This window comes from Amaranthus tricolor, chromosome 10 (genome assembly GCF_026212465.1).
Source record: "Amaranthus tricolor cultivar Red isolate AtriRed21 chromosome 10, ASM2621246v1, whole genome shotgun sequence".
Lineage (NCBI taxonomy): Eukaryota > Viridiplantae > Streptophyta > Magnoliopsida > Caryophyllales > Amaranthaceae > Amaranthus > Amaranthus tricolor.
This window is the reverse complement of record NC_080056.1, coordinates 1419028-1489993: the sequence shown is the minus strand read 5'-3', so window position 1 is coordinate 1489993 and position 70966 is coordinate 1419028. Positions and strand designations below refer to the sequence as shown.

Sequence of the window (70966 nt, the reverse complement as noted above, 5' to 3'; positions counted from 1 at the left end):
ACTTGGACTAATCATTAAAGACACTCCCGTGATGTGAGTATTGGGTCCCAAAATGACTGTGAGGCTCTTTGGGTTGGTTGTCCAATAACATGAGAAATGTGCTGATACTTTAATGTGTATACTACATCTCATTCTATTAGTATGCCAACCGAAGTCTAATATTGTGAAATAAGAATTGAGGTTATGTAGGTATATTTGGTTTTCTCACAAGTTTCTTGGTGCCTTCTCCAAGTACACGAAGTACCACTTTCGTATTGTGCTGAGAGGCTACCAAGCGAGTATGTAGATACATCAGACGGCAAGGAGTTATCCATAATTAGTTTTATTTTTTTGGCATCATGCAACAGTAGAAATGTACGGAAGTTTATTGGACATCTGTTATAGCAATACTATTATTTGAGTCCTATTGGTAGGCCTTTAAGTAGGATCGTGTTAAAAAGACGGGTGGTTTTGTGGAGATCGAGTGTCGGGCAATGAGAAGTGATTCGAAAGCAACCATAATGCTCTGTTTTAGAGGACTTAACCTAATTTGATGGTTTTACGTCTTAGTATCGGTTCGTTTTTTACATTTGTTTCAGAGGACTTTGTTACTTTATGATATTTTTTTTCTTGATTTAATGATGAAGTGCTTATCTAGAAAAAACTTACCTACTATGTACTTCTAATTTATTGCTTAAAATAAGTACTAATCCTCATGAATTTTTTCGATACCCTTTTGGGAGTGCAAAGCTTTTCTTTTTCAAAGCGCGTGATATGATACTTATATACTCAACTAACTTGTTTTTCTTCTGCTTCAGGTTAGTATGTTACTCAAACGGGCATTTATATGTACAGAAGAATTTTAGGGATGGTCCAAGTCTTTTGCAGATTGTATTACTTTTTCGTGAAGGTACATAAGTTGTGTGCTTTGGTCGATTCGTAGGAACTAGAAACCCTTTGGGTTTATTAGTGTGTTTGTTACAAAAAGTAATTTTTAGGAAGCTAAAATGGGTGAATCGTGATTGTAGTAGCGCTTTGATTCCTAATTTGGATTTTGTTTAATAATATGCTTGATCGAATTTTGTGTTGGAAATTTGGTACTCTCGAGTGATAGTGATATCATTATAGTAGGAAGTTTTACATGTTTGTTAGAGCATCACATTTTCTGTTGGTTCCGAATAAGGGGTAACAGGCAGACGTCGTTTATGATATTATCAGGATTGATTTTCCGACACAGTTTCTCTTTTTCATTGGGCACGTCAAGTTGTCGACCTTGGACGGATTGAAACCCGGATCGAGTGTATCATGGTTTGCTCTGGCCGGAAAATCTGCAAACTTTCTGTCAGTGGTGAACTGAAACCCAAAGATCTCAAAAGTTTAGTCACTGCTTGAGATCTAGAAGCTGAGGTGTGAGCTGGGCTCGAGACTGATTTGAACTCAAGTTTGAAATTGAAATATTGTTTTTGAGCTTTTCATGAATAATTATTGGTAAAAATTAATCCTAAATATCCTAATTATTGGTAAAAATTAATCCTAAATATCCTAATTATTGGTAAAAATTAATCCTAAATATCGTTTTTGGGCTCGAGACTGATTTAAAAACCAAATTTCTAATTAAAATAAGTTTTTTGCTGATTAAATACTTAAAATAGGAGTATAATTTTATGCCAAGTATATTAATAATAAGAAATTGCACCACTAAATTTTCTGCTGATTAAATGCTTAAAAGTATAATTTTGTGCCAAATATATATAGTCGAGTGTGTTTGAATCAGAGTTTAGTAGGCAAGTTTAGCTCGACTCATTAGATCTGTTGAGTCCACTCAAGTCGAGCTTTGGCTGAGCTTAAAACACTTGCAAGTTGCAAGTCATCTTAGCTCGTTAACACCCTTAATAATGTTAATCATGTTTAACATATTCCATTATAATCAAAAACCAAAGAATTATAAATATTTGGTCGTCTGATATTATTGTGAAAATCATGGATCAACTTGCTCTGCCTAAAACCCTAAGCATGATTTATCTTGTACAAAGCACAATATGTTGCCCTTACATCTTGTAGTTTATATACTCTACAAAAGGCAAGCAAGTCCACTGAAATTACAGTACTGAGAACTGAAAGCTTAGAACGTAAAGCTTAGAACGTTACAAACAATAGGTCGCAGGCTAGTCGTCAAACTCGACAATCTTAACAACTGAAGAGTCCCCGACCTTCTGAAAGACGACCACCTTGTCCTTAGGTCTCAGCAATCCCAGTACCTTGCCGTGATGCAAAGCTAGCTTCAACACCGACTCTTCACTGACGACTCCTAAGTGAGCCTAGAGAATATAGCGACACAAAATCAACGTTTCCAGAACTTTCAAGCCTCGGAAAAAGCAGCAAAAACTTTAACGTTACTTGATTAAACTAAAATTGAATAGACTATTCCTAACTAAAATCGACTTTTCTTTTTTATGTTTTTACATACAATTTGAAAACTAAAATTATAATTTTTATGTTCAGAATGGCAGAAGAACAACGGTGGATCCAAGATACTTGTATACAGTTGGCCGAACGCTCATCTCTACATGTCTATTGTCAAATGAACTAACTCGGTGCCATTATACATGCTAAATAATCCAATATTAATATGATTTTAATTAAATGACCAGGGCCACTAGCAGGCCTGGGCCAAGATCCTCTCTTGACAGAAAGGGTGTATATCAATTTTTTAAATTTAACTAACTTTAGTCAACAATTTCTTTCACTATAAATAGAAACACAAATTTTGTGCAACCTAGAGTTATCAGTATTCACAATTCAGGTAGACCAGAATCCCACACAATTTGCTTAGGGAGAAAAAAGAAATTTCTTACAGATTCTGTGCTTGCTAGGATAGGGAAAACTCCTCGAACACCAAGCAATTGCCGAGCCTAAACACGAAAACAAACACAGGGGAAAAAAAACCAGTGAAAATTTAGTGACGCGCAGAGGAAAAGCCCTGAAATGGTTGCATAGCGGATACTTATTTCAGAAGAAAAATAGGTACCTGCATTGAACCAGTGAGTCTCCATTTCACAGAATTAGAGCTCACACGAGGGGTGACGATCGCAAAGACGGGCATAGATGGCCTATATTTTGCAATCAACCTATTGAACGAGAAACACGAGAATAAATTGAGCTAGAATGTTTCATCGACATCAAATAAAAGTGGGTTTCGAGAGATTATGTATGCACCTTGCTGCTGCCCCAGATGATGTGAACACAGCAATCATAGCAGCTTGTACTTTAACGGCAATCCGAGCCTAGAAAAGGAATAGGTCAGGGAATAATTTTTCCATGATGTAATCGGAGAACGTTAAATTAGGCTGGACTTATTGTGAATGCCAGTATATTCGGGGAATTGTGAGGTGCACGCACTTCATAAACCGAGGAGACATTTATCAACCCAAAAGCATATGGCAATGGGAAGAAGCGCTCCAATTAACTTATAAAGTGTGCACACTATCTTTAATTTGCCGATGTGGGATAAACCATCCCAACAGAGAAAAATATTTAAATTCATATAAATAAATATATATAGACAGTGACGACCATTATTGCATATTGGAATAGGATTTAAAGGGAGAAAACTTTAAAGAAGACGTGTGGTCAAGAATTAAGGAAAGAAGTGGAGAGATAATCCAAAATAAAATATTGCAAAGTAAAAAAGACGGCCCAAAATAGAATTGTTGGCAAACTCATAGGGACAGAGGGAGTAATAATGTAAACAAAAGTTTATTACCGCTGAAGAAGCAACAGACTCAGGATGTGACAATGGTTCTCCAGCGTACTTGACAATACGCTTGTAGTTTAATGCTTGATTGTACACATATTCAGCCTGCACAAAGTACATGTCCGAGGCCATTAGCCATCAATCATTACCAGATTTAGAACATCATAATTCATAATAATCGAGCAAGCAATTGATTACTGCGGACTGAAACAACAAACGATATTAACCGAGTTCCCGCTTTTCTCGAAACCAAGGAAATAGAATCAATGAGTTATATTGACTCGCCTCGGCGCAGATTTTCCTGACAGTTTTAATAGCTTCAACAGGATACAGACCGCCAAATGTCTCTCCACCTAACAATATACCGTCAGCACCTGAAAAAGCACCCAGAGTCGAGAAAAAGTGAATTAGTACCGAAATAATATTTAGGCGATAACCTGAAGCATGAAGGGGACACTAACCATCCAAAACAGCGTTGGCAACATCAGTCGCTTCTGCTCGGGTAGGCCTCAGATTGCTCGCCATACTATCGACTACTCGGGTGATAATGAGAGGTTTCCCTGCCGTATTACACCTATATGCAGCAGATTTTTGAAACAAGAAGACCTACAAAGAAACCAAGCACTGATCAAAATACAGCATGGAACCGACTCGTTTTATAGCTTGTATAAATTCGTACAAGAATGAGCGAGTTATGAAATACCTTGCAAGCCAGTGATAAAAATAAGATAGAACATGTAATGAGAATGTACAACATGTTGTATGCACTTGTTTTAGACATGTACTCAAATATCACATGATTTCTAGGCTTATTAAAGCTAATTTAGAGAACTAAAGTGCCACTTTACTCATAAATGCCTGAGGTGAATGATGAGGAATTCCCAACAACAATACCAAAGCGTTATCGGTTATTCCCAAAATGTTAGGTCAGCTACATGAACCAATAGATAATTTCCAACGTCATCCACATGAATTCTTTTTCTCTATTTATTTCGATTTTACCATCTCAACCTACAAGTCTATATCCCTTTTCACTTTTGCCCTCAATGTCATCTTCGATCTTCCATGCTCTCTTTTAAATAAAAATAAAGATGACTGATTCCCGAAAAAAGGATAAATAAAACACAGTAAAAACAGAACTGTGTCTACTTTGGGCTTGGAAACCAAAAAATTCCATGTTTCTGTGGATACTTGCATGATCAAGCTAATTGTGCTTTGGACACTACCTTGTGCAGATTCGAGTTCTTCAAATAGGAGAAACCTGCCGACTTAAGAATTGTACAGAATGTCCCACATGTTGCATGTAGGAACGGTCATGGACTCATGGGGTCTCAATTAATTTTTGCCACAGACTCAGACTCGGACTCAAACCCATAGGGTCTCAAATTATTATACCATGTAAAGGATTAATGTTTATGAAGGCACCCAGGATATACGGAACTTTCACTAACAGATAAACAATAAACACGGACCTTCTCTGGAGGAAGGTCAATTCCTAGATTTCCTCGAGCCAGGATCACACCATCTGATTCTTTCAAAATCTCATCAAAATGCTTCAAACCCTGAAAATGGTGCACAACAGGAAATGAAAAATAAATCAATCTAACAGAGGATCAAAATCGAAAAATTGAACATTAGACGGTATTGATGGTATACAGTCCATCCACTAACCTCCACTGTTTCAACTTTAGCAAATATTTGCGTTCCATGAAGATTTTGAGCTGCGAGAAATGCTCTGACCTGGCAGAGAAAGGTAAAATATTATGATGATGAGATGTGATAACACAATAACAAGGCACAACGAGAGCATCAATAAAACACGCTTAGCTAAATGAAAAAGAAACTAACCTGACGGATATCATCAGCATGACGTGTATAGTGCAAGGAGATGATATCGATATTATTGTGAGATCCCCAAGTGGAAATAATCTGTTATGAAGAGATAATTCTCATGAAGTGAAAGAAATGCAGATATATACAATCCAAAAGAAGTTGCAACAATACGCGTATTGTATTCCTGCAAATAATTTTTGAATGGAACTGAATGTTTTTCAGTATTGATCCTTCGACTTTATAAGGATTATATAGCATAGAATCGAATTAACCATGTGTAAAGTTGAGCACATGTAACAAACATCGATATATATGAAATAATATCAAGTTGAATAAAAGGATATATGTCAAAGAACTAACTGAACTAAAAGCTTAAGCTGAGGGTTGAGGCCCTAGAATATCTTATATACGCTAACATGCCTACTCACACGAAAGCCCTTTAGACTAGAAGTGTGGATGCAGCACACACCTTGCTCATACCTGATGTGAAATGTTTCACTTGAATTTGAGGGGTGGTTGAGTTTCGAACTCGTGACCTCATGTCACGCTGGCTTTTGTTACCATGTCAAGAAACCAACTCAACCAAAAGCTTAAGCTGATGGTTGAGGCCCCTGAATATCTTATATACTCTAACAGTATAGTCATAAAATGAGAAAAAGTACCTCTTTATCAACTTCAGCCAGAGTAGGCAAATTGACTTGGACCCTTGAAATGTGCAAATTAAAGTTGAAACCTGTCAATTTAGCACTGTTCTTCACCTGACATATGATATCTGCACCATTTGTCTCCGATACCTGCAGAAGAAATTTCGTAAACATCAATGAGGAACACATAAGAAAAAGATGGTCTACGTAATAGCTCAATGCAGTTATCACCTCAAGCCATACAGATGTGGTTTCACTTCCTGTGAAGAGATATTGTCCGATGAAAACAGTGTCACCTTTCTTCACTTCCTGCACTCGGAAAATTGACAAGGAACCACATATTTTAGAAACAAACACAGCAGATTTCTGATAGAAGATATATTTTAAAACACACGAAAAAATTGTGAGCAGAGCTAAGGGCTCATACCTTTGCAAGTCCAGCATAGTTTATCGGCAATACTTGTGCTGATGGTTCTTTAGTGATATCTGGAGTGATTGTCACAAGATCATCAGCTTTCAGCTCAATCGGGTTTCCAGTTTTATTTGAAATCAGGATTTCAGGACCCACGGTATCGAGCATAACCTGCAAGGCTCTTGATTATATTTATTCTCACTTGATTAAGTATATAAATCCAGCATCCGGATTATGAACTTTTACAGAAGATGCACTTACAGCACACAGTTTGTTAACGTTTCTGGAAGCAATCCTCAAATTATTGATAATCGCTTGATGGTAATCAATGTCACAGCAAGAAAAATCAAATCGTGCAACTATCACAACGAAAAGAGGAAGCTATGAAGTAAACACTATAACAAGTATGCTCTACCGATATTTTCAAAGCATACATGAATCTCACATCAAAGTTTACCTGACATTCCGGCTTTTAGACAAGCCTCAATAGTTTCAACGGTTTGGGATTTTGGTCCAAGGGTTGCCATAACTTTGGTCAACGATGGAGAGTCATCCTGTACATGAATTGTAAAGAATTAACAACACCTCCATACAATGGTGCCTTTTCGATCATGTCTAATAGAAATTCAAACATGCTAGAAACTACAAAGGAACACATTGTCGACGTCTCAATCAGTTTTCTAGCTCTTGCTAGGAGCAATTTTCACAATGCATTATATAACATGAACTTTATCGAGTTGAGGGACTCTTTGGCCGCACTCTCCTTTATGGGTATGAATTGACGTCTTCATCCCCTCCCAAGACCCTAGTCATAGTTTCTCTATGAGCGGGAAACACTGGGTATGATGATGATGAATTTTCGTGTTATCAAACAGTCTCATCGAATTTTACTACCTCGAACTGAAGAAAACACTAGAAAGACAGCAAAAGTGACTTTATATACAAGTGTTACCTATTCAACACTGAACAATGACATTCATAGGCTTATCATCAATATCATTATTCTGAAGATACACTAGTAAAAGAAGGAACAGGACCACTCTTCTAAATGTCTAGTCTTGGAAAACATCTCTATCCATAATACAAACACAATGTAACATCAAATTACCCATTCAGCACAATGCTTCTAAAGAAATTCAAGCCACTAAGCCCCGAGGCCCTTGAGAGATTATCTCTAATTGTTAGAGAACTACCCGCGTGCAATCCTGTATCGAAGAATTAGAGTGTATAACCAACAAATAGTCTAATGAGCTACTCTAGCTATTACCAATTGGTTTTAGAATAGAAACCCATCAAGCCTATCTATGGTTAGACTCTTTGTTGGATTTACATGTGTAGCTAGTAGGTTCAACAACAAATTTATCAACCCTTGAATTTACGAAATCCCTTCAAACGTAGAAAGATTTGAAAGGAAAATGCTAATTTTATTCAATTCCCTTTTCATCCCGTACGTTTTCACGGTGAGACGACTTCAAAACAAGAAGCAACAAACTAAAAGCTTCTATTATTGGGCTATTTAACCCAAGCATGAGTCATATCTCATGGTGAGACCGACTCATATAAGTTGTGTCCCTTTTAAACAAACACCCTAGACTTCCCCTATATTCCATCCTCTTGCTTTCCCTTTCCTCTCATCCCCATATTGTCCTTTCCTTATCCTCTTAAATTCTTATCCTAAGAAAGTGTAAATTTTAGTTCTATTATAACCCAATGTGGAAAAAAACAATATACCCCTTTGAAACCTTCCAAAAAATGATGGCAACTATTATACAAGAATAATCTTTAAATACCCAAAAACTCAATCCCCTTTACAATCTCACTGAAATTGTTTTGCTTTCTAAATTCAACTATTATTCTAAATATAGAAAAAAAAACATACATTTGCTCATAAAAAACTGTTCATTTGCTCAAATAAAAGCACCATCATTTTTGGTGCAAAAATCAATAAATTAGTGCAAAATCACACACAATTCAGCAAGGTTCTCCTGAAAAAAAATACCCAACTCCCCAAAACAAAGAAAAATGAAAAGGTAAAAATAGGGTAGTAGAAAAATACTGATTTAGACGGAGTAAGAACAGAAGCAAGACGAACAGGCTCTTCAACAACCATTTGACCACCTTGCATTTTCTTCAGCTATGGAGGGTAAATAATCAATGTTTTCAACTGGGAAAGATGATAAGAATCAGCACATAATCAAATTACAGAATTTTAAATTTTATTGAGCTGATTTATCAAAAGATATAGTGAAGTTTAAGCTTAGAAAGTTTCCTGAATCTGAAACGGTCTATTATATGATCTTGTATCTACTTCTTTATGGTGTACTTCACTATAGTCTATAGAAGTGGTTAATAGATCCAAACAATTCAATAATTTACTCGTTGGGAGATTCGTAGTTAGCTTCCAACTTTTGAGTTAAAATATTAAGTATTTGGTTAAATCAGGTAGGAGTCTTTTTTTCGATTGAATTTCAAAATATACGATTATTACTTTGTTACTTTTACTTATTTGACTGTAAGTCAAAATTAAAGTTTTTATCATTTTTCATCTAAATTCTTTAAAAATAATTAAATAATTATTGACCATTGATTATTAACTCTAAATATATAAAACCATGTATGTATAAAATTTATATTTATTAAAATTTCTATTACTTTATTAGATTAACTAATAAGATGATTGAATATGAGTCGATCATACCTCTATGTTAAAAATTGGTTCAGGTTTATAGCATTTCGATTAAAGATTCATTCAGGTTAAGTCAATTTTAGCCGGATCAAGTTCGATTTTGAGCATGATTCGGGTCGGGTATGACTCGGGTCAGTCACTATTGGGTTCGGGTAATCTCGATTAACGGTTATAAAAATCGGTCGCAGTTCGGGTTCGATTTTATGATTTTCGGCCATAAATCGGTTCGGGTGCAACTTCGGTTCGGAAATGTCGGTTTGATATATAAACCTAAAAAAGAAACATATTTTCGGATCAGCTAACTTTCGGTTTCGGTTCCGGTTCGGATTTTCGGGTCGGGTCATATCTGAACAACTCTAGTGGGGCTGAAAATGGCCTTTACTAAAACTAAAATGGAGCGGCCTATAAAAAGGCTTAATAAGGACCGAAAACAGACCTTTATAAATACCATAATTAATAGATAATTTAATTATTATAAATGATATTGCCAATAAGAATTATTAATGATTCTACAATTTAATTATTATAAATAACAATTTAATTCTTTTATATTGACCAATGGGGATTGTAATAATATCTAGTAATAAAAACAGGCCAGGTCGTTTCGAGCTTGAAAAGTTCGGCCCATGTAAAGCTCATATTAAATTTAACACAAATTCTTGTGAAGAGATCATCTCTAATAGGGTTAGCCCATAAAGAAAAAAATAGAATAAGAGTAGAGCTGTTCAAAAGTGACCCGACTCGAAAATCAGAACCGAAACCGAAAGTAAACCGACCCGAAAATGTGTTCCTTTTTTAGGTTTATCGAATCGATAGTACCTGAACCGAAATTGTACCTGAACCGGTTGACAACCGAAAATGGGAAAGCTAAACCTGAGCTGTAACCGATTTTTATAACCGACACATAACCGTTAACCGAGATTACCGAACCTAATAATGACCTACCTGAGTCATATCCGACCCGAATCATGATTGAAATCGAATTTGATCCGGCTAAAACCGACTAACCCAAATGAATTTTATATCGAACGGCTGTAAACCCGAACCAATTTTTAACATAGAAGTATGATAGACTCATATTGAATCATCTTATTAGTTAATCTAATAAAGTGTTAGATATTTTAATAAATTAAATTTTACAAGTACATGGTTTCATATATTTAGAGTTAATAATCAATGGTCAATGTTTATTTAACTACTTTTGATCGAATTAGATGAAAGTTAATAGAACTTTATAATTTTAATTTCCGGTCAAACAAGTAAAAATAACAAAGTAATAATAATTACTAATTGATTTGCATTTTAACGATTTTGCTTTAAGTGAAGGAAATCTTGTCATCAATTAAAAAATGACTAACAACTTAATCTGATATTGATTCGATCGATAGTAATTAGTAATACGTAGCTGAATTCTTTTTTTTTAAATAAAAACCCGAACCTGATATGTACCCGACAAAACCGAACCATTGAGCTAGTAACCGATGACAACCCGACACCGATTCACACTCTACACGAACTTCAACCGACATCGAATCGATGCTAACACGATAGCTTGAATAGCCGATCTCCAACCGAACCGTGACTAACCGACTCGACCCCAGTGTGACCCGTTGTAACGCACAGTTGAAAAATAACCGATCCGAAATACAACCGAACCCAATGATACACGTCCGAAACTGACCCGATCAACCGAATGAACACCTCTAAATAAGAGTATACATTAAACTTTGATGGATTGGGTCCGAGTAAGAGCAGCTGTAAATTTAAAAGTTCTTTATCCAACCTGGCCCATTGAACACCCCTAGGTGCATCCAACCCAAGCATTACAACAACCTTCATCTTAACCCTAAACTATTGTATATATCTCTTTACTTGCCCCAACACCACCTTAGCCACCAACTAAAAAGAAAAGGGCGATAAATGTCATCCGCACTGTATCGTACAAAGGTAGTTACAGGTTACAAGTTGCAACGGGATTAAAATTTGACATAGTGAATATAGGCAAGTGGAATTTTGTTTGAGTTGTCTAGAATAGGTTACTTACAAGTTGAAAGAATGGTTGGGGGATGATTAATTAATATTGGATATTATTGTAGGAAATTTTTTTATTATTAAAATAATATTTCCAAAATATACAATTAAAAAACTGACTTAAAAAGCGTTTTGAATTAGCCAACTTTCATACTCTTTTCTGAGTAACTTTCATATTGTTTTGTCCAATTAAATTCTATATTTAAAATTTATGTTTTCTTAAACTTAAATATTTAAGGTCACTTCGTTCTTTTCTTTAATCAAGTTCATTTTTTATACTTTGAAAACAAATCATTTTCGGAATATAGTTAGATTTTCAAAAGTTTAATTAACATTAAATTTGTTATGCAACTTAGTTATATTTAAAAATTGTACATATTAGTTAATTCAGCAATCTAAACAAATTTTTTCATAAAAAGTATATGTATTTAAAAAAGTTTTAAAAATTAAAATTGAAAAATCGGATAATCTGGATATCTGATTTTGCCAATATTTCGATTCAGATCCAATATAAAAACCGGATATCCAATCTCAAAAAAGCGGATAAACTATTAAACTTTTAAAATTAAATATTGAATATTTAGAATTGGATTATTCAGATCGAATGTTTTTAAATACCGCTAATTATAGTAACTAAGTCGGAGCAAGTATACACCAAATATTAGGTTTTCCCTAAATTGGAGAATATACCGATTTTTACGAAAATTCGTGTTTTAGCATGGACTGCATGGTGCTTTTATATTCAACAATTCTCCACATTTCAACGTTATTTCATGCTCTTCAGTCTTCAACATAAAAATATGTCCGATACAAACCCCAACATTCTTCCAGAAATTTGGCTGGAAATCCTCAAGAACCTCCTTGTAAAAACCCTAGCTAAATGTCTCTTGGTCTGCAAATCCTGGAAAAATCTGATCAATTCCCCTTCTTTCATGGCTGCCCACTTCAAATCCTACAACCAAAATGACACTAATTCATTTCTCCTCTACAGGCAGCACACTGATAGACCCAAAAAACATGAACAATACACTCTTTTCCTTGATTCTGTTCTTGAAGATTCAAATCTTTATCCCTGCTAAACCTTCAATTGCCCGTTCGAAACAGCTAGCCGTCCTGGAAATTACTTCCGGGCTGTTGGTTCTATCCATGGGTTGATTTGTCTATCTGATGATTTATTTGAGTACACCTACCTTTTAATCCTTTGGAATCCTTTCATTCACAAATATATCCGAGTTCCTGTACCCACATCCACTTACCTTGTTAATAGTAACTCCATTTCTGCTTTAGGATTTGGGTATGATTCTTGGAAGAATACCCATAAAGTGGTAAGAGTTACTTACTTGTGTAACACGCAACAAGGGGTTGATAAAACTCCTCCCATTGTTGAGCTTTACTCTGTTCAAGAACAGAATTGGAGGTCTGTTTGTGCTGATTATGTTATTGATATTTGCATTTCTGATTTTTGGTGGTCACAATGTTTTCTTAATGGAGCAGTTCATTGGGTTGCCTGGCAAAGGGATTCCAAAACCCTAGTTTTCGACCGAAATTGTTTGCTACTATTTGATGTTGAGAAAGAAAGGTTTAAGAAAATTAAATTACCCCATGTTCTTGATAAAGAGCTTAATTTGAATTTGTGTGTGTCAGAGTATTGTGGTAAGTTGTCATTGATGGATTCTGTGCTTAAGGGAGGTATATTGGGGAATGGAATGAGTCATTGTGATATATGGGTTAAGGGGGAATATAATGTAGGTAGTTCTTGGTGTAAACTGGTTAGTATTGACTTGAATTCCAGGTTGGGTTTGAGTTGGGTCCAATGCTTGAGGAAGAATGGACATGTTTTAGGGTTTAATAAGGAAGGGGATTTGTTTTCTTATGATCCTGTTATGAAACAGATTAAGAGGGTTGGTCTTAGTGGTTTGTGGCACTCTTGGTTTACTTGTTCTTATACAGAGAGTTTGATTTTGCTGGACAATAAGAATGGTTTTGGTAGTTATGGTGAGGCTGGACAGAGGATGAAGAAGTAAGTTCATGTATATTTTCATGTTATTTAACAATTGATTGATTGATGATCATTGAATTTGGATTGTTTGCTATAGATTAGTGTTAGACTATAGTAAAATCATCTCCGCTTTTGAGAATCATGAGTTGATCTAATAGAAAGCTTTGTCATAATAGATTCGATTCTTGTTGGGAGGGTTTTTCCATATCAACAAATTAAAGATAGTATGCATACTTTATAAGTTATTGGAGTCCTTCTTTCCATTGCCAAATGGTTTTGGGATGGTATATATTTTTTTGGCTTATGAAGTGTGTGCATCTCTTGTTTCCCCGATAATGTGTTGGCATTTACAATAATTTGAGCCTAATTTACAACCTCACTATATATAGGAAGGATTAATCCAATTGCGGGATTCTTTGTCATTGGTTAAAAGATCATCTCGGCTTTTCTTATATGAAGGTATAGAATATGGATGATGTTTACAATTTAGGATAAATCGGAAACAAACTTTTTTGTTACAAGGGTAAGGATACGTATATGCGATCCTTTAAATCCTTTAAACTTTTTTGTTAGATAGAGGATTGCCAATCTTTTGTTGATGCTTACAATGGAAACCTAATATGTGTGTCTAGTCTTTGCTCTTGCTAGTTTGGTTGTATTTGGCCTTTATAGTTGGAAATGTAAGAGTATCTAACATATCTAAGCTGATGGTTAAGACCCCAGTATATGTTATATACTCTATCAGGAAATGATTTCACCTCTCATTCTCTTGCAATATTATCTTTGTAGATTTAGGCTTAAAGCTCTCTCCAATGGCGTTCTAGATCTCGAAGAATATGAGGCTGACGATGGCAATGAACACGAATCTTCTGGACTTGATACATCTTTGTGAGTTATAATTTCCTTAAAGTTGGATTAATCATCTAATTGATTTGCAATTTGGCCCTTGATTTGTAATTTTTAGCTTATTCTCCACTAGAAAGCCTAATACATTTTTGGTGTTCAGTTTATGTTTTGTTCTACATAATATGACCATTGACTCTGGAAATCTCTGATCACATCCTACTACTAGGGTTTTAAATTTGCGCTTGTTGATAATATCAATACATACCCTTAGGCCTTAAGTTTGAATCTTACTGTCTCACTATCATCTATATGTATTTTAGTCTTTTGCATATTTGTTCTTGTTCTATGTCAAATTTGAAAATTGAGGTTTCTTGGGTTGACTCAATAACCATGACGTGTGACATGGTAGACCTATATTAACTAGACCTTTGTAACTTTGTCCATGTGAATCATCTTATATCTTATATGTAAAAAGCTTTAGAAAATATGAGCTAGAATGTTCCTTTTACAGACCATTTTCAACAAGTCCTATCTCATTTAAACAATCCATTTATATGGTGATTATTATGATACTTATAAGCAATTATGATCAATTTTGTCTCCTTTGCAGCTATCATCAGGGGAAATTCATACTGATGGAGCAGTTGATAAAATTTAATGGTGGTAGAGACCCTGAAAAGTTTATGTCGATGCCTGGTATCTCCATCGAAGAATTACTGTCCATGGCTGCGAGTATGATTTCTAGAGGTTTGTAACCTTATTTGGTAACAACTTGCATACCAAGCCTCCTATACTAGTTTGCTGCCCATGATCAATATCACTTTTAAAGTACTCATGTTCATCATAATCCTTTCTTATGTAAAGACTAGAATCAAGATTACTTTCTAGAAACTAGAACCGTTGGAAAATAACTCTAAAGTGATCCCACATCGAAGAATTAGAGAGAGGTTGACTAATATATATACTTGATGGGCTACTCCTCAGAATCGAACTTCATCAGGTTTATATGCAGCCAAATTTTCTCTTATGCGAGTCTTGTAGTATACAGGCCCAATAACAAATTTATCAAGAACTAGTATTAGTTTTGCTTTGAATTCGACCTTACTTGTGTCAGTTTGTGTGATGCAACACACACTGTCAAAACCTTATTCCCATCAAATGGGGTCGGCTACATAAAAAGGGTAGCATAGTACACAAAGCTTCATTGCAGAGCGAGGAATCCTAGAATGGTCCCCACTAGAAGCCGTCAGTCACACACAGACACCTGAAAAATAATAAATCAAGAAACCAACGTTAAAAATGAAAACTATTATTATTTTGGTGTTTGTATGATTGAATTTAGATCGTCATTAAAACGTAAAGTATATTATCCAAAATAAAAATGCACTCACATCATTTCCATTTATGCAAGCTTCCAGTATGTTAAAATGGTGTTCTATATATGCAGGTTTACATTAGAAGATAATCAAACTCGAGCATCAAATGTCGAAGAGTTGGTGTTTGATTCTCATCCTTGTAGTAAACTTTGAAAATGAAGGAAGTACATAAACTTTAACCCTCTATTAGGATCTTTAAACTTCTGTGGATTTGTTGAACTTCATACTTCCCTTTTGCTGAATTCATAGTTATATTGGGAATGATTAAGCTAGGGCTTGCTAAGTTCATCTATGAGATGGATTGGGAAATTTGGAATACTATTTAATTCTATTGTTTTTCTAATTTCAACCTTTATGTATGAAGTCCGTGTCGATAATCAATGGAGTTAGATGTAACATTTCGAAATTGTACCAACCCGTCTAATGTTTATCGTGAATACCGAGGAAAAAAGGGAAAAAATGGGTTAAAAAGTATATTTCCTCTGGTTTTTAATAGTTGTTACACTTCTGTTTTTTACGTTATCCAATGCACGATTTTAATCTTTAATATCTTTTATTTCATATGTTAAGAAATTCTAAAAAGTTAATATTATGAAAATATACATTAGGACGAATCATACAAGATCCGACTTAACTATGTTTTACATTATACATGGAAAAACATATATTAAATAAGATCGATTGATGAATAATAATTGCTATAGGATCTGTAGCAATTATCAAAATTCAAAGAAAGTATAATTTATGAGAAGTAGTAAAAATGTGTTAGATTTGATTAAAAAAATAATTAACTTAAATGTATTGGTCCTGACTAAAAATAGAAACTTAGCAACACATGAAAAATATAGCAAAAAGAATGGAAATGAGTATTTTGTTTGATTACAGGGACGCCGACAGATGAACGCACGAGCTCTTAACCTATTGCCTGTCAAATAATTGTCACATATTTCACCTAATCTCGCTCGATTTCTTCCCCAATTCTCTTTAAATCAAACACCCACTTCTCAATTTCGACTCACAAATCTTCTATCAATAATCCAAACAAAATCTCAATTTTAGCTGACTCTCAAAATCCATTAAAATCTGTCATATTCTTCATCTTCAACCATCATTCATCATTCGATAAGTGATAATCACCATTTGTGCATCTTCAATTCGACAATAGCATCCATCATCTTACTGCCATGGCGATGCCCTGGAGTATGACCCTTTGGATATCTAAAATGGTATGGTTAGCACTTGCTGGTTGGATTACTTCTTGCTTGATCATTGCTGATGAAATTGCTGGTTCTATTCGCTCCGGTGACATTGGCGCCTTCAATATCGGCTGATTGGCTGAGCTTCCGCTTCTTTTTCTGGGTAATTCCATTTACTTTCGGGTATATCTGAATTTTATTTCTAGGTTTCGTTTAAGGTTGAATTTTGGGTTTTGATTTATTGAATGTGTTTTATTTCTTCAGTCCTTTAGGGTTTTTACTTGATTTAATGTTTACCTCAATTAGGTATTTTTCCTTCACCTGAGTAGAGTACTGCTATAGTGGCTATGAAGGTTTGCAGGGGTAATTAGGCTCACGTCTGTCTAGTTTATGACCCGCATCATTTGAATCAAACCCTTTTAATATTGAATCGTATAGCAAGTAATAGAAGAATGGCAGTTGAGTTGGTTTAGCATACATTCCCATTTCCCACTCTATTAGTTAGTAGTGACACTATACTAGTGTCATGGATTCACTATATGTCTAGGTTAATAACTCATGGACTAGAGAAGTATTTTGTTTTCTCAACATGACATGGGATCTGATATATACTTGAGTGCTGTAGGGTTACACATATAAGGTGGATATTCTCTAAAATGGTAGAATATACTAGTGTGATTATGTTGTTTATTGGGAGCTTCTTTTATTGCTTAAGTTTTGGGTTTGTTATGTTTGTTTCATAGGAATGTTGTTGAATCATGTTCTAGAGATTAGGGTATTAGTTATGAAAGTTAATACACTCTTGTATGCCAAATTAGGATGTGACTTGTGAACTATTAAGACTTTTCTTTTTGAACTTTGGGTAAAACATTTACATTGGGTTTTGATGGAGAGAAATGGAGGAAAAGGAAGGGAGGAATTTGGAAGGATTGAGGATTCATTGTTTGGATAGCAAAACGGAAGGGGAAGGATTTGGAGTGAAAAACATGGACAAACTTTGTTAAGAATACAATCTCTCCTAAAGTGAAAAGATTTAGAGAAAAGATTTAGAGGGAAAATACTCATATCCTTTCTTTTCTTTTCCCTTCCCTTCTAAACAAACAAGGTGCAATCTCTCTCCTTATCCCTCTCCTTCCTTTCCCTTCCTTTCCTTTCCTTTCCTTTTCTTTCCCTTCCTTTCCTTTTTCTCTTAATTTTCTATCCAAACATAGTGTTATAGTCGCATTGTTTGATGCTTTAGCTACTTTTTACAAGAGCATAATGTATGGTCTTGGGGTCAGTAGCCGTTGATTATTCTCAATCTGACTCATGCTTTTGTGGGGTTAGTGATTTGAACCCTTGTCACTTGTAATTTGGGACATTATGCTATCTAGAACTGGTTTTAGAAACCAGTGTACCATGGCAATTTGCATGTTCATATTATAGTTTTTAAGTGATGACTTATATAGTCGGATCATTGGGATCGGAAGCATTGGTTGTCGACCAAGCCCTATTTGTATGTGTAGCTGTAATAGCTTTTTGCAAGGAGTGAAGTTTCATAGCTTGAAAGCACTTTGTGAATTTAAACTCTCTCGATTGTGTTAAGGCAAGTTTGAGAGAAAAACAGGGTTCTCCTTTTTTTACAGAATTTCCTACTTTCTGCATTGCAGGTTGCTAGAAGAACCGTCTATTGTATTCCCCACCATTGGCTGCTTATGTAGTGAAATAGTGAAGTGAGGGGGTTGGAACTCGGAACCTTTACAAGAATTCTGTTTATTTTCATTCTGGAAACTATTATGTTGGACTCCTCTATGGTAATTGTAACTTAAATTTTCAAAATATAGGAGCAACTGTTCAATAAGTACTATGATAGAACCATCTTGTTTTTCTAATTAAGGTGGTCTCATTCTTTGTGTTTTTTTAACTTCTCACATGTAGGAATTTGACCTGTAAATGTACCTTTCTATATCGTTCACTTATCCTAGAAAGTTGTTTTTGGTGTACCTAGCAACGAGTTCATCGACTTTTTTCCCATTACCCAAAGTCACTCTAGTGGCTTCTCGAAGGGGCGTAAACTGGAAGGGAAGTTCATACATTGTTGAAGCAAGGATGCTAATGAGCATTGAAAGTATCAGTTGAGAATCGACTGTTATGTTGCAGTGATTGCCGTATTGCAAGTGCCGAGTGATTGTATATGATGTCAACCCTTAGCTATTTTGAAGATTGAAGATGATATATAATAATGTAACGAGTATTGTATAGACAAATTGGGATGTGAATTCTTCTCTATTCCTTGAGGCAATGTCTTATTGTGCCCATTCTTATGGTATCTCATATGTATGCTACTCTTTCTAGATACTTAATGTTATTTTTGGTTTAAGTCCTTCGTTTTTTCTCATTATCTTTCTTCATTTGATCCACATATGAAATTTATGAGCGAGGATCATACCCACGTCAGCATAAATCCCTTGTTCCTACCCTAGGATAAGTGTGTAAGGCTCGGTTGGGGCTAGAAATGGATCGTATGATCCAAGACAAGCATTGTATGCAAGAGTATGGAAGCCAAGCACGATTGAGAAGAATGTTGAGGTAAGGGCAAGCAATAGGCTTGTGCAAGCACTTGAACGGAAGCGGAAAAGCTGGCTAGGGACATTGGTGGGGGTGAGCCAGGAGGTTGCTTGGTTGAGCAAACTGCAGGGGCCAAGGTAGATGCTCAATAGGCAAATGCTTGGACGAGCACTATAAGTGCTTTATTTCATCCCAAGCAATGATGCATGTGAGCTCTATGTACTGTCTGAGTGACGATCATGCCTAAAGCCAAGTTTGTGCCATCATGCTCCCCATTCCCCAATACCTATGCCAGAGAGAGCCATATTATACTCATTGGGTCTATGGAGGAGGGTTAAGAGATGTCATAATGTATACTCTCTTATCCTAACTAATTTGAGTATTTGTCCCATTACATATAAATTGCTACTTATAATGACGATTTTTGCCGCAAAAAAAAAATCGTTTTATTCTATGTGGATGGTACTAAAACTTATTTTTCCCTTTGGTGCAAAGTCAATTGTCGAATTTTTAACGTGCTTGCCGCTTGGGAGTAATTTATTTTTGGAAAAAGTTTAATTTGATATGGTTGTTGACGAGAGATTATATGGATCTGCTCTAGACTTAATTTAATTTTAAGGTTTTGATTTAAATTTTTAAGACCCAACGGAAATGGATAACAGGTTTTCAAATCCAAAACCAACATAGGTTTGGACTTAATCTAGACCTATTTTAAAACTGTAGCAGCAATCTATTTTAGATATGTTTTAAGCTTATTTTATAATCATTTTGACAATTTTTAGACCTAAACTGGACTTATAGATCTATGCTAGACTTTTTATATCTTAAAAAAAATAAAATAGTAGAGTAAGAATAGTTATATTAAGATTCATTTAAGACCTGTATTCGACAAATTCGGTGTGTTTAAGCTTGAATTCAAAATGTTCTGATTGAACTTGACTTTAAATCTGACGTATAAACATCCTAATTGTCAAGAGCTCAGACTTTTAAGTACTAATGATTATTTGCTTCATTCAAATTACTAATTAAAATACTACTAGTGTTGTTAATTACTTTGCAGTTTGGTCTAAAAGAAACACTTACACAGCAGTGTGTGCAATCTGTACTTTTTAATTACTATTTCTGGTTATAAGACAGTCAAAACTCAAATACAAACCAGACTTAAAAGAAAAAAAAAAGAACATTTGGAGTACTTTTTTATTCAATAACTTCCAATTATTACACAATTCCACATGAAATTTCTTTAAAATGAAGCCAAATTCCAATGCCAATCCTCATTAATACATTACCTAACTCCTTTATTACTCCAAACTCCTAACTTCCATAATCACATTCATTGCTTCCTTTCGTTTTCTATTCATTTTTTTTTTTTGCTTTCTTCCTCTCTTTGATTGTCTCTTCTCACCTTCCTTCCTTCTTTTTCTCAACATTTTCCAGAACATTACTGACAAAAACAAGCAAACAATCTGCCTAAAATCCAAACTTTACATAATTATAGCCATTTTTATAAGATACCCAGAAATGTTTCAACTGTCCCCTTAAAACCCAGAAATTATTTCTAGGGTTAAGTTCAATTTAATTCTATGAGCGTATTCTGCCTCTAGATCTTCCTTTTCTTCTTTCTTTTTCTGCTGAACATTATTTAGAACATTAAAATTCAAAATTTACATAATTATAGCCCTTTTCATAAGATACCCAGAAAATTATCAAATTTTCCCACCAAAATCCACAAATTATTTCTAGGGTTTGGTTTAATTTAATTCAATGGGGTGTTCAGCCTCTAAATTTGATACCCTTTTAGCAAAAGCCATTGAAGATCCTTCCTTTTCTCTTACTTCTCATACTTCTTCATCTTCCTCTTCAACTTCAAATTCTTTTGCTTCAACTAGTTCTTCTTCTTCGATTCCTAAACCTCGTTCTTTTTCAGCACCTTTAGTTCATCATCCTGCTGTTAAAAAAGGCGATTCTCATCATCTTGTTTCTCTCACTTCTTCCACTTATGGGTCTTTGATTTTAGTTGATACTCATCCAGCTTCTGGTAATAATGATGGTTTTTCTGGGCATTCATCACCTGATTCTGTGATCAATACTTGGGAGCTTATGGAAGGACTTGAGGAAGAAGAAGAAAAAGGGTTTAACAATCATGATTCTTCTGGTAATGATTTAAGGCTTAAATCTTTGAATTCATGTGATTTAAAAGATGTCCATAAAATACCCACTTTGAAATTAGGGTTAAATTTTACTGATTCTATCAAGAAATTGAGTGATTCCTATGTGTTTGTTGAAATGCCTCAAAGAAAAGTTGAAGATGAGATTGAGGAGCTTAATTCTAACTTAAATTCAAAACCTTTGTGGCAACTTTTGTCTGAAGAGTCACTTCTTTCTAAGATGGATCCTAATGTTGCTTCTAGTTATCAAAAAGCTTTATCATCTAAAAAATTGGGTTGTAATTCATCTAATTGGATGAATGATTCTGTGGATTTAAGTCCCTGTGTTACTAAAAGTAAGAGTGTGGAATCTAGCTCATTGGTTTCTAAATCAGCTGAGGATTGTAATATTGGTAAAGTAGTTAGTTGTGAGGACAAAATTGTGCTTTATTTTACCAGTTTGAGAGGGATTAGGAAAACTTATGAAGATTGTTGTACTGTTAGATTGATACTTAGAGGGTTTAGAGTAATGGTGGATGAGAAAGACATATCTATGGATTCAAGTTATAGGAAGGAATTACAAAGTGCACTTTGTGGAAAGGCTTTTAGCTTGCCTCAACTCTTTGTTAGAGGGAAGCATATTGGAGGTGCTGATGTGGTAAAGGAAATGCATGAATCTGGAGAATTGGAGAGACTTTTGGATGGATTTCCGATCCAAGATTGCGGGTTTGCATGTGAAATGTGTGGTGATGCAAGGTTTGTTCCTTGCTCGAATTGTAATGGAAGCCGGAAGATCTTTCTAGAAGAAGAAGGACAAACAAGAAGGTGCCCTGACTGCAATGAGAACGGGTTAGTTCGATGCCCCGGTTGTTGCTCTTGAATAGAATGGTGCTTCCATTTTGGTTTGTTTTGCTTATTATTAAGAAGCTTGATCTGTTTCTCTGTAACTATGATTTATTCTTATATGTCAATGCCTAGGTCTTGATCATGTTCTATATCTTCTGTCATTTGATGCATAAAAACTTTGCATTTTGTATCTGACCTTGGGTTTATTATACTGGAATTCACTGCGCGTATCTGGAGTATGCATAATGTAATGTTGCAGAGAAATCTGATGAATTCTTGAATATGCTTCAATCTTTCTATCTTGATGTCTGTTTTATTGCACAACTCATAGTTGCATTTCGTCTTCCCTATGTTCCTGAGTACCATAGTGCAAAGTTTCGTTAACGTTTGTGATTGCAGTCAGTGTAACATAATTCGCTAGCTAATTCGCTTTTTGAGTTTGCGATTCGCACAAATTCGCCCAAAAATAGCCCAAAACCGACCATAATTCGCTTTTTTTGATTCGCGAAGAAATTAGCGAATCATGTGATACTGATCGCGGTAATGGATATGGTGTGGTTATTGTAAGGCCAAATATCATTTGAAAGCATGAGATACCCAAACAGTCAAAAATGCTGTTCTTTTTAAATCTTTACGTGGGTAATACTGGTTCGGTTTTTTTGAAAACCTTTACAACGCATCCAGTGCAGTGCGATGCTATCCTAAGCACACTTATCCTTTAAGATTAATGAGCAGAAATACAGAATTGATTAGTAGTGAGATGATCATTATTGTGTTTGTTAAAGCAACAAGTGTTTGGTGAATGGTAATGGAAGGAGTTGAATAGTTTGCCAGATAAAAAGTTTAGCCTAAAAATGTCTCATTCTTTTGTTAGAGTGGTCCTATTTCCTGCTTCAAGATTAGTGCCTGATGGGTCACTATACACCTGCCTGTTCATCATGACTTCTTGGCTTTGGTAGTGTATAGTGTATACTACTAGAAACTAGTTTGACATTATTCGCTAATTGCCTCGTAAATTTTGGTTCGTAAAAAGCGAATTATTGTCGGTTCTAGGCTATTTTTGGACCATTTTGAACAAAATGCGAATTCAAAAGGCGAACTAACTAGTGAATCATGTTTCTCTGCTAGCAACACACCATAGCCCCATGCATTACTTTTGGTGGTACACAACATGCTTGTCAAGCTGACTTAGTAACCCAGGTCATAAATTTCATTTAATTCTCTTCAACTACTGAAAATCTGAGTGGTTCATTGTAATTCCCTTCGATCTCGGTTTCTAGTGTGGGTATTTGATACGAAAAACGCCAGGCATTACTTTAGGTCTGAAGTCTTTTCGCAACCCATCTAAACTGCACATAGCAAGTGGTGCCTGCTGAGATTTAAGGGCAGGCAATTTTTCTTCTGAAAACACAGGTTACTACTTGAGTCTATATCTTCTATAATTGTGCTTATTTGTATTGTTTCTACTTTGGTTTTGTTAACCAAATTGCGGATTACTCCTCTATCCCACTGAAATCGCTACTTTTAAAGTCGAATATTGCAATTTCAGTGTGGCGGAGGAGTACAATAAATTTGTGATTAGAAGTTTGAAAAGATGAGAAATTCTGGATATTTGAAGTAGTAAGCTGGTAAGTGGTAATAATGTTGTCTTGCATAGCTGCATTATGGTGGGGTATTTTTGCTGAGAAAAAAAGAGACTTGGTGTCCTTAACTTGATATGACTGGAAGTCGTCATGGTTTTGATATGAAAAACCTTGTGAATTTGAATTAAGTGGTCCTTATTGTACCTAAAGAACTGATGATTTCTTTTGATTGAGCATTGACTGTGTTTCATCTGCCCCTTTGTAAGAGCTTTTACTGTTACGTCGTGCCATCGTTTGAATGGTGGTGGTGGTGTTGGTGGCCATGATGATGGTTGTATTTGTTTATCGTATGATCGTTTCAGTGCTGGTGGCTGTGATGATGGTTGTATTTGTTTGTCGTACCATCGCTCTTAGAGATACTTGTTTGATTTTTTCAATACAAGGTAGGCTGATTAAGGGATTGTGCTCGTGTTGGCAGTGGCGGAGGGAAGGGGTGTCATGGTAATCAAGTGACATCCCTTAAAATTTGAAAACAAATAGTAGAAGTATTAAAGTGTATGAGCCGAGTTGGTTGAGTAGTTTTAACCATTAGGTTTGGGTTTAAACCCCGATAACTACCTATCCTTTCAAGTGATATCACTTTTTTTTTTTCTGGATCCGCCCCTGCGTGTTAGTGTCACTTGTGCGCCCCTGCGTGTTAGTGTCACTTGTGCAAGGGGTTTAATGTGAGGTTAATCTTTGTGCACAAAATAAGTTGGTTGTATGAATTAAGAGTATTGTTGTGTTAACTAATTTGCTACACCTCCTATATATGGACATAAATTCGTACTCTATACTATACTTACATTATTTTTCCTCTTGTCCACGAGGTTATTATCCATTTCTTTGCTTTCATTTATGTAGAACTAAAACAATATGGATAAGATTTATATTGTGTTCTAGAAGCATCAATGCATATTTTCACAATATTAACTAAAAGTAGAATTAGCAAAACAAATAACACAAATGACTCAACGCGAGAACCATTTAACCCAGAATGCGATGATCGTATTGAATATAATCTAACCACTATGAGTTAAATAAAACATATTTAAAACTGAATTGATCTAAATCATTTGCACTAAAATTAACTTAAAAAATTTACTTTTATATTTATTTGAACTTTTCAATTTATCACTAATTTGAAATTTATATTCAATTAATTACATTCTAATATATATATATATATATATATATATATATATATATATATATATATATATATATATATATATATATATATATATATATATGAGAGATATCCATAAAAAGGGTGTTGAAAATGAGAAAGGTGAAAATGACTCTACACTCTTGATTTCAATAATAAAAAATTCTATGGTCACGATTGAGCCAAAAACACATAATTGTAAAAGTAACTATGTCACACAGAAAAGTAACTATGACATAAATTTTTAGAATGTTCTTAATATATAACATAGTGTCCTTTTTTGTATATATAGTTACAAAACAAAATCAAACAAAAATCCTTCTTATCCTTCTTATTTTGAGATCCTTGTTATTTGATTCTACATATATATATATATATATATATATATATATATATATATATATATATATATATATATATATATATATTGAATACTAATAAAATTATAACAAACTCAATCTATACCAATTTAATCAATCTTTAATTATAAACTCAAATTCTCAATCCAACCTGATCTAACCCATATTAGTCGCTCCAGTCGAATCATCTCAATCCGACTTGACCTATTCAAGTATTCAACTAAATAAATGTAAAACTTTATCAACGCCTCTCCAGAGAAACCGTTTTTATAAGAAACAACTCTCTAGACCCAGGCCCAACAATTAATAAAAGGAGAAAAACCTAAAAACTGACGCGCGCGTTTGATCTTGTTTGGAGTTGGTGTTATAACCTGTTAAAGTTGGTATTATAACCTATTAAAGTTGGTGCTATAACCTATTCAAATTGGTATTATAACCTATTAAAATTGATATTTGGAATTGGTGTTATAACCTATTAAAGTTGGTACTATAACTTATTTGGAGATACCAACTTTAATAGGTTATAATCCCAACTTTAATAGGTTATAATCCCAACTCTAATAAGTTATAATATCAACTTCAATAGGTTATAACACCAACTTCAAATAGGATTACATAGGGTGCGTTTTTCTGGTAGTTGTTGTTTTTTATTAATAATGGGACAGCTGTAACACCCTGACCCTTTGGGCTGGCGATGTTACAAATGGTATCAAAGCAACCTTGCGACCGTGGTTGATTGTATGTTCAGTGCACCTAGGGGGAGAAAAAGATCCTGAAATTACGATCCAACGAGGACGTTGTATTCCTAAGAGGGGTGAGTGTAATTATTCGTATTTAGCTTGAAAAAGGACTGATAAAGTACTCATATCAACAAGGTGCACTTTTTTTCATGGGAGTCCATTTGCTAAGAACTAACAGTTGAGCGGTTGTCCGAGGGGCCAAGGTGCTACACCAGCCCATTTGAGACGCTTCGTTTATAAAGCATGCCCTCTTTTGAGAAACCGTCTATAGTATAGACGCCTCTTAAGAGCCCAGCCCACATCTCCCCTTTAAATTCTTTTTTTTTAAAAAAAAAAACTGCTGCTTTCTTAAAAAAAACTTCTGCTTTCTTCCCACGCGCGTGTATTATATTCGGGAATATGAAAAGTCTAAACATTAACTGCCTCTCACGTTAACTTATCCCTTGAAAATGAAGAAATCAGTTTTTCATACTACAATGGAAGATTTAGTGTTTGAATTCGATTGTGGGTTTTTTTTAAATAAAGCTTCATCAATGGTAGAAAACAGTGATGTAGAAGAAGACAACAATATATACTATTTGAGAAAGGTAATAAAAACTATTGTGGTTCTTCTGATTTTTTTTAAAAAAATTAAGGTTCATCAACAGTGATGTAGAAAAAGACAACTATGGCTAATTTTTGGAGAATTGTAATAAAAGTATTTGTAGTTATTTATTCATATATTTTGGGATATAACCAAAATATAATTGGTATTACAACTGTGAACATTTGACATAGTTTGATGTAGTTGGGAGCAAACATTGTGCGGTAACAATATATTTGGGGTTATAACATAATATATTTGTTGTTATAACTTAATATATTTAGGGTTATAACATAGTATATTCGAGGTTATAATAACTTATATTTAGGATTATAACATAATATAATTGTTATTATAAACTATAAATATTTGACATTGGTTGATGTAGTTGAAAGTATAATATTGTATAGTCTGGGTTATATCATTTTTAGTTGATTTTATAACATAATATAGTTGGGAGTATAACATTGTTTAATGGGTGTTATAACATAGTTTAATTGGGATTACAACATAGTTTACAGGTTATAACATAGTTTAATTGTGATTATAACATTATTTAGTTGGGGATATAACATTATTTAGTTGGGATTATAACATTACTTTATAAATCTAAAATATTATAAACTACGCACAATTATAAGCACAAATATAATCTATTATAAACTCATATATACACTATTATAAATCCAGATACACACTATTATGCTTTCAATATAATCCCAAATATGAATACATAACAATACGATAAATACCACTATTATAGATCTAAATATACAATATTATAAATCCAAATACATAATATTATAATTCCAGCTACTATAAGCCCTTTGTTTGGGCAATTAATCACCTTTGATTCTTGAGTGTTGTCATTTTGATCCTTAGAAGGAATCTTTATGAATTCTTCGTGAATATAGAAGCCAGGACAGCACCATCACTTATCTTTCCCAAATTTTAAACCATAAAATCAAGAACAAGTAAAATTAAAAAACAAACAAAATTTAAAATTTTAAAATATTAAACTACAAACTTTAATTAGGTTAAATATAACACAATTATTGTCTTCTTCAACATCACTATTTCCACTATTAATGAAGCTTAATTTTTTTAACAAAAATAAGAGGATTGTAAATCCAACTAAATATAACACAATTAACCAAAAAAATATATAAAAATGAAAGCTTTGAAAACAAAAATGGTGAAGATGAAACATAAATACATACCTTTGATGGTCTTGCAAATGTTGAAGAAGATAAACAAAGACTAAACGACAATAGAATTGAGAGAGAAAGATGAAGATTAAAAACTACAAATGGAGTTTGAGAGAGGACCTAGATTGCACCAAAACGGACACGGACACGGACACAGATAAGACACGAGCACGGAAAAACGCCAACTTAAAAATGGCGGACATGGGGACACGAAAATGGTAATATAATAAATATATCAAATTAAAGATAATTTTACAATCTTTCATTTGATATATGTAAATAAACACTTTAAAAACATAAAAACTCAAAATTTTTCAACTTTTTAAAATTCAAATTACAAACACTAAGATTAAGAATTTAAGATTAACAAATAACACATTAACAATTTAACATTAACAAATAACAATTAACAAATATTCAAAGAGGATATACAAAAAAGTGGGAATGGAGGTGGGGCAACACCATGTAGAAATAAATAATAATTAAAAAAAAAAACGTGTCCTTAACTCCTTGCCGTGTCCCTTTCGTGTCCTTGCTGTGTCTGCGTGTCCGGAAAAATATTAAAATATTAGACACTTCATTTGGCGTGTTAGGAAGTACTAAAAAAAAAAATCAAAAAGACACTTTTGTTACCCTTCCTCTAGATACATTCATGAATAACCCACCAGAATCAAAAATAAATCACCCTCTTGTATTCTCTCTTTTCCCCAAAACCCCAATTCCATAAAAAAATTAAACCTCTACACAACAATGGAGGTTGATGGAGAAATTAATGGGGAAGCAGCAGGAAGATGTCTTGCTAGCTTTATTGACGACGGTACAGTAGAAAGCCATCGTTACTATCTGGCTCGAAAAACAACTCTTCAGATGCTGAAAGATAGAGGATATTTAGTACCCAATTCTGAACTTGAATTAACTCTTCAGGATTTCCGCAACATTTATGGCCCTAAACCCGACCCTGATCGCCTCCGTATCTCCACTGCCCTCGTTTTAGATGAGGCCAAAAAGGTACTCTCTATTCTGGGTTTGCTTACTTTGTGCTAATTTGTGATATTGGGTCAATTTTTTTTATTATTTTGTTCCTTTTTTGTAAACATAGAGCTATACATGTTTAACATTTTCTGGGTTTTGCATATTTTTTGCTGATTTTTGATAATTTTTAGAATTGGGTCAAATTATTTGATAATTTTGTTCCTTTTAGTAAATATATAACCATGTAGGTTTAATATTTTCTGGGTTTTTCTTATTTTGTTCTAATTTGCTAGTTTGGTCCATTGTTTTGTGTTATTGCATTTCATTGCTCTGGTATTTTGTGGGTTTGTACATTGGTGTATTTGGGCTATTTCTGTTCGTGTATTTGGGCTATTTCTGTTCTCCTTTTGTGAATATATAGCTCTAAAGGTTTAGCATTTTCTGTTTTTGCTTATTTTGTGCTTGTTTGCTGGTTTTTCTAATTGTTTAGTGCTATACTGTTATTGCATTTTATTGGTTTGATATTTCGTGGTTTTGTAAATGGTTTGCATGTGCCTTATACTTGGAGGAGATCACTGAGATGCATTCTTTATTCTTTTCTTTTATCAAAAAATATTGTGAACTTTTCTTTGTTGGGAAAAACAATATTGTGAATTTGTTAAGGGCTAAAAAGTTATGAATTTTCTTGCTGGGTTTTATCTGAAGTTTTTGGGAGTTTTAGAGATCGTTATAGTTTCATACAAGAACTCCGTTGTCCCACTTATGCCGCTACATTTCCGTTTTCAATGTGAAGGAGGGAATACTTGCTAATTGGTATCTTAGTATGGATGTTTTGTGTGAATATATGGATGATACTACATTGGGCTGTTATTGGTAATTGATCAAATTGACGGAATCGTTTTGATTGCTGGAATTTCTGAGTCATATTTTGTGTTTTAATCTTCACTATTCGCCTAAATGTTACTTCTTTTGTGATTTTAACTCTTGATTGGCATTAACAAATGCTTGTAAACTATTTTGAGAAATTCAATTTTACGCCTAAAATGAAGTGTCTAAGTGCCATGCCAATGTCCGAGCATCAAGGATCGGACACGGGTACGTGAAGCAAAATGAAGAGTTCGAGTAACATAGGTTGCATAGATTGTCGTTGTGATTTTTATTCCATTAGATTTAATGAAATAGGCGAAGTCTATAACCCGGGAAGTCTTTCATGTATCCTTTTCTTCGGTTAGCACTTGTCTGCTCCTACTGAATAACAATGCACAACCCATTTGATGATATGTCCTTTACTTTAATTTCAGGTCCTGGTGATTTTCGTTGGGCCTCAGTTGGTCAAAGTGAACACTATACGTGGTATTGCAGCTCAGATTGTTAACCGGGAAAGTTTGAGTGGCTTGATTCTGATATTACAAAGTAGAATAACAAACCAGGCTCAGAAAGCTTTGGATGACTTGCGATTCAAAGTTGAGATATTTCAAGTAAGTCTGTGTAGCAACATTGTCCTTCATGCTGGTTTTAGCCCCTTGAGTTTATTGTGTATTCTTGGAGCTCAATGTCCCGTTCGTTGCATGTATTTTCATCCGTGGAAGCAATGTATGGATTGACCGTATAGGTTTTGTCTAAATATTTTGTTTATATAACTTTCTTGTTCTGTTTCAGATAACTGATTTGCTCGTGAATATCACAAGGCATGTTTTGAAACCAAAGCATCAAGTTCTAACCCCCAAAGAGAAGGAGAAGCTCTTAAAGAAATACAATTTGGAAGATAAGCAAGTGAGCAACTTTTTTTTTTTTTTGGGGAATTTGCTCTATTAATGATGATATTTTTTGTTACAAAATTTGGATTTTCATAAAGCATGCCACTATTTGAATTTCTAAAGTTTGAACTGTGAACTTCGAACACTATGATCTTGGCTTTATTTAAGTATTGAACACTATGATCTTGACCCTATTTAAGTAGGGATGGAAAAATAGACGGGTGAGTGCGGATGCCCCCTCCTCTTCCCCCTTCCCCATAACCATACGGCCATACCCTCCTAGAATTTTCATACTCATCACTTACCAATACTCATGGTGGGTGAAATTTTCATACACGCATCTGTCCACCTCAATATGTATTCCAACTTATCCCCATTAGGATCCCATTCCCATCCACTATGGTCAACTGGGTACACCCAATTTGTATGATTTATGACACGTCTGGGGAGAAATTTAAATGTAGATCCTCAATGATCCCCTATCTATATCCTTATGAATTATGAATTGAGTGGTTGCCTATCTATTGCTTTTTTTTTTTGCCATTTTTGTGTAAAAAAGATGTTGAGAAATGCATATCGACTGTATCAGACCTGTTTTATTGACCTGCTATTTTCTTTTTCAAACCATATTATGCATGGAGAAGCATCAATGTCTTAACTACATTGGTTGGTGGATCGCATGCCTGAGACATTCAAACAAATAAGTCAAAACGTCAAGTTATATATCCATCTTTTCTGAAATATTCATGTGAAATATGCTTATCACCGAGGCTGAGATGACAACTTGTTATCTTCATGTTTTATGTTAATGATCCACGAAGCGACAATTTTGTTGAATCATTTAAAAGTTGAGCTCTAGAGTATTGTAGGATGTCCTTAGTCATCGGAAACTTACATTCTACGTGTAAAAGTAAAACTTGACATTGATATTGGCTTGTTCCAAGTATGCCTAAAGGTTAATTGTTTTAGCCAAAAATGAGATGATTGGGGATTAGCCCAAGAGAGCTAGAAGAGTATGGAAAGGAAATATGGTAATAGGGCTCATCACAATACTTTTATTAATAAAGATGTGCCTTTTCTGAATGTTATGCTAAATCTTACGGAGTATGATCGCAAAAACTTGTATCAATGTTTCTTTTGGATTATCGAGTACATGCTTTTATCATTAATGAGTTCTTTTCCCTATTTCCTCAGCTTCCTCGAATGTCGGTGAAGGATGCAATAGCACGGTATTATGGACTCGAGAGGGGGCAAGTACTGAAAGTGGTGTACAGCGGTGAGATCACACAGTCTCATGTGACTTATCGTTGTGTATGGTAATGGCGATGGAAGATATTTCCGGTTTCTTATCCTTTCCTGTGTTTAGGCCTTAGTAGTTGTGGTCTCGAACATGTAGCATACCATTGTGTATGGTAATGGTGATTGAAGATAAGTCTGGTTTTCATCCTTTCCTCATGTTTAGGTCTTGGTTTTTTCAATATCGAATTTCGTCAAACAAAAATATTGTTCGACGATGTTGACTGTTAAATATTTTGAACTCGAATTATTCAAGAACCTTGACTTGTGATCTGCCACTTTCTATTATGTCTTCTAGAACTTTGGCCTTTTTGCTGATGTACTGATTTTTGTCAAGTTATACTACCTCCGTTCCTTTATACTTGCCAGTGATAGCGATATTTTTTCACATAACATGTCACAATCAGGTGTAAGTATTTCAAGACGGTGGGTCCTTACGGTGGAAGCTATTGTGTTTCCATTTATGTAGTGTTTGGGAACAAGTATTTTATTTCAAATTATGGATTTTAATTATAAAATTGTAAATGAAGAATTTTAAAATGACAAGGTTTAAGTAGTTATTCTCAAATTTTCAACTTTAATTGTTTTAAAAACAATTGTGAAATTTGATCCAAATTCAAATTTAAAAATTTTTGATTTGTCAAACAATAAATTTGAGAATTTCAAATTTCCAATTAAAATCATCGTTTCTAAACATGGCATTAAGAGATTGTTGTACTATATAAATAGATTCAAATAAAGAAAAGTAAGTTTTTTCTTCTAATCTTTACCCATTTTGCAATTTTTGGTAAATTTTGTTATGAGAATGAAGAAAATAATAATTATTTATTCCTGCATTGCAAGATAATGAGAGAACTATGATAGATCATTAATTCAACTATGATAACGGTTGTTTATGATCATTTATTCCTCCATCGAAAAAATTGCCAACTTTATAATATTTTTTCTGTCTCTTTAAATTTACTGTATTACACCCAAAAAGTCTCATGCTGTATTTGCGCAACTAGGCTTGCCAGGTCTATCACCATCATCCTAAGTGGTATTTTTACGTCCAGCGCCATCATTTAACTATCAGTTATTTATCCAATTACATCCATGTACAACATGTAGCAAATTAAAAGGAAGAAAAAATGTGTAAGATTAATTATTTATCCAATTACATCCAAGCACAAAGTATATAACATAAGTATAAGAGGAGTCAAGAATCAAGATGATAGTTGCTGTTTGAAATTAGACTCCAAAAAAAATATCAGCTCATCTCACTTCTTCCGACTCATAGCTGCAGCGATTCCTCCAACGAGAAGTCCCACAGCAGTGGCTGTTATGCCTATCCCGATGACACCATCTGCATTCAATAGAACGAGAAAACAATAAAAAAACTTTATATGAGGAGAAAATTTCTAACAGATTGGTTAGTGATGCTAAATGGTACTAATGAGAATAATTTGCAGTCTTAATTTTCAAGAAATATACTATGCTATTTCCATGTTGATGAAACTTTGATCATAAAAAGGTTTTTTCGTTCACAATTTTCATTACTACTTTCCAAATGATAATGCATTTGAATAATTTGTGAAAAAATGAGAAACAAGAGAGGATTATACATGTCCAGTGATTTTCGTATCAAACTTGCACTAACTTTCATTACCATTCCCACCAATTAATACTGATGACTAAATGGACTATCAATAGTATTTGGGAAGTGGAGGATCAAAGTTGTTACCTCTGGCAATTCTGTCTTCAACATGTTTCTTCAGACTTAATGCCTGCCTCCAGTCAGGTGCAATCTGAGAAAGGAAAGAATGAAACACACATCAGTCACTCAATCAAGGGTGATCAAGAAAAAACGACGCAGAAGGGGAAAGAAACGAAAACATAAATACATTTTTGTATCAATTCTACAACATTAAATCAGAAATGAACCTCCAGACATTGTTCCACAAGTTGCCTACTTCTTGAAAAGTCACCACTTCTGTAGTACCCCACAGCGAGCAGATAGATTTTTTCTCTCTTAGCAAGAGGACTAGTGCTAGTTTTGGCCAGTGATGCTGCAAAAAACAATAAATGCGAACTTCAATCTTCTTTTTATACCATTTTTTGAAAAACAAGGGGTAACAGAAGTTGGACGAGGGGGACTCAAGATGAAGGTATGTAATATAAACCCTAGGTTTCAATCACCAATCACTGAAATGACCAGCCTATCAAGAAAATTAATTTAATTCAATTCTTTAGATCAATTTGCTTATTTACACAATAAATACAAAAAATTGGATAGACAAGACACTAAAATGGACAAAGGCGAGTTGGTTTATGTAATCTAGTGGTAGAGAATCATAAAATGTAGCATGACGTTATAACGCATAAGCAATTCTATTTTGTAGAATTGTGATTCACAATGTTAGTCCATTGAGTTGCTTGACTTAATGAAAGAGCACTGGTATAGAATGTATACAAGTGAATGAGTGATAATTATTGTTATATGCTAGAACTTTTTTGTTGATCTAAATTCTAAATAGATAATGGGTATAGATCTTAAGTATTCTGTTTCTCCAAAAGTTGGTCCATTAGAAGCAGGCGAATAACCTCTTAGGTTTATTGATCATTCTAATACTGATGATATCATTCTGTGGGCTATAGATGAGCTAGTAAGTGCTAAACATGTGAATATGGAAAACAGGCCCTAGAATATATAAACAATGCTAGGCATACAAGCAAATGAAAATACTAAGAGAAAATTTCCTCGGTGAACAATATTCTCCACCACGGTTCAAAAGCTTAGCATAAGCGCTTACAAAAACCATAATTTTATTTTTCACCTCAACACTCCTTTTCATCTCTCCCATCCATTTGATCCTCCCTCAATGAATGTACTGAAGCTCCGCAATCACCCATAACTTTAGTCCTCTTTTGCATGAAACATCAACATTAATCATTTCACCTTCACTGACCATTCCAAGGATAAAAGCAGCAAACAATGGTCAAAGGCCTTTACAAACTACGCAGGCAATCAAGCCTCACCTTAAGGTGAAATGAGCCTAAACCTTTCTTAGTCTACTCTCCTTTTAGTCTGACTTAGTGCTTTATCATCAGATTTTTCATTTGAATTGTACCTGAATCGTTACTCTTTCAGATTAATCTGATATACAAGTTATTTTTAGGTGATCATCCTCGAAGGTTGAAGTCAAATTATACCTTACTAAGTGTTTCCGGATATATTACTTGAGATTAAATGTTGGTAATGCAAGTAATTTTATATCTTCTCTGGTTCTTGCTCCAAACAGCAAAAAAGGTAAGTTCCTTCAGGATTTTTTCATTTCATCATTTTAATCTTTGACTATATGGGATCACATGTTCTTATGCCAAATCTTTGCAGTATCAGATAGTGGATATGGTTAAAAAAAGCACTATCAAATTACTAATATAGTGATTGCTACTACAGTTTACCAGACAACTAAAATGAAGCAGCTCACAAATAGACTTAAAAGGGGTGGTGCATAAGAACTTTAAAAATAAATCAATGCATAGAATTAAAAAGTATCAAATACAAATGACATAAAAAGAATCCATGTCAATAAGAAGACCAAAATACCTTCAACCATAGCTATCCCACGCTGCACATCCTCAGGACGCCTAGAATGAACAAGGGCCCATGACAACCTCATTATACATTCACTTTTCTGTTCTTCACTAGCACTTGCAGCCTCTGCAACCTCCCGTTCAAGTCCCTGAAAGTAGCCAAACAGCCAATGTAAACTATACTACTTCCCTAGGTTGTAGGAGGGAGAGGGGATATGTTCTCAAGATAAATTTCAACGCCTATTAAACATTTAAGATAGCAAGACATTGTATTTCCGAATAACTAACCCAATTTTATAAACAATGCTAAACAATCATTAAATACTCTTAATAAGTTATTATGTTCACAAAAATTATCAAAAATGCTTGTTCAAACCAAATAGCTCAATAAAATTGCACACTCAAGACCAAATGGCTAGTACTTCTATTACATAAGCATATATGTTCAGGCAAATATCATATACAATATTCCCAAAAGCCAGCAGATGGCACGATGATTGGAGGCATACACACTTAATCCCAGGAAGAACTTACTAAAAAAATTGACAATATAGGTTTGTTAGACACTACCAAAAGAAAACTGCAATATTAATCACTCACAAATTTCAACGGTAAATACACTACTACAGCTTAAGAATTGCCACAAAACAATTGAAATGCCATGTATTTTTTCCAGAAAAAATTCACGAGCAAAAGCATAAAGGTAAACAGAAACCTCACATCATATCATAGAATTTCCGACCACTTTATTTGCATATTATATGATAAAAATTTGCATCTTTATCAATCAATTTACAATTTTACATCATCAAGTAAGTTTTGGATTCGACTAGGCCAAATACGCAATGATAAGAAACAATGCGCTGATATTAAAGGAATCGAATAGAGAAAACAGAATAACATAAACCCTAGAATTAGTATTACATTAAGGAAAAAAAGGGAAAGGCTTACAGAAATAGTGTCAGGATCACACCATGGAATTTGATCACCATTGCCGAAGAAATTACCAATGGATTCAAAGAATTGTCCGATCTTAGCATCCATAATTTTATCCGAATACTACAAAACCTAATTAGAAGATATACTTGTATAATTGAGTGAATAAGAATGACAAGTTGAGATCGAACGTCAGGAATTGAGGATTAATATTGAGAAATTGACAAAAAAGACAAGGCTTTGTTTTCGCTGTAACCAAGGGTATTCAACTATTCATCGCCTATTATTGCCTATTGTTTTTTTAACGGTATTTTGTCGTTTAAAATGTTCATTCAAGAATTTTTAAATTATGTATTAGACTTATAAATGGTTACACGTATGTGGTTATCTTACAGAAAATTTGCTGTTAAAAATATGTCTTTTGATACTAATTTAGGGACCAAATGAGATTCCAATAAAGGGGATTTTGCACAAAGTTTTTTTGAGTATGTGGATGAATAAGAGAAGGAAAATGGTTAGTTGTGGAGTACCGATAATGGAACCTAAAACCTTATTTAAGGAAATTATTTTATGTTGAATTTTTATAATTTTAAGTCGATCTATTAACATGTTTTAAACCTACTTAGATCTTACACTATGAAAGTAATGGAGTATAAGTTTAAGTTTAATTAGACCTAACCCAAACTCAATCTATGGGCTATGTCGTAAGATGGAAGTGGGATGTACTAGCATGTGATCTGCCCAAGCACGACACTGTTTATGTCATGAATAGACACAACACAATCAGGCTCAAAGAAAGCCTAATATGTCACAATTTTCATGGTAAGACCTTATTTTTAGTGGACAAGCACTATACGTCATACAATACGACGCTATTCATGATGATATTTAACATAACATAATTTAGTATAAAACATAATAGACACGATACGTAAACGCTCCAACACGATACCATTTCCATGGCCACTCTACCCCAATTCACAAGTCACAACCATTCCAAATCGTAGAGGAATCAATTTCCATCTTATTGAGCAATACGCAATTAAGAAATTGACTTGTCAACGCTAAGTCGGTTACTAATTAACCATTACTATAAACACCCAACGTCATATTTTCCTCAAAAAACTACTCCGTCAATTTGGGAATTAGGGCTTTTCAACAAATTTGCAATTCAATTCTTGAATTGTATGTGGTAAATAAAATCGAGAGAAAAAACAAGGAAAGTAGAAAACCATGATTGAAGTGGTATTGAACGACAGGTTGGGGAAGAAAGTACGAGTGAAGTGCAACGAAGATGACACCATTGGCGACCTCAAGAAGCTTGTAGCAGCTCAAACTGGTACTCGCTCCGAAAAGATCAGAATTCAGAAGTGGTATACAATCTACAAAGATCATATCACTTTGAAGGATTACGAAATTCATGATGGCATGGGTCTTGAACTCTACTATAATTGACATCTATCTTTCTGGTCATCCTCGTTTCTTCTTTTTTTGTTTGGATGTGAAATTTCATGTTAATTTCTGTGTTTTTCCTTTTCATTGATAGTTTTTTTTGTTGCTGGAACACATGTTGGATTTCTTTGTTGTTGATTAATGAACAATTCCTCTGTCAATTAATGAAGGATGTTGATTATTTTTTGTAATTACAGTTTTCTGTTGTTTGTGAATTGTAATTGGTGTCATCCTTTGTTTTGAACTTTTAACAATGTGTGAATTTTAAATTGATGTTTATTGGAAATGATTTATCTGCTTTTAGACAATGAAACCGGAAAAAAATAGGTGTTGAAACTTGAAAATATGAAATGTCTCTTAATAGATACACAATGAGGCACAAGCAGCAACAGTAACTTCTACATTCATAACCGATCACAGCAGGTATTTGGCACCCCTTTCCATACAAACTAGAAAGGTCTTATTACAAATATTGACAGACAGGCTAGAGTTCAACTCTATCATGAGTTTGATTTACACTTTACAAGTTACTTCCCCTGCATTTAGTCGGGATTAAGTCCAAACTCTAAACAAATTAAGCGAAAGTTTTGTAGTATTTATGAGAACAATAGAGTCCCCTTTTGTCCTGCATTCTTACCATCATAATGTTCAATCTACTATTCATCGTGCTGACTTATGCATTGTGATAATTTATTGATAATACCCCATTCCTCTTGTGGAAATCCTCTTACCAGTCACGATGAATGCTTGGAAAAAGGTCCAGGACAAGATTAGCACCACAATTTTATTTCAAATTCCCAACTTTCCCCATTCGCAGATAGATGGGAAAGTTTACAATCTTCTCATTTTTTCCATCATTCAACCAAGCTTGCTTGAACTTTTCGATCAGCTCATCCGTTAACTTCTCTTCCCCTCTCTCCTTGGCAGCATTGTACGCTGACCATGACCTTATGTATGCCAAAAAATCCTCCAATCTCATCATTTTCTCGGCCTTGAATTCAAACGGGCCAGTATGGCTCAACCCATCAACAGGCTCAAAAGGGAAATCAATACTCCTGTATTTATCATCCACAGCACTTGTCGTCTCATGCCACCCTGGACCTGCAAAACCCTTGTAAAAGGGCCAGAAGACAGCATCCACCTCCTCGTTCACTTCAGGGGTAGTATAGCACCAGGCTGCAATAACCCCATTGGGTTTCTTTAAGGCCCATTTGACTACCTCGTAGAACTTGGTGAGGTCGAACCAGTGCATTGCTTGGGCAACAGTTATCAAGTCGATGCTGGATTCAGGTGCTATCTTTTCCTCCACATCACTGAAAGAGAGTACTCGAGGAGTCTCGTAGTACTTGACATTAGGGAGTTTTGGTGCGCAGTCCAATTGTGTTGCATGAACGTCAGTGCCCACCACATTCTTGAAGCACTCAGCTAGCTGATAATCGGAAATTATACTATAGTTAATAAGAGTGTAAGAACTAGTGAAAAATCCTTCACTTTCAGCTTATCAGCTAACGAAAACCAGGTAAATTTGTAGAAATTCACTCGAGAAAACTTCGACCTTCGAACAACTTAGATCCCTTGCTTACATTAGTTGCATTATTGTTGGGCTTTAGGGAAAATTGGAATAACAAAAACAAATACTAGGACATTGTACTCATTGGAAATTAACTTGGACAGTACTGGCTCCCTCCATCTAAATACAATTACCCAAAGTAATTAGTAGATCTGTAAGATCATACACCATATTTTTACACTTCATAGCAGAAAATAAACCTAAATTTACTTGAACTGCATTATGGCTAAGGTGAGGACAGTATTTAAGACAAGACTTAGCTTCTCTATGGATGGAGCCGGACATGTGCAAGGTATATAATTGCGCACTAACACCAGAAAACCCCTAGTTCACATCATTTACAGTAGTTTTACACCGCAAAACTTCAAAAGAAAATAAAATAAGCAGGACCACAAAGCAACTTATCATGCCTCATCTCGAATCTCATCCTTTTGAGACAAAAATTTGAAAGTAAAACAAAAACCCAGCCTTCCAAATTCCAAAAACCCTAAAACCTGGTATATTTCCTTCATGTTTAGAATTAGCAAGGAAAACGAAATGATCGAGTGAACAGAAACATGCTTCATAGCCTCAAGAAACTTTCAATTATCCACCCTCAAAAGGATTCACACCAAGTAATTTTTAGTGATTAACGTAGGAAAATTTAGACGGTAAAATAGGGAATGGATTTATTTGGAGAGGAAGATGAGTGAATATGTAGAATGGATATCCTTATTCATTGCCAAAAAATTAATTACATCAATGGGTATTTATAGTATTGAGTTAGGTTACAAGTTTACTAAAATATCTTATATATTTTTATTTTTTAATTAGTTTTCTAGAATCTTCCATTATAGTATTATCTTAGAATATTTTTATTTTTTAATTACTTTTTTAGAATTTTTCATTATATTATCTTAAATATTTTTATTTTTTAATTTTTTAGTTTACATATTTTTATACTTAATTAAAATTCTAGATTTTTCAAGATTATTTTAACACCAAGTAATTTTTAGTGATTAAAAACTAAATATATGCTTTATAAACTCAAAAAATTGATAAATGCGCAAGTTAATTGTATGCGAGTGAAGAAAATCTACACCAATTAGCGATTACAATCTAGCAATTCGTGATTAAATTGCGTAAATGCCAATTGCCATAAGATGTGAAATCGACCAATCGTGTAAGATGCAAATTGGGAATTTGGGATCCGGACAAATGAAATTGAAGAAAGAGAGAGAGAGAGAGGAAGAAAAGGAAAAGACGTACAGAAGGAATGGCTTGACCTGTGCCGGTGCCGACATCCCAAGCAAGAAGATGAGAAGGAGTGTGAGATGCTATGAAATCGAAAAGTTGTGGTGGGTATGATGGTCTTCCACCTGAATACTGCGAGGCATTGTAACTTGGCTTTGGTAATGCACCCGTCCCCGCCATTTCTTCCTTCAACACTCAAGAGTGTATAGCTTTGATTCATACATAGGTAGGCAATGGCGGATCTAGCAAACTAAAATCCACATGATGAAGGAAGTATACTTTTGACGTCATGGCTGATGTAATGCTGAGGTTATAGCTAAAGGACAACTAGGTGCTATTTTCTTTGACTTTGACCTGCAATCTACTAAGAAAATACTCATTGACTTAAACACTTGGTATTAAGAGGTGTTAAAAGAATAAATTCATTGTATTTGATTTTAAATGTATCATTTGCTTTTTGCATATTTAATACACTAATTTAATACTTAATAGCGATAATTATGTATAATTAAAATTATAAAACTGAATATTAATAAATTTTATGCTGAGACAAATTAAATTAAATATCATTTGACTATGTTTTAATTGCATGGGTTAAAAATATAATACAAATTAAAAGTGATTGATGAATAGTAACCTAAAAGCAAATGAAACATTTAGGGGGTTTGATATAGTATTTTTTGCTATATGTAACGGATTTCATTAACAAAACACATTACTTTTTGTTTGTTATAAAAATTAGATAACCATTACCATTACTTGAAGGTAATGGTTACCATTACTTTGTTACCTCTTAAAAAAGCTGTGAAAACAACTATCCTTTTCTTATCTATTCCCTTTCCGTTTTCTTTTCTCTCTTAATACCAAACGCTCCTTTAAAAAGAAACGAATAAAGTAAAATTTAAATTGAGAGAATCATACATTTTATTAATTTTATTGTATAATAGAATAAAGTAATTTGATTGTGAGCATGTCCTTTGTCTTTTTTTCATTGGATGTTATTAATGAAATTTGACTAATTGATATTTATTTTTAGATTTACCATATTTATGATTTATGAATTTGCATTTTTGAAAAAATTTATACATTAATGGTTGAATAAATTACAATTATTCTAATTACACTATTATATATAAATGTATTGTTTAAAAAACTATACTGGGAAATATATGATGTACTGTGTAGAAAATTATATATTGTTTGAAAAATTATTGGAATTACACTGTAATATATATGATATACTGTTTAAAAAAGTATACTGCAAAATGCATGATGTACTATGTATAAAATTAGACAGCATAATAAATTACATTTATTCCAATTATATTGCAATTTCGGAAATTACCAGAAGTACATAATTGCCATATTTTTCAATAATTTTTCTTTAAAACTGAAATGACATAAAATTTATTTAATAGATCAGTAAAATCAATCATTTACATTGTTAGACTATCATAATTACAATTTTGAATTTTAGGAAAAATGTCAAAAATATTGAATTGAATGTCAATTTGGCAACAAATAAATTAATGCAAAAAAGCAACCAATTGTAATCAATCTATATGCAATCAGACTACCTCAGCTACCAAATATAGTGCAATAAACACTTTAACAGAAATTACAGTATAAATTACTCTAAAATTTTCGATAATGCAATTATTCCTTTTTATGTATTGACACTTTAATGACAAAAATTACAATATAAATAGTACAAAATTTAATATTTTCATTAGTCTAAAATTTTATTAAAATATTAACAAATTTAAAAATTCGTGTATCGCTCCGGTTCTATCCTAATAGCATCTTAATTGATAAGAGGGAAATTAAAAATCTGTCATAGCCAAGGAATGAGTAATGTAACTTGCATCAGTAAATGCCATGTTGTCTTACTAAATTTGCTTTTATGTGAGTTTATATTTTTGAATACTATTAATAAATTAATACTTCTTTTTATGTAAGAGTGATAAATGAATAATGTCTCAAAGGTAAATGGGACACCTAAGGTGAATAGAAGGGAGTATTTTATTTATCCGCAGTAAATAATCTCATATTTGAATTTAATAATCTAATATTTGCCCTTAGTTTAATGTCAACATCCCCGTTTATTTTCTAATAATTTAATATTTGCCCTTAATTTGCTATTAGCATATCAATTATTCACATCGAATGGGCAAAAGGTTGAATTATTAATGTCAATTATTCTTATATTTTCTATAATTCATATAGAGATAGTCTCTCGGCGCTAAGCCTTCATTTGCTTTGTGTACTCTATTTAATGCATTAATTCAATTCTATGTATCTATAATTAATTTAATTACTCCTTACGTTTTTTTTGTTTTTTCCGTTTACTTTTTGCACTGTTTAAAGCAAATTTCAAACTTTAATATCTCTAAATACACATAAAAAAATTATAAAAAATGCATAATAAAAAAGTTTACATAAAGACGAATCTAACGAGATCTCACATGAACATATACTATCTTCTAAATATGTGTAAAAACATTAATCAAATTTATCTCTTCTTAAGGCGCAATATTCCAAATGGGAAGAACATTAGAGAACGAAAGGAGTATTATGTACATCATTCAAAATTATAAAAAATTAAAATAAATAAAATTTTATAATAAGACGAATCAAATAAAATTCCATCTAATAACGTATAATTTACGGATTTAAAATAAAATATTAAGAGTGACTAGTAAATCATAAAAATATAAATGAAAAGGAAATCTTATTATCACAATGTATATATTTTGTTTTATTTTTCACCCATCTATATGTTTTAATTTTGCAAGCAACAAAACCACAAGCCCTACCAGTTTTATACAACAAGCAGAACATCAAGAAATTGTAAACAACAAAAATGGCGATGACACTAATTCCCAGTGACACATTCAAGGTTGGATTTATTGGAGCTGGACAAATGGCGGAAAGCATCGCTAAAGGTGTTGTTAACTCTGGCATTTTGTCTCCTTCCCGTATCCGAACCGCTCACCTCAATCCCCAACGCCGCGAAGTTTTTCAATCGTTCGGCGTTTCCGTTTCTGATCAAAATCATCAGGTTTCTTTCGGTCATTGTTTAATTTTAGTTTAACTTTATTATGTTGTCTTCAAATTTTACAATTCTGTATGCAATGTTTTTTGAATGATTTTCAGTTTATATGATCCACAACACTCGATTCGTTTGTGTAGTTATTAGCGTTTACAATGTCAATGAGTTGAGCTTTTTGTGTTAAATTATTGATTTTTGACTTAAAACCCCTAAATGTGTGGTTTGCTATCTACAGGTTGTGGAAGATTGTGACGTGGTTATTTTCTCAGTAAAACCTCAAATTGGTAATTTTCCATACATTTTATGCTTTGTAGTAGTGTATTACTGATGTTCTGGTGCTTTTAGCTGAGAATTAGATTCTTCATATGCTGCATTTATCTATTTGACATGAAAAAAATTAGACTTTCTGAGATTGCGAATACAAATCTTGGATGCTGAAGGATATTTTGTATTGGTAATTGGACGAATATGTGTTATCGTTTTTTCTTGCTTGTCTAGTTTCAGAAAAACTTTTTAAGTGAGAACTCCGAATGGACAATGTATGGAAGAAGAGAAAAATGATTTTAACTATCAAATGAGGAAGACAGAGTACTTATAGTTAGCCATATGAATTGCAATGTCTGCTATTGGACCACCTCTTCATTTATTGTGATATAGTGCAGTCAAGGATGTGGTATTACAGTTGAGACCAAAGTTTTCGGAAAAGCAGTTACTGGTATCGGTTGTTGCTGGGACAAAATTGAAGGACTTAAAGGTATCTTATGGATTTACAAAATACTATGGTGTTTATGTATATTTAAAGAATCTTTTCTTTAGACTTTCGAGTGAAACAAAAAACACTGTATAATTTGTGATGGCCCATGTTTTATAAAGTGTGCCTAGGTGCAGCTGAGCCGCTAAATGGCACTGGCGAGGCGTTTTTAAGTAATGTAAGCTTCAGGCTCAAAAGTGCTATAAGCCTATAAGGCATTTTCATCAACCTGTTTTGCGCATAGGATCTTTATTTTTAAGGATTGTGAGGCGCACATCTCATGTCTAGCCATTTGCACCTGGTCTCTAAGACCCCATCAACCCTGTTGCCTTCTTGCACCTTGAGTAGTTGAGCCTTTTTTAAACCTTGGTAAAGGAAAATATAACACTGAAGAATGAGGATACCCTCAGAAAGTATGACTTAGAATTGCATTAGGGTGTCTTTGCTGTTGTTCGTTTGGATTGTTTCTGTTTTTCTTTAAGTAGTATATCGTGTATTTTTTAATAGACCTTTGATTCTTGTCTTCTGCTTGATGTTTAATCTTCCATAGGAATGGTCCGGGCAGAATCGTTTTATCAGGGTGATGCCTAATACGCCTGCTGCTGTTGGAACAGCTGCTTCAGGTTTGCTTACTTCTTTTGGTATTGTTTTCTGCTATTAGTTTTCCGATCAGTTTCAGGGTGACAATTCTTGTTTCATTATTGGTATGTTGAGGGAACCTGCTTGTTACATTATTTATGTCTTGATAGAGAAACATTTTAGAGATGTAGCGCTTCTTTGTCAAAGCTTTTCATAGTAGACCATCTTTATAGTTATCTTAACTTGAAAAGACTAGTTGTCAAAGTAACCTTTCCATGAGGGTGCACAACTAACTATGAAGTCGTAGTTTGTTTTAAATAAAAACTATCCTAAATGCAAAGTTTGATTTGCAAAACAAGACCCCAAAAGCTAAAATCCAATGCTTGACTGCTTTATCAAGCTCTACTAAGTACTAACTGCAAAGTTTTTGACTGAGAGCCTGTTCTCCTTGCCTATTTTAGTTAAGTGCAATCATAATAAGTTTAATCTGGTTTTATCAAGTCAGGAAAGACATACCCTTGGTCAACATTCTATAAGTTTCCCCAGAAGTTATTGCTTTTTAGTCTTAACTCTATTGCTGCACCATTGCATCTTAATATTCGTTGGTTTTATGTGGATTGTATTTTTAGTGATAAGTGTTGGGGGAGGTACTGCAACTGAAGAAGATATTGAACTTATAGCGAGATTATTTGGATCTATTGGCAAGGTCTGGAAAGCAGAAGAGAAGTTATTTGATGCAATTACTGGTCTTAGGTATGTCAATACTCAGAATTTCTTGAACCTTAAACTTAAATGCGTATAGGATACTGAGTACCCAATCATCAACTGAAGCTTATGTCAGTTTTCATATAACTTTAGCCAGAGATTTATTTTCTGAAATCCCAAAACTGAATTATTTTGTCTTGAGATGTGTAGTGGAAGTGGGCCAGCATATATATTTCTGGCCATTGAAGCCTTGGCCGATGGAGGAGTTGCTGCAGGTCTGCCACGAGAACTGGCCAAGGGTTTAGCTACTCAAACTGTAAGCCCCTCCCTCTTTTTTGCAATACCTTCACCTTGTAATATGGAGTTTGGTGTCCAATGTTTTTTGGATAATGTAGACGCTTTTAAAGCATTTGATCGATTTGAGTAATTATTGCTTCAATGAGTACTAAGACCACCATTTAATACCAATAACCAAACAGCAAACATGCCATAAACATACATGTTTGCTAAAGAAAAAAGAAGGAAAGGAGGAGACGGCCAGGAATAGCAGGATTTCTTCCTCTTTCAGTTTAGCATTATTATTTTTTCTGACAGGAATATTACCAAAGGCTATGCTTTACAGGTTCTTGGAGCAGCAACGATGGTGGCAAACAGTGGGAAGCATCCTGCTAAACTCAAAGATGATGTTGCATCACCTGGAGGCACAACAATTGCCGGCATTCATGAATTGGAAAAAGGTGGATTTCGAGGCACCTTGATTAATGCTGTTGTGGCAGCTGCAAAGCGTGGCAGAGAACTTTCTCAGGGCTAACTTTATCGAGGAACATCTATTATAATTTGTTAGCAGCAGGTAGTCGATGATCGATCCAAACTCGTAAGGCCTTTATTGAAATGTTGTATAGTTAGATGCTACATGATGCAAGTGTATCCATTGTTTTTGGGGGAATGCAAGGAATTTTGTACACCTCCAGGCTCCAGCAGATGTCTAGTTATGCAAAACATTAGCAAATTTTCTTTTCCTTTACATATAAAGATGGTAATTTATGGATATGGATACATGGATAATAATGCTAATTTCTGTTTGCTTGGTCACTGTATTCGTGATACAATATCCCCATTTTAACAATCGAGCAGAGGTAAATCCGGGTATGATTTTCTCCGTGAACTCTTGAATCATGATTCATGTCGAGAGATGGTATATTCTTGTATAAATTACAAGAATTCATTATCATTACCGTCATTTATTAGGAGTACTACTTTAACTTTGTTTCTTTTTTAAAAAATTAGTAATATAAATTATAATTGTTGGTTCCGTTTATATTTATATCCTCAAATCTCAATAAAGGCTTTATCTTTCATTCTTGTGATAAGAGTTTGATTTTGATTGCCTATAAGAAAATTTATTCAGCCTACGCCCTACCTTTTTCCCTATATCAGCTAGTCATTTGAGAGACGTATCTCAAACTCAACCCATTAAAAATTAATGCTTACATACGTATTCATAATGCCTATTTACATTATTCTTAATGCTTACATACCGTATTCTAAATGTCTACTTTCAATATTTTAAATATTTACTTATATTATTTTTAGTGTCTATTTATAATATTTTAAAAAATATATAATATGGTGACCCAATTAGAGAAAGAGACCATCTCTCACAAGAATTTGTGATATGGAATTGACCTTATCCGGGGATGGAAAAAACGCTACATGAGGCCAAAAGCAGCACACTCAACTCATGCGTTCTAGAACGGAAAGAAGAAGTCTTAAGAGTCACTCTCAGTATGTAAGGAATGATCCTATATGAGCATAGATTATAAGGATCGAAGCAACGCACAACAAGAGATATGACGAGAAAGTTATGACGCAGGAATACATGTCGCAAGAAGGCCTTACAGCCAGGAGGGTTCATCTATGATTTATATTTTACATCTACAAGCTGAAAGAGAAGACCTGTATGTATGATCACATATGACATGAACAAGACCTAAAACATTCTATACATCAATCCCTATCTTTAACTAAGTTGTTGATCATATTTATCAATGGTAAAGTACCTTTTGACAAAATTTCTAGCCTAGAATAGTTAGAGGCATGACCAAAAAGAGATAACCCGAAAATAATAAGCTCGGGTAGAAATAGTCGAGACGACAAGAATCCATGCCAATACACCCGTTCTAGGTCAAAAAACGCGTCAAAAAACCTTCGTGTTCCTGGTAAATCAAGTTTAAGCAGAATATCCATACCAAAACAGAAGAACTCCCTTTGTCGCCTCCTCTCTATCGGCCATAACTCTTTCCAAACTCCGGCAGACAATTCAATTCCAACACGACTATTTTTCGAGTCTAGATATCGAACAATCGAATTGGCTATAATCGGAGCTGCTGCCAATGTCCTCGCAACCATATATCCAGTCGAAGGATGCACCATACCAGCAGTCCCACCGATTCCCACAACGCGTTGGGGGATCACAGGAAGGGTTCCTCCCATAGGGATCACACACCGTTCATCCTCCTCAATGTGCGTTACTTTAATACCAAGATGCCTCAACCGAGCTTCCATTCTTTGTTGTATATCTTCCATAGCCAATCCTGGTCGAGCAACAAGAGAAGTTTCCTCTAAGAATATTCTATTCGAGGAGAAAGGCATGGCGTATAGGAAGGTCGGGATCCTACTATTTCTCGATTTTAAGTCCAAGTTACCATCCAAATGAGAATCCCTCCAATCCATAAACAACATTTTATCCACATCAAAAGGGTGTTCTTCAACTTCAGCCAAAATCCCATAAGCAACTTGGTAACCCGGGTTATATGGCTTATTGTATTGCACCAAACTTCGAGCAAAACCCGTTGCATCCAACACGATAGAAGCTTGAACCGCAACGCCATCATTGCATATAAGTAAAGATTTTGTTTCTTCATGGGTGACTTTCATAACTTTTGCTTGATGAAATTTCACCCCATTTGATATACATTTTTGCATCATTTTCGATTTCAATAGTTTTCGATTAACTCGCCCATAAGGCCTATCGAGATTCTTTTTCAAACCCTCGTTAATGAAAACGACAGCACCTGACCAAGTAGTATCAAGGCAATCAAGCAAATCCATGGCTTCGAATTCATCTACCCAAACACCATAGTTATTAGGCCAAATCAATCTAGGGGAAGGATCAATTAAACAAACCGAAAGACCTGCCTTCGAAACTTGCTGTGCAACAGCAAGTCCAGCAGGCCCACCTCCTACAACAGCAAGATCTACCAATTTGCCCTTTAATGTATCATATGAAGGCAATTCAAATTCTAGGGTTTCTTTCTTAGTCTCAGGAACAAGCTCCAAAAGAGTGCTACTACTAGCTTTAACTATTCCAATTTTGCACCATTTTTTATAGGATTTTATTGTATAGTGCTTTTGACCCTTTAAAACACTCAAATTAGACCATTTCTCAGGAAACCCTAGTAGTATAGGGTTACAAATCTCAAATTTGCTATGAATTTTAAGCAAAGTACCCATTTATTTTTCCAAAAAAAGTTTAAAAGGGACAATAATCCCAACTGGGTATCTTCCAAATCCTCAATTACACTCAAAAAATTGGAGAAAAAACTCAGGAAGAAAAGAAAAAAAAAACTAACAGAAGTGAAAGTAGAACCCCATTTCATAAACAAAATGATATACAGAAAAAAGTATAATTAAAAATCAAAACTTGAATTGAAAGATGGTATCTTATGAATATTTACCAGATAATGAAGATTAGTTATCCTTGATTATGGAATTTGGGGTGTCACTTTTCAAGTTTCCACCATGAAAAGGCAAAAGATAAATTTGTGAGGAGTTGGATGACTCTCCTATGTGGCTCTTGCATCAACTCATATGCACAAGTCGATTTTCTTATGTTATTATATTAGTGTTCCCTCAACAAATACCTAAATATTAAGTGAATTAATTTATAAATAAATTCTATTTCAAAAAATTAAGTCAATTCATTAATAGAAATAATGAGTTAAATAAAAAGAAAATAATAAAAATTACCATAAAAAAAAGAACGACATAAAATAAATAAGATAATCTCTTATATAAATATTTGGTACAGATGTAATAAAACGAGATTTTTGGGATTGAAATTAAAGCTAGAGAATTCCCTGTACCCACAGATTAGGTGAAAGAAAAATCTGCAATCACAAGATCAATATATAATTTTTACGAAACTATTTTTTTATTTTTTAAGGAACTTTAATTTTGTAGACGTAGCATTAATTTCAAGGACAGTTACAGAAAATCTTCTGTTATTATTGCGACCCTTTTATTTTTTAAGGAACTTTAATTTTGTAGACGTAGCATTAATTTTAAAGACAGTTACAGAAAATCTTCTGTTATTATTGCGACCCTAACAGAAATTAATTGGGTGCGCTAGGCCTAAAAATAATAGGCGTTTCAAAGTTAAGGTTAAGCACACGTTAAAATGAAGGTTGATAAATGATTTATGTGTTTGACTGTCAACCACATGCCACTTGTGGATCAGTCATTGATGATTTGAGCTTGGTGCTAAAACACGTGTTGGAATTTAAAAGGTATGCGTGTTAGATCAAAACAATTTATGTTAGAATATACTTCCTCCTCTAATTTAATTTTAAAATTTTTAATTATGTATAATAAAAAATATGAAAATTTAATTAATAATTTTTAGGCTGAGGTGAATCAAATAAAATTTTATTTGACTATGTTTTAACTTATAAATTAAACAATAATCACAAATTAAAATTGATGAATGAATAGTACATTATTTTTCAATGTTGCAAGTAATATTGTAACACCTCTAAATTTCCGATCCTCTAAACGGAACCAAAACCGCAAGGTAGTGGGGGAAATTCGGGTGTTACTTTTAAAATAAAATAAAAATAAAGAAAAGGAAAAGAAAAAAGGTAAAGTTTGATTGATTTAATTAAAGGGATTATAGAAAAAATTCAAAACAAAATCGTGCAGAAATTTCGGTAGCATCTACCTTGAAATTGAACGCATCAAAAGAAAATAAACGCGCATTAAAGCATAATCAAGAAAAGGCAACATCGGCCTTGTAACAAAATTTCACGGTGGAATGTTCATCACCTAATCCTCTGTTGACATGCTAATAAGCATGGATCGTGGTTCCAAAGTAAACGCTCGAGTTTGAAGAAAGAAAAAGAATGACAACTATCTAAATCATACAAACCACAAAAACAACGCAGCGGAGATAACTTGTACAAAAAGAAGGACATGTGCCTCAAACTCAAAATATAAACAACCTGAATGAAAATATACTACAGGTAAAGTCAAAACAATAAGATTATTGCACACTTCAATACTCTCACTCATTCCCCTCGTATGTAATGCATGGAAGCTCCATCACCTGTAATGTCTATCTATGATGTCCCCGCTACTCAACGTAAGATCATAGACGAACGCGTCATAGCAGGGCCATCAAAAATGAGCCATCAACAATGAAAACAAATAGTAGACCCTCTAAATGGAACCAAAACCGCAAGAAAACGGAGAAAATTCGGGTGTTACAAATAGAGAACAGAAAAAGTATAACACATCCCGGAGCCTACTTTAACAATTTCCCCTAGCTTTCCATTTTTGGGTAAACACCTTGTAACTTGATACTCCTCATCTGTTTGATAATTGAGTCTTAGTTGTTGGTTATTAGTTGTTAATTGTTGGTCGTTAGTTATTAGATTTTTTTTAACAAATTGGTAATAGTGTCTTTTTTTGTTAATTGTTAAGCCAACTATTATAAAAACGGTTAATAAAGTAGTTGTTGGTTAATAGTAGATTATGAGTCTGTTTAATAAAGTAGTTGTTGGTTAAGTTAACTGTTTTAGTTAGTTATTATAAAGATGTTAGATATATATTACTTGTTGGCTATTAGTTAGTCAATTATTATGTCATTTTCTTAGTTTATTATTATGATTTCCCTTAATAAAATAGCGTAAGAATATGGCATTCTTGAAATTATAATAAAGCAAAAGAAAGTGGAAGAAAAGATAAGAACTAATCCTAATCCTCCTTATTGTGTCATTTTCTTAGTTAGCTATTAGAATATTTCCTAACTTTGTTAAACTCAAATAGATTTAAAAATGTGTATGAAAAGGGCATTTTATTTAAATTTGCTATAGAGATGACTTAGGAGAAAAGAAATTAAAGGTTCAATGAAAATCAAATACATAATCAATCTTAAAATTTAATACTCTCTCTAACTAAGATTACAAGATCCAATTCTAAATGGGAAATTCTTAGAAAAGGATGAAATGCAACAAAATAGAATAAAGGTACACAAGATTTAACACTAATTAGTCTTCATTAATCCAAGGATACACGCCAATCAATTAAATAAAATGGAAAAACAATATTAACATAAAATGACCAATAATTTATCATACACATGATAAATATAATTGAAAATATATTACATATATCATGATATTTTCTGATTAAATATACATAATTGAAGAATAATAATATCCAAATTAATACTCCACACAATACATAAAGATTAATGAAAGATGAAAATGAAGCTTAGATGATCATCGAGAGATGATATTTTAGCAGCAACATTCTTCACAAATCCAACAGCAACATAGCCCAGCCAAACTGCAATATTTTAAAACATATTAATAATTTAATTAGATAAAAAAAAAAAGAAATGCAAAATACATTATAACCAATTTTTAAAATCTTAAATCTACACAATTTATTTATTCAAATTAAGTTGATAATTTTATAGGAATTAAAGATATAATTAATTAAACATACCATCCTTCAAGGAAACCTTTCTTGCCTCTATTCTTAGTACCAAACCAACCTTTCTTCTTTATTTTTTCTTCATACGGTGTTAAAGTTGGATAACCTATTATAATCGAAATTAAAATAAATTTCAACTCAAAAATAATAAAAGCTGACGTTTAAAAAATATGTTGCGAATAAAAAAAAAGAATTACCGGCCGGCGGGACGTTCTCCAAGTTTTCTTGTTGTTGGTGTTGAGTTTTTGTGTTGCTCATTTTTAATAATAAAGTGATTGTAGTATTAGGTTTTGTTGATACTCAATAGAAGTTAATCTTTAAATGAGAAATTAAAATAACTTGAATGTGTGCAATGTATATATAAGCAAAGGAATTAAAAAAAGAATTTTCCAATGAAGCTTCCAAGTACACATACGTTTATTGCCATTGGTACGTTTCTTTATTAAAAATAATTTTAAAAATTTTGCTTTCATATTTCATTATCCATTTCAATTGAGTCAAAGATATATAATTTTATTTTCATATAATAATCAACTAATAAAATAAATTAAATCACATACCTCTTATATTTTCTATTAAAAACAATTAAAATTCCCAAATAAACTTGCTTATAACAGATTAATAGAGGTTCAAATCTCACAATCATATTAATAATATTTAATTTGTTTTGGGTTGTACACGGTTAGGTGGCCAAGTTCAAGATATACTTTTACGGGATTTACATGACTTCTAAATGCCACGTGGCATGTCCTTATGGGTTAAGAAATCTGTTGAAAGTCAAATTTATAGATTGACCAATGGAATTTGTCCAACTTCAATATATCCAATACTCCTTCGCCAAATTATACCCGTCTTTGTTATCAATTTTGATATCACTTCTTGCTTTCTGATTAAGTTACATTATTTTATTTTTCCTTTCTTTGATAAGTACTTGCTTTTGGAGAGACATATCTAAAATAAAATCAAACTATATTGATAATATTTATAAAATGTCGATTAAAATACAAATGGATAATTATTTTTCTATATTTTTAAAAAATATGTTTAATAAGGTTTTGAATTCAGGGCAATACTATCACATAACAAAACTCATACCAGCTTAATTAATCATCACATTCACATATATTGATGGAATTAGGTATATGATTTAACACAAATTCTTATGAGAAACCAATTCTAATTGGGCTGATCCATTATATACTCCCTCCGATTCAATTTAATTGTCCCATTTCTTTATTTGGTAAAGTCTTTTTAGTTGTCCCATTTCTATTTTTGTCAATTTTTTTTTACCTAAATATCCTTAGTTCACACAAGTAATTACGAATACACCCCCATATACCTTACTTACCCGATTACCCTTCACTACTTACCCTTTACTACTTACCCTTTTTAATGGACCCCACACCATCCTTAATAACCGTGCCCAAACAAATGGGACATCTAAATTGGTTCGGAGGGAGTATTTTTTAAAATATTGTAAGTAGGAGTTAAGAGTGATTTAAGTAGATATTTAAGATATTGAGAGTAGGCATTAAGGATATAGTAAGTAAGCATTTAGAATAATATAAGTATGCATTATGAATACATGGTAATTATGCATTAATGTTTAATGGGTTGGACTTAGATACGTCCCTCAAAAAGACGATCTCTCAAGAGACTAGCTAATGATTTAATACATAAGTTGAATGTTGTCTATTGAAATCATTGAAGTCATAAATCAGCCTCTATATGCTTTTGTCATTATCACAAACTAGTATAAAAATGTGCAATTCAGAGACCTATTTGGTACAAAATATATTATATTTAATTTTTTAGCCATTATATATATGAAGTATTTGATATGAACTTTTATTTTTTGAAATGATGATATGAACTTCATATCACAATCAATTGCCAAGAGGAAAATATAATGCAATGGATATAACTTTGTAAACTGAAAGAGAATTCAATCACAATTTTCAAATTAGTTCATTAAATTTCTCTTACTTTAATTAAATATGTCAAAAAAAAGTTGTACATTGTAGACAAATTCTTCAATAAGATTTCCTAAACGTGAGACGGCTTAATATGAGCTGCTTCAATGTTAATTTATTAAAAAACACTTATTAATTTTTTTTTGCCAAATTAGACTTAAATCAATTAATTTTTAAAATATAAATAATTTAAACTACTTGTATTGACTCGTCTCACCGTGAGAGACTTGCTCGGGATTCAAATCATTCAGTAATTAGTACTCATCCTTTGGGCTCGTTGTGGACTGTGGGCCATGGTTCGTAAACTTTGATTTGTATTTGGGGTGGGTGATTATTAACTTTCAAAACTGAGCCCAAGTGGCTATCATTTTAGTTTCCAACTTTCTATTATGTGGGCTTAACATTTTTAGAGTTCAAAGTTCATAGTGTTAAATTTTCGGTTTCAAGTAGTAGCCCAATAAAATGTAAATCCCCATTAGTTTCTATTACACAAATTCTAGTTTAAGACGGTCTCATTATGTGATAAATTCAATTTGACTAATGTTCAACTAAATTAACTATAAATTTACTTTTATACTTGAAGTACTCATTTAATTGTCTAATGCTTAATGTCTCACTTTGAATATTAAAATTAACACCGTAAATATTAAAACAAACATTTTTAAAATAAATATTTAAGCTACTTTTGAGATGGTCCTATATAAGAGTTGATCTTTATTGCAACAATTGTAACGTTAAGAGTGATAGTTGTGACTATTGAAAAATATTTCCTCAATTCCATTGAATTATCATATTTGTTTTATAAGTTTCAAAATGTTAAAAATATAAATGTAGTATATTCAAAGGAATACAAGACAAATCTCGAAGAGATATCAAAATGTTCTGTGTCATCTCCGTATTCATAATCTCATTTATTATTCATTTGCTACTACTAATCTCACTTGTTGCTTATATTTGCAGATAGTGAACCTTAGTGGTTTATTTTTAACAAATACAAGTGAATCAAAGTCATAGGTGAGACTATTACAGAAATGTATTTTCTAAGATATGGACAATCAATGAAAATATTAATTGATAAAAATGTTTTTTTTTATATTTCAAACATAATTTATAAACATGATGCGTAATTAATAGATAGACGTGCGAATAGAGCTGAACAATAATTACTTTAACAAATTGCGTTGTAGCAACATTGAAACATAACAAGACTTATAAATTTACTTAGTAGTCAAAAGTTTTTTTTTTCATTCTTATAACAGTAATTCAATTATACGTTCCGTATTAATATTAATATCTCTTTTTATCGTGTTTTAAGTAGAAAATTATCGTTGATATCGATTTCACATCACCAAAAACATAAAAGTATTACTTAACTTAATGTAGATGACAAGTTTTAATTGTGTGGATTAGACATGTATTGGATATAGGAGCATCATTGTTCATGCTTGATTTACTCTTTCTTTGAGATTAGACTTTGATCGAACTAGTCTTAGAAATAGTCGGTGTGTTTTAGGACCCGCACGTTAGCTTAATACTTCATTGTTTGATGAATGAAATAAGTTGACCCCTCTAATACATCATGCATGCATGCATGCATGCATTGAGATTATTTACATTACATAATACTTTTATGTGTCCAATCAAATCCGTCTCACAGGTATTTAGCGGATAAATTAAGAAAAAAGAGTCAATCAGTATTTTATGTGAAAATGAAATAAATATATGAATAGTATTAAAAAATAATTTAGAAGGAGGATAAACATTAAAGAAAAAATGTAGAGTCATGGCCAAAAATAAAAATGTGGGTAATTTAATCGAATAGAATACTTTCTCCGTTTCAATTTAATTGTAATATACTAATATTTGCCTTTTCACGCAATCTAATGCACTAATTCAATCATTAATATATTTAATTATGTATAATAAAAAATTATAAAAATTTGATATTAATAATCTTTGTAATGAGACAGATAAAACAAGATCTTACTTGACTATATTTTAACCTATAGATTAAAAATTAATCATAAATTAAACATGATGAATAAATAGTGTTATTTTTACCAATGTTGCAACTAATATGGAACAGAGGAAGTATAAAGAAACAAAAAGTGAAATAAATTTTGTGAAACAAAGAGAGTATTTCATATTATTATACTTTTATAATAGTATAATAACGGTATTTTTACACACAGCATAACATAATTAATTGTAAATATTTTAATACCGATTATATGTAATTGCTCTATACCAAAAAAATACTAGTTGAAGGAGGGAACATTCATGTTTATTGTCAAGGAACCAACTCAACCAAAAGCTTAAGCTGATGGTTGAAGCCCCAGGATATGTTATATACTCTAACACGCCCCCTCACACGAGAGCCCTTTGGGCTAGAAGTGTGGATGCAACACATGTTCTCCTCATACATGGTGCTCAATATTCCACTTTGAATGAGAGGTGGTTGAGATTCGAACCCGTGACCTTTTGTCACATTGGCTTCTGATACCATGTCAAGGAACCAACTCAACCAAAAGCTTAAGCTGATGGTTGAAGCCCTAGGATATGTTATATACTCTAACACGCCCCCTCACACGAGAGCCCTTTGGGCTAGAAGTGTGGATGCAACACATGTTCTCCTCATACATGGTGCTCAATATTCCACTTTGAATGAGGGGTGGTTGAGATTCGAACCCGTGGCCTTTTGTCACATTGGCTTCTGATACCATGTCAAGGAACCAACTCAACCAAAAGCTTAAGCTGATGGTTGAAGCCCCAGAATATGTTATATACTCTAACATTTATGTTTAGGAATTATAGATTTTTGCATCGCTAAAGAAATTAAAGAGGGGTAGACATAGACGAGAAATATGCGGAAAAGAGAGGAAGTGTGAAATGTAGGTCATGGCTCAATAAAAGGCCGTCTTGATCTGACAAGACAATCCCATGCTTGTAGCTCTATGACTCATCCTCATTTGAGTAGCATTTAGCTTTTAGCATTTAGCATTTAGTTAACCTTTAGACAATCCATACTTTTACTATATGTTCTGTAGAACTTAGAAGGTATTCAATAGTAAAAATGATGATGAAAGATTAGAGCAATTTTCATCATCCTCATACTCAATGTATTTCGTTTATAGGAATTATAAGTAGGGTCTAGAAAGAAAAAAAGACGACTATCCATACTCATAAAGGAGGATGTGGTCAAAGAGTCCCCCGACTCAAAATTTGATCCTCCTAAGAAATTCTTCCTGCATTTACTTGCCGGCCTACATCATAAGTTTGACCTACAACAGTAATTAACATAGATATACTTAAAAAAAACAACTAAGCATATAAAAACTAAGCGTATAAATAGAGGAAAGATTAGAGCAATTTTAGTAGAAAAATTTCTTACCAAGTTTAATCTTTATGGATGTTTTCTTATAATCATCTCATTTTCTTCACAAAATTCATTTGTGAATAAAATAGAATATTTCATTAAAATTTATATTGATCACAAATTATTATATTATCATCGTTTAGTACCAACAATCAAACGGATCGTCAGTACAATGACTCTCTTCGTTTCAATAACTACAATTACTTGTTAAAAAAAATTAAAGTCATGTATGCAAATTAACTAATAAATTTGTTCAAATAATTGTCGTCTAGATATACATCTTTTTCATTCGTTTTGATTTTTACAATGTTTTACTTTCACCCTTTATGCAATTTTTGGTTTCATACGCCATCTTTTTAAGTCTATTAAAATTCAATTTCTATGTTTTTTATAGATTGAGTTAGGAGAGAGCAACAATTACTCTTCTACTCCTCTGTCCCTTTTATTTAACATCAAAGAAAAAGTAAGGAGTATAGTTTTAAGAAAATATGAATATTTTGCAACAAACAAAAAATTTAAACGCAAATTCTTGTATGAGACGATCTCTCTGTGGAACGTGTCATACTTGGTTCAAATAGTCCAATAATGAAAACTTAGTATAATAGACCTTTTATATGGATTCGACTCACGACGAAATAGTCTCGTAGAAGAGAAGTTAATAAATTATGTGGATAATATTAAAAAGTGTTTAAATATAAGAATAAATTAAAAGAATAAGGTAAAAAATGATGACATATTTTGGGTCGGCCGGAGTACGTATTTTGGGTGCAGATATTATTGCATGTGAAAATCAGTGCCTCATAACAACCATCTTATTCTGTCATGTACTCACGTTACCCACCAGATAATTCAGACCATGAAAAACAACGCTGCCACTGCCAATCTTATGCTTAGTCTAAGTTGTCTGCCTGTGAGCCATATTTCATTATGTTATCTATACTTCATTTTTAAATAAAAAATTGTGCAAAATGATTCTATTTATTATTTATATGCTATTAATAATTATAATTATTAACTAATTCTAAATAATCTAATTTTTTAAATAATCAAAGAGAAATACAGTTAAATCAACGAATAAGTATAAGAATGAAGAAGTAAATGTAACGACTAGTAGATAATTAAAATAGTCAGTTAAAATATAAAAATGGTTGTTTGTCAGTAAAAATATATATACAGGTTAGATTATTTAGATAAAATCAATAAAAATCAATTAAAATAGGTTGGAGTATTATATTATGCAAATTATAAATTGTTATTATAATTGTATGTATGTGATTTATAATTTAAAATTTATCTTACAAACTAACCACGATATATAATATAATATCCAATAAAAAATAGTTTTCGGTAATCATAATATAATGAATATTTTAAAATGGATGAATTACTAACATTGTTGCATCATTGATAGTATTATGACCTACCTGTACTCCCGTCAGCCTCCTTTTTATGACAAAGAGCTTTCCGTTTGGTTTTCCAATTCTAACACCTGGAGTATTCCTATTTCCTCCTAGGCGACAACAAAGAAGGAGTTATTATTTTCATTATTTTTTTTTAAATCTCCGCCTAAGTATAATAAAAATATCAAAACAAATCCGATAATTTGATATTAAATCCGAATTTAATTTGACGTGATTTCAAAATAAATTTAAAATAATGTAAAAAATAAAGTGGAGATAAGATCCAATGGTAAACCGACACGAAATAAAAAAAGTAAAATCAACTCGATGACCCATATAAACCCCACATAAGAGAGTAGTGAATGAATTGATTAACCTTTTAAGTGAATTGTTTCTTGATATACTTGCTCGGATATGAAATTCTCGCATCGGATTATAACATTTTATATGAAAAAATATCATTATTAGTAGCAAGTATAACCAATGTGATAAATAAGGTTGTAGGGAGAAATTGAAGTATCAGGATGACACATGAAGGGTCAGATCATGATTCATGGGTCTCCTCCTTCCTTTCGCAATTCAAATGCTCATTTTGCCTTGTATAGTCATTTCATTTCTATCTCATCCTTTCTATCTTAACCCTTTCTTTCCCTGTGTTGCCTCTTCCTTTATTCTTTTATTCACCATATTTATGAGTTGTGTCAAAAATTTTACTTTCAATCTGTTTTTCTTTCCCTAATAAACTAGCTATTCAATAAATGTTTGTTAAAATTTTTATGAGAGACGGTATATTTGAGAGACCATTTTTAATTTGATTGTCCCAAAAAGAAAAATATTGAGTAAGAGTAGACATTAAATTTAAATGGACCGGAGCTGTGAGACGTCTTTCAGAGAGACACTCTTTAAAGAAATTGGCTATAAAATTAAATATTAATTGTTGGTTGTTTATTAGAAAAAAAAAGTATGTCAACAAGTCAAAAACATGTAAAAAAACTAAAAAAAAAGTTAATTTTGTCATTTTAGCAGGTTCAAAAACCATATTCAAACACATTTTTTTGAATTATGACTTTTGACGAACCAAAATCTAAAGTAAAAATCCAATGAAAAAGTTAACCCAAAATAATTTAACTGATATCCAAAATATTTTTATTTTTAAAAGCATGGAAAAGTATTAGCATGATTTGTTAAAATCAAAATAAGACAACTTCTGAATATGAAGATAATGACTAGTCATAAACTAACACTCTTTGTAAGGGTTGTAAAGATCCAAGGAATGCCACAAATCTTGATAATCCGACTCAACAAGTTAAGTTTTTCTCCATGTCAAAGTGTCATTGTCTTGATAGAGTTTGCTTATCTTGGTTGGTGGGATGTCCATAATCGATACAAAATGAACTTTAAGAAGTCTATCTTTATGACTAATTCAATACCGTTTCTCTAATACTCCTATCTCTCTTAAATAAGCTATTATATCAGTTAGAGAGCAAGTATTACTTTTTCAGGTAATATTTTAAGTTCGATTCTTATTTAACACTTTCCTTCTCTTAATTTACCCTGTAAGTCATAAAAGAAAAGAAAAGAAAAGAAATTACTCCTTGGCTCCCAGTGATTAAGGATATATCGTTTTATTTATATCAATATGTTACCATAATCACATTCCTCCATTTTGAAATACTCATCCCAATATGACGATATATTTTATGAAAAATTGTCATTATCAATATATAGCAAGTATAATGAAACGGTGATATAACACTAGTGTCATGTAAACTATAATATTAACATCAAAAAAGAGTTTTAAAATTTAAAACTTTCATGCCATTGAGAGTGAAATAAATTGTGGGGCCAAAGGAAATTATATGGAATATATTTGATTCATAGACATTGCAAAACTAAGGTGCAAGTTGGTTTTTATAGAACTCTCCATGTTTGATTAAAATGAAGAAATCTTCAATAATTTTAATAATATTGCTTTCAAAACACTTAACAACTTTTATAGACCCCAATTAATTATTTAGGAGACACTACTTTCTAGCTGTTGGCCCCTTTATGTTTATCATTAGTGGTAAGGCAATTAAGAAGATTAATTAATGTTCTAATCAAGATTAATTTGCCCCATTACTTATTTTTTAATCCTTTCCATTTTCAGAATTTTTGTAATTTTAATCATTGTTTAATGCTTTAGCCTACTTTCCTAATAAGAACAATACTAATATAGTCTATTCCCCATGTATTTTCCTTAATTTGTAGTACAAATCTATGTCTCTTTCCATGAAAATCATGCTCCAAAATTTTTTATTTTTTTTTAATCATATTTAAGGTATTTTTTTATAATCAATTACATAATACTAATATAAGAAAGGTATTAATTTAACTGCAGATAAAATTGAATTTTATCACAAGATTTAAGAAAAATCACAAAACAACTACGTTAAATCAAGATTCTAAAACAATTAATTATAAGTTATCTAATTACTCCCAAAAATTTAATTTGGTATATGGACTTCTAACAAATATTTATGTCACTATCGTATATAAAAGAAATAGCATGTTTATTGGCAATTACTCGTTTCCTTTTCAATAAATGTCATTTTCATTTTAGATTTACTCTATTATTATTTGATCCTCCTTTGTCACATTTGTTTAAGTTTAATTGATTAACAAGGGTATATAATTTTTTGATGCCTTAAAGAATATCCATGTAAAGTTTGAAAAAAATATATTAACATTAATTTTGCTAGTGTCTACCACTTAATTAATTTAGCAAGTGTCTTATATATAACGATCGTAATTTTGTTAATTTTGAATTATCTTTGATTAAAGTTGTTATGTATTTGTTAAGTTTTATCTTTGATGTAGATGTCGAATGACTCTTTATTAATGAATTAGGTATTATTAAAAAAAAAATTCAAAGTTTTGGTGAAATGTTATATGAAACATTTAGTAGTTATAGACATATAGTCCCATTAACGCTACTATGTCCCGATTGATACAAGATTTGTTGAATTATTGATAGAAAATTAGACTTATAGTATATTTATAATTATCAACATATTTAATATATTTTGTTGAAGTATTTAGATTTTTATATACCACAAGATAAGGTTGTGAATCAATTTTATGAAAAAACAATTTTTTTTATTATGCTTATCAAATTTTTTTTAATAAAAAGTTGCTAAAACTAAAAATGCAAACTATTTTGAGTATGGGGAGCCTTATGGCCTATATATATACTGTTGGAGTTGAGTTATCGTTCTAGTGATCGAGTATTGACCAAATAATGGATTTCTGCCGTTTGGGCTAGTCAATGTAAATTGGTCTATATATAAACTGTAAACACCAATTTCAAATGAGATGGTTTTATAGTGAAATTATTTTTATTTGGTTGGTTCATTTTACACAGTATATTTTTAGTCTTAAAGTCATTAATTACAATTTTAAAGTGACCAATTCTAATATTAAAGTGACCGCTTATAGCTTTAAAGACTTTGTATAGACTTAAAATGATCACTTAAAATCTTAAACAGATCCCTTACATTTTTGAATTGATCATTTATTATAGCCTTAAGTAGTTATTAATAATTATAAAATAATTACTTACAATCTTAAAGTGATTAATTAGAAAACGGAACTGATTGTATGGACACATCTCATAATGAGACGTTTCATACAAGACTTACCGTGATCTATAATATCTAATCGACGTTTCATACAAGACTTTTGTGTTAATACACTTTGTTTATTGAGAGTGTCCTTTACCCAGACCCTACCTTGTACGGGATACTAGGAGTGCCCTTTACCTCCTTTACCTTTACACTTTGTTTACCGTGATCTACAGTATCATATATTCATCATGATTTTTTTAGTATTCTCAAATACTACTATACTAGTATTAAAGATTGTAACGTCTATATTTTAAATTATAGTGAACTATAATAATATGACTTATTTAATTATATATTATACCTAAGGATATAATTGTATATATTCGATGTCTTTGATTTGTTTAGCATGGAGCCAATTATTAATAGCTTTGGAATAATGTAGTACTATTATTCTAAAGTATTTATTAACATAATATTAATTATAAATTTTATTCAAAGAAAATATATACAAGAATATTAGTCAATACTCAATAGTTACTTTTTTTTATATAAATCATCAAAAATTTAAAGATCAAAGTTAACTAATTTGGCAAAAATGAAACTTACATGAAAACAAAAAAATATAGATCAGATAACCAAAAAGTTACCCAAGATATTTTTCTCCTTAAGAAAAAGGACAATGTCATTCATAACTAAAGTAAAAGAAAAAATAATTTCCCATTAAATTGTAATTCATACGTCCCATAGAAATAGCCCAAGAATAAACACAGTGAAAAAAAGAAAAATAACTAAAAGTGATATAAAGATATATTTATTGAAAAATAAGAAACGTGTGAATTTGATAAAAAAAAAAGTTAAATGTATGGATAAAAATTAAAAAATGGGTATGAGTCATGTCTATCTCTTTATTACACACTAGTATAGAAACTCGTGCTATATCGAATTCTTTAGTATATGGAATATATATTAAAAAATAATTCCAAATAATGATGCACGTATATATTATCGTATCAAATTTAACAAATATATGACAATTTAAAATAAAAAATTAATTATTGACATATTTTTTAAAGTTATTTGCCAAATACATAATTTTTTTCCATTTAATTGAACATATTAAATTCTAAGTTAGGCAAATAGAATTACTATAGTAAGAATCATACAAATACTTAACCTAATTTGCTCTAGTTTTAAACAAAAAATATCAGATTCTAAAATAGGTAAATATTGTCGAGTTACTCAACTATCATCCACTAATATAATTCTATTTGTCTAAGGCTCTTAAAAAATAACATTTATCATTCACTTGACTTGATAGGTAATTGTCGCGATTGAATCACGTTGTAATATTGGAATGAGTTGACTTAATTGGTTATTTCCGTTGAAAGACATTATTGTTAATTGTTATAAGTAAATGAGTTGACTTTTTTCCCATTGTATGGGATTGTAATATTGGAATGAGTTGACTTAATTTTCACCATCACTATTGGAAAGACTAATGGGTGGTTTTCAATATTATGTCCTTTACAATAAAAACACACACCCAAATATAGTAGTGTTGTTTGATTTCTTCCCACTTATATAAGAAATTAGTTGCCAGTCTTCCTCCAATATATTAGAACATGATCACATCAAATCAGTAGCTCATTAACTTCAAATCGAGCAAGAAAGAGTGCGAAAGCTAGAGAGAAATATGCCCAACTACGTTATGTCTACCTAGTGATCCAATGCTTATAATTATTAAGTTTAGGTTGACTTTCGACTTGGACTAATATAGTGAGAATTGGACCCATAATAATATTAGAAAAAAATATTTGCTATATTTTAATATTTGTATATATTTTTTTAGGAAAATTGATATAGAAATTTAAAATATTTTGATCAATAGTGAGTACTAATTGATTTGAAAACTAATCGATATAAAATTATCCGAAATTAAAACTTTCCACGAGTTGGCATGGATCTGCCCGAATAACTTATCCTCCAATTTGTTTACTACAATCATATTTTATTATATTCCAATAATTTTTTTTCATAAAAATCTTCTTGTTTCTAGAAATCATATTTGTATTAGAATATTAAGTACGTCCATATAGTAGTTCATTCGGATCTTAAAAACGTTTTTATTTTTCATTTTGGGTGTTTTATTTGTTGTTCCCATACTTTCTATTTATATCACAAATTTTGTATCATTTTAAAAATATTTTAATAATGCTTAAAGTCCCCTCATATGTTCCACTAACTCTAATTAACATTTTTATATTATTTTTGGTCCCTACATGTCGTTCACTAACTTTTAAAATATTTTTTTAACGTTTATGATCCTCACTTTTTCTCCATTAAATTTATTATTCAATAAAATAATAAACACATTATTTTAAAAGATTTTATTTTTTTTAATTTCCGTAAACATTAAATCCTCGTGAAAACTTCATTAAGCAACAAAAGAGGACTATTTAGATGTGATCCATGTTTATGGACCATGATCTATCCCTAGGAACGAGCATTCCCATTTGTAGAGATATGTCATTTTTATTATTATTTATACTCTTTTTATTTTTTTTTGTTATTTTTATTTACTTTTTTCACAGTTTTTAAAGCAGATATTAAGTCCTAATATCTTTAAATACGCATCATAAAAATTATAAAAAATATATGATAAAAAAGTATACATTAAGATGAATCTAAAGAGATCTCACATGGATATATTTTATCTTCTATATATGTCTCAAAAACCATAATTAAATTTCTCTCTCCTTAAATTAGAATATTCTAAATGGGAAGAACATTAAAAAGTGGAGGGAGTAATTATTAAAAGTATTATTATTCTCCAGATCCTGATTATAGTTTTTCTATAAATAAGATATACTGTGTATAATGATGGTGATTATTTTTGTTATTATTATTATTCTCCAAATTCTGATTATAGTTTTTTAATGAATGAGATATATCGTGTATGATGATGGTGATTATTATTATTATTATTATTATCATTATTATTATTATTATTTATAAAATATAAAACCAATAGTAAATGTAAAACTCATCTATAATTTTCTGTTCGTACCCTTTTAGACAAATTATTACTCCATTAAGTGCTTTATTTATTAAAAAAAGAAAAAATAAAAAAGGAAAGGAAAGGTAGTAGTAACAAAAAAGGGAGGAGGAAAAAACAAAGGAGGAAAAAAATATTGAGTGCTGGGAAGAAAGGATGGTGAAAAGACAAGTCAGACGTCAAATCGCAGGGTCAAGAAATCATAAGACAGTCATTGTGGGAGCTGCCCAAAGTAGAAATGATTTGTGTTGTCAATCCATCAGATTTTTCTGTCTATTTTTCTTTTTACAATTTCTTTTAATTTTAATCTTGCTCTAATAAATTATCTTATTTTTATTTAGAATATAAATACTCCTATAATTCTATTTTTCATCCTTTTACTTTTTTCATTATATATTTTTTAAATTTCTCAATATATAATTAATTTACTATACCCAATTTTTTTTATTTTCTTGTCAAAAGCAAATAGGTTAAAATGATTTTAGACAAACATATACTTTTAAATCTAATTAGTTAGGAGTAGTATTTATAAACACAATTAATAACTTGTGTTTTATTATTTCGTAAAAATCAAATCGGTAAAACATAAGTACAATATAACAAATTCTCTAGAACATTGGACTTTATATAAAATCTTAGTCTATTATGTTATCTACAAAAAACATTTTTTTGTAATAAGTACTTATACCACTATTATCTACATTATATTAGACACTTAGTAAGATATCTATTACCTTTTATTATAATTGCTAAATTTTGCTTTTTAAAGTATAATATATTATTATAATTATATATATTTTAATTTATGCTTTATAAATATTTATAAAATGTAAATTTTTGAAATGTAATTAATCATTTTAAATAATATTTATTTTGACTATGAGTTTTATACATATTAACTGCAAGCAAGTATTTCTGAATGGTGAAAGCATTTTAAGTACTTATACCAAAAATCTATCACTCTTTTTTTTTCAGGGAATGTCATTTATAATACAACCTATTTGCAATCCGCTGAGAATAAAATAACTCATGGTTTACTTTTTAGGAAAAATCATTGGGCATAATCCAAGCTATTTTCCATTACCTGCCGATAATCTCACCTTTTGAAATTTTTATAATAATCCTACCTTTGCTTTCAGTTTGTTATCTATGGACCCTTCAGAAAATGACCTGCTATATCAGGTTATATCTCATCTTCTTCCTTCTTTGCAATAATCCAACCTATTTCTCATTACCTACCAATAATCCCACCTTTTGAAACTTTTATTAATAATTCAACATTTGCTTTCAGTTTGTTGCCAATGGACCTTTAAAAGAAGCAAATTGAAATTGCTATTATTTCCGAAGCTTATGAACTTGATCATAGCATTAATATATAGTAATTTTCTTTACATACATATCCCATCAACATTGTAGCTTACAAAATATCATCCAAGAAGGATTAAGGCTACATGTGTTAAATAACTAGTATGCTAATTACAAAATGATTAGATTAGTTAGCCAATTACAAAATGCCTTAGTTAAGTTTGCCAATTACAAAATGGCTTACAAAATGATTAGATAAGCTTGCCAGTTACAAATGGCTTACAAAATATATAGAAAAAATAATTACATTGTCCAATGTAATTTAACTCAAGTAACTACACATTCTTTGGTACACTCGAGGTAGATACTTACATTGAATAAATGACCACTTTTTCAGATGTTTGTGAAGACATTTACCTTGCCATGCTACCGTGCATGAATGAAGTTAAATAAACTTAATTATTAACATGATTAAATGTATTTGCTATCTAGATAAAAGAAAGAAAAAATAATTACCTTGTTTATCACACCTCTGCCACCTCTTCCACTACTGCGTTGACCTCCCCTTACACTTTTATTTCACCTTCCTAATTGACTGGGTTGAGCAGAGGTTTCATGAGCAATTGTGGATTGTGTTGAAGGAGTTGCAGCAACCTTTTTAGGTCTACCCCTTCCTATCTTTGGTGGGGGTGAGGGTTCCCTAATTGTGTCCCTATCAGGATATTTCCTTTTATTATGTCCCAGTAAACCACATACCCTACATGACATTTGTAGTCCATTTTTAGTCAACTTCTCAGGTTTTTTAGGATCCTCATGGGCAGATTTCCTCCTGTTCTTTCTAAGTCTACTTGGGCCAAGTCTAATGGAGGGGGGAGGGGGAGGAGGGTGATATTCATTTTAGGCCAATACCTATCACCAGCGAAAGGTGGTATGAATCCACTATATGCTTATAAGTAAGCCTCATTTGTATAGCATCTATCAACAAAGGCAAACACATCGAAACACTTGTAGAATATAACAGTTATTGCATGACGACAAGGAATACCTTTCAAATCCCACTTTCCACAAGTGCAGGACCTTTTATCTAAATCAAAATAATAAGCTACCTGAAAGAGTGAAGTGGTTGCTAGCATGACAATACACTTGGTAGCCTCTTCTTTTTCTTTCTCCAATAATGCTAGAATCTTAGGGCACATGCTCCCCACCCACTTCTGTGCATCTTCTTTCTTTGTCACTAATCTCTTCATTAATATGGTCCTAATATCTTCAAGCATTTCTATAGATGCTTTGACCTAGCACGCATAATGTAATTATTAAATGTTTCAACCATATTGCTAACTATGGTATCACATTTTGTCAGATTCTTCAAATAAGGTCTACAAAACACATTAGGGTCAGCCTTCCTAAATTCATCAGCTGCAGCGTGATTGAGTTCAGTCATATCTTGCAAAGCATCATTGAAATCAGCCACATTGTATGACTTAACACATCCCCAAAAAAGTAACTTCAATTCTTCCCCTTTGAAATCCTTTTTCCAGTTAGCATATATGTGCCTTGCACAATGCATGTGTTAAGCTGAGGGAGTTCTAGGTTAACTGCCCTCAAAATGCTCTATAATCAAAGTAACTGACATATTAGTAATAACTCAAAGTAGTAACAATCAAAGTAACTTAAAAACAATAAATTAATCAATATATCTGATGCTCATATGATATTATTGTCCATCCAGCTCCATTTGTTCGTGGCAACCCTTTCTTTAGTTCATTCAAAAACCACTGCCATGACTCATTATTTTCACCGTCCACAACCACCCATGCCAAGGGGAACATTTAATCATTAGGGTCCCTCCCAATAGCTGACAATAGCATCCCACCCAAAAAGGTCTTTAGAAAACAACCATCTATGCATAATACTTTCCTACATCATAACAACCATCCATCTCTTAAACCTTTGAACATTATAAAAAATCTTTGAAAAACTGGAGATGTGTTTGGAATAATCAGAACTGTAGCAGGAGCGGCACTCTCGATACATAATAAACATTTAATAATAATGCTTGATACAAAAAATATTGCGGAAGTCTAAAAATGCCGAACTATTAAAAACTTTAAATCATAAAAACTAAACTGTTTAAAACAAAAGTAAAATATAACATCTGATAAGAAATATTATTTACTCAAAAAGAAAAAAAAATACATCATCATCAAGTCATCAATAAAGATACAAAAAACAGCTAAGTTCTCGATAAACAGTAATTGCTGCGGCCTGGATCGGAACCTGAACTAAATACTGCAAAATGCTGTCATCCATGATACGGATGACCGCCGATTAAATTGGTCAGCGCTTAACGCTGAGCATAACTTTCTATCCAGCTCAAAATACGGAAATTATACGCTATATTTGCAAAATAATAATTTAAGTACGAACTTATACTTAATTGACACCACCGTATACTTTTACCATATTCTTTTTCTGTTCTATACTTTTAAGTCATTAAGATACTATTCGCAATCCTGACAGAAGTACATTACTGCCACTTATACAATTCGGTAATCTTAACACTTAAGTAAGTTCATTTGGTTAATACGCATAACCGTACCATGCATCATAGCATAAACACTAATCAAGTTTATCACTGATCAACAAGCACATCAATATGACACCTGATACATGTAAGGGTCTGATTAGGTGAGGACCGTAGTCCTAAACCGTAACTGTGGTGCGAGTCGCCACCTCTCCAATACAATATTTATGCTCGAGCTCTACAGGATAGGTAGCGAACCACCTGTCTTACACCGCATTTTACGTGCCAGCCAACAAGGACGCCGGGATTTTACATGTTCAACATTACCTTACTATCAGGATCATTCAATCAATACTCATTCACAGAAGTACATCACATTTTTATTACTACAAGTTGACTTTGAATTTGACTTTGACCAACCTAGGTGGTAACTTCATTTATTTAATATAATTCTTAATCATAACGTTTAATTTACCTATACGTCTTTATATGTTGATTATTTAATTTTTACACATTAAATTTTATTTATAACTTTATTTTAATAGCTCACTAAATTCACATTAATAACTTAATATTCTATTAATAGTCTCCAAATTAGTATTTTCCACAAGTAGCTACTAAAATCTATTTTTCTTGAAATAAGTTCCCAAAATCAAAATTTTCAACTTAAAATAAATAAAACTTTATTCTCTTCACAAAATCAAACATTCTAATTAAAATTCGTGTTAAACTGCAACATTTGGATAATTTTACAAAATTCAACAAGTTCATCAAAAATAATTATTTCAAGTTTGGAAAAACAAGTAAACTTATTAGATTCGCAAAAGTCAACATTCTAGTTAAAAAAGAAATAAAACTTATAATTTCACAAAAATCAATATTTTACACATAGTTTAAGAGCAAGTTTACTAAAAATACTTTTACATCTTTTTATATAAATTTTGGTCAAATAGTTAGCAAATAAAATATTTTGTACTAAACAGTAATTAAATGTCACAAAAGTTATTTTTTTTAATTATGAAATCTCACATATTCAAGAAAATCACTTCAATATTTAATAACTTATAAAGCTTTCTCAAAAATAACTTTTAAGATT

General features: G+C 32.3%; 10 protein-coding genes and 1 long non-coding RNA gene across 15 annotated transcripts in view; 6 read left to right on the top strand and 5 right to left on the bottom strand.

Moving 5' to 3' along the window:
* The window catches only part of LOC130826135 (uncharacterized), a 10999-nt gene extending 9278 nt beyond the window's left edge, over positions 1-1721 (top strand). For 3 of the 4 annotated variants that reach the window (XM_057691682.1, XM_057691679.1, XM_057691681.1), the window contains exon 8: positions 798-1721. In XM_057691682.1, coding sequence (XP_057547665.1) covers positions 798-802 — 5 coding nt within the window. In that variant the 3' untranslated portion in view covers positions 803-1721. The other variant, XM_057691680.1, reaches the window with a different exon arrangement.
* Positions 1722-1872: 151 nt separating this feature from the next.
* LOC130826134 (pyruvate kinase 1, cytosolic-like) lies at positions 1873-8991 on the bottom strand. Its single transcript, XM_057691678.1, has 16 exons — positions 8679-8991; positions 7080-7176; positions 6884-6981; positions 6638-6793; positions 6442-6519; positions 6229-6360; positions 5582-5662; positions 5405-5473; positions 5206-5295; positions 4195-4339; positions 4019-4107; positions 3743-3838; positions 3196-3263; positions 3008-3107; positions 2835-2891; positions 1873-2297 (listed from the first exon to the last, which is right to left on the bottom strand). Exons 1-16 carry the CDS (start codon positions 8745-8747, stop codon positions 2145-2147), a joined length of 1578 nt encoding a protein of 525 aa, XP_057547661.1. The 5' UTR covers positions 8748-8991; the 3' UTR covers positions 1873-2144.
* Positions 8992-16425: 7434 nt separating this feature from the next.
* Positions 16426-19118, top strand: LOC130826133 (uncharacterized). The gene is made up of 2 exons (XM_057691677.1): positions 16426-16919; positions 18406-19118. Exon 1 carries the CDS (start codon positions 16745-16747, stop codon positions 16889-16891), a length of 147 nt encoding a protein of 48 aa, XP_057547660.1. The 5' UTR covers positions 16426-16744; the 3' UTR covers positions 16892-16919; positions 18406-19118.
* A 1351-nt stretch (positions 19119-20469) lies between these two features.
* LOC130826132 (uncharacterized protein At5g39865) lies at positions 20470-22577 on the top strand. The gene has a single exon (XM_057691676.1). It carries the CDS (start codon positions 21068-21070, stop codon positions 22328-22330), a length of 1263 nt encoding a protein of 420 aa, XP_057547659.1. The 5' UTR covers positions 20470-21067; the 3' UTR covers positions 22331-22577.
* A 6041-nt stretch (positions 22578-28618) lies between these two features.
* Positions 28619-32284, top strand: LOC130826129 (DNA-directed RNA polymerase V subunit 5A). Its single transcript, XM_057691673.1, has 4 exons — positions 28619-28984; positions 30250-30426; positions 30608-30721; positions 31900-32284. The coding sequence occupies exons 1-4, from the start codon at positions 28727-28729 to the stop codon at positions 32023-32025; spliced, it is 675 nt and encodes a 224-aa protein (XP_057547656.1). The 5' UTR covers positions 28619-28726; the 3' UTR covers positions 32026-32284.
* Positions 32285-33108: 824 nt separating this feature from the next.
* On the bottom strand, positions 33109-36833 carry LOC130826130 (mitochondrial fission 1 protein A). The gene is made up of 5 exons (XM_057691674.1): positions 36529-36833; positions 35591-35726; positions 33925-34049; positions 33725-33788; positions 33109-33346 (listed from the first exon to the last, which is right to left on the bottom strand). Exons 1-5 carry the CDS (start codon positions 36619-36621, stop codon positions 33261-33263), a joined length of 504 nt encoding a protein of 167 aa, XP_057547657.1. The 5' UTR covers positions 36622-36833; the 3' UTR covers positions 33109-33260.
* A 778-nt stretch (positions 36834-37611) lies between these two features.
* Positions 37612-38139, top strand: LOC130826131 (ubiquitin-like protein 5). Its single transcript, XM_057691675.1, has one exon. The coding sequence runs from the start codon at positions 37747-37749 to the stop codon at positions 37966-37968; it is 222 nt and encodes a 73-aa protein (XP_057547658.1). The 5' UTR covers positions 37612-37746; the 3' UTR covers positions 37969-38139.
* Positions 38140-38282: 143 nt separating this feature from the next.
* On the bottom strand, positions 38283-41117 carry LOC130826128 (uncharacterized). The gene is made up of 2 exons (XM_057691671.1): positions 40784-41117; positions 38283-39394 (listed from the first exon to the last, which is right to left on the bottom strand). The coding sequence occupies exons 1-2, from the start codon at positions 40946-40948 to the stop codon at positions 38750-38752; spliced, it is 810 nt and encodes a 269-aa protein (XP_057547654.1). The 5' UTR covers positions 40949-41117; the 3' UTR covers positions 38283-38749.
* A 2410-nt stretch (positions 41118-43527) lies between these two features.
* On the top strand, positions 43528-46929 carry LOC130826127 (pyrroline-5-carboxylate reductase-like). Of its 2 annotated transcripts, none has more exons than XM_057691670.1 (7): positions 43528-43829; positions 44056-44104; positions 44483-44574; positions 45122-45194; positions 45780-45903; positions 46066-46171; positions 46464-46929. In XM_057691670.1, exons 1-7 carry the CDS (start codon positions 43632-43634, stop codon positions 46611-46613), a joined length of 792 nt encoding a protein of 263 aa, XP_057547653.1. In that variant the 5' UTR covers positions 43528-43631; the 3' UTR covers positions 46614-46929. The 2 variants fall into 2 exon arrangements, with proteins under 2 accessions (XP_057547653.1, XP_057547652.1); XM_057691669.1 differs by having other exon boundaries at positions 43531-43829; positions 46478-46929.
* Positions 46930-47706: 777 nt separating this feature from the next.
* On the bottom strand, positions 47707-49760 carry LOC130826125 (lycopene beta cyclase, chloroplastic/chromoplastic-like). Its single transcript, XM_057691668.1, has one exon. It carries the CDS (start codon positions 49366-49368, stop codon positions 47863-47865), a length of 1506 nt encoding a protein of 501 aa, XP_057547651.1. The 5' UTR covers positions 49369-49760; the 3' UTR covers positions 47707-47862.
* Positions 49761-52253: 2493 nt separating this feature from the next.
* LOC130826124 (uncharacterized) lies at positions 52254-52975 on the bottom strand. The gene is made up of 3 exons (XR_009047023.1): positions 52830-52975; positions 52645-52738; positions 52254-52482 (listed from the first exon to the last, which is right to left on the bottom strand). It is a non-coding gene; the product is annotated as an uncharacterized LOC130826124 (long non-coding RNA).
* Between the last annotated feature and the right edge of the window lie 17991 nt (positions 52976-70966).

What these genes read in the sequence shown, in the direction of transcription:
- LOC130826134 (XM_057691678.1), bottom strand. Translation starts at nt 8,747, where the DNA reads ATGCAAGGTGGTCAAATGGTTGTTGAAGAGCCTGTTCGTCTTGCTTCT. An exon ending in ACTATGCTGGACTTGCAAAG is followed by an intron (nt 6,520 to 6,637) that starts GTATGAGCCCTT and finishes TTCCGAGTGCAG; the next exon opens with GAAGTGAAGAAAGGTGACAC. An exon ending in TCCTAGCAAGCACAGAATCT is followed by an intron (nt 2,298 to 2,834) that starts GTAAGAAATTTC and finishes TATATTCTCTAG; the next exon opens with GCTCACTTAGGAGTCGTCAG.
- LOC130826133 (XM_057691677.1), top strand. Translation starts at nt 16,745, where the DNA reads ATGGCGATGCCCTGGAGTATGACCCTTTGGATATCTAAAATGGTATGG.
- LOC130826132 (XM_057691676.1), top strand. Translation starts at nt 21,068, where the DNA reads ATGGGGTGTTCAGCCTCTAAATTTGATACCCTTTTAGCAAAAGCCATT.
- LOC130826129 (XM_057691673.1), top strand. Translation starts at nt 28,727, where the DNA reads ATGGAGGTTGATGGAGAAATTAATGGGGAAGCAGCAGGAAGATGTCTT. An exon ending in TTTTAGATGAGGCCAAAAAG is followed by an intron (nt 28,985 to 30,249) that starts GTACTCTCTATT and finishes CTTTAATTTCAG; the next exon opens with GTCCTGGTGATTTTCGTTGG. An exon ending in ACAATTTGGAAGATAAGCAA is followed by an intron (nt 30,722 to 31,899) that starts GTGAGCAACTTT and finishes CTATTTCCTCAG; the next exon opens with CTTCCTCGAATGTCGGTGAA.
- LOC130826130 (XM_057691674.1), bottom strand. Translation starts at nt 36,621, where the DNA reads ATGGATGCTAAGATCGGACAATTCTTTGAATCCATTGGTAATTTCTTC. An exon ending in TGGGATAGCTATGGTTGAAG is followed by an intron (nt 34,050 to 35,590) that starts GTATTTTGGTCT and finishes TGTTTTTTGCAG; the next exon opens with CATCACTGGCCAAAACTAGC. An exon ending in TTGTGGAACAATGTCTGGAG is followed by an intron (nt 33,789 to 33,924) that starts GTTCATTTCTGA and finishes TTCCTTTCTCAG; the next exon opens with ATTGCACCTGACTGGAGGCA.
- LOC130826131 (XM_057691675.1), top strand. Translation starts at nt 37,747, where the DNA reads ATGATTGAAGTGGTATTGAACGACAGGTTGGGGAAGAAAGTACGAGTG.
- LOC130826128 (XM_057691671.1), bottom strand. Translation starts at nt 40,948, where the DNA reads ATGGCGGGGACGGGTGCATTACCAAAGCCAAGTTACAATGCCTCGCAG. An exon ending in CAGGTCAAGCCATTCCTTCT is followed by an intron (nt 39,395 to 40,783) that starts GTACGTCTTTTC and finishes TCCGATTATCAG; the next exon opens with CTAGCTGAGTGCTTCAAGAA.
- LOC130826127 (XM_057691669.1), top strand. Translation starts at nt 43,632, where the DNA reads ATGGCGATGACACTAATTCCCAGTGACACATTCAAGGTTGGATTTATT. An exon ending in CAAAATTGAAGGACTTAAAG is followed by an intron (nt 44,575 to 45,121) that starts GTATCTTATGGA and finishes AATCTTCCATAG; the next exon opens with GAATGGTCCGGGCAGAATCG. An exon ending in TGTTGGAACAGCTGCTTCAG is followed by an intron (nt 45,195 to 45,779) that starts GTTTGCTTACTT and finishes TTGTATTTTTAG; the next exon opens with TGATAAGTGTTGGGGGAGGT.
- LOC130826125 (XM_057691668.1), bottom strand. Translation starts at nt 49,368, where the DNA reads ATGGGTACTTTGCTTAAAATTCATAGCAAATTTGAGATTTGTAACCCT.